The 72,089-nt window shown below is 44.2% G+C and overlaps 1 protein-coding gene across 2 annotated transcripts; it reads left to right on the plus strand.

The window, feature by feature from the left end:
• Positions 1–11,416: 11,416 nt before the first annotated feature.
• On the plus strand, positions 11,417–58,654 carry Rnf182 (ring finger protein 182). 2 transcript variants are annotated; one of them, XM_032885192.1, is made up of 2 exons: positions 11,417–11,506; positions 57,521–58,654. In XM_032885192.1, exon 2 carries the CDS (start codon positions 57,730–57,732, stop codon positions 58,471–58,473), a length of 744 nt encoding a protein of 247 aa, XP_032741083.1. In that variant the 5' UTR covers positions 11,417–11,506; positions 57,521–57,729; the 3' UTR covers positions 58,474–58,654. The 2 variants fall into 2 exon arrangements, with proteins under 2 accessions (XP_032741083.1, XP_032741084.1); XM_032885193.1 differs by lacking the exon at positions 11,417–11,506 and adding an exon at positions 11,660–11,759.
• Positions 58,655–72,089: the final 13,435 nt, after the last annotated feature.

Below are 72,089 nucleotides of genomic sequence, written 5' to 3' on the forward strand. Positions count from 1 at the left end.
CCTTCCCCTGCCCTGACAGGACAGAGCCCCTCAGTACCCCTTCCCCCGCCCTGCCCCTCCCTGCTTCTCCCCCCACCCCTCAAGTCCTGGAAGAAGTTACGAAGAGCCCTCTGCTCAGAGCAGGAGTGTTTCTTTAATCTTCTCATCCATCTTAACCCCCAACCCCACCAGCCCACTACCACCAACCCACCGCCATTCCTTACTTGATCTAAGGAATGATTTCATGGGTTTTTCTATTTTAACTGGCTGTTACAGACTCATTGCTTTTAAAAGGATTTTTAAAACTTGCTAGTGGAGGGATGGCCTCTGTTCTGGTGTGGATGTGTCCCCCACAAAGTTCTCTATTTATCAATAAAACAGTGTTGAGATGTTGGGTGCATAGGAAGTGATTAGGCCATAAGGGCTCTACTCCCAGAAATGCCTTAATGTTACTATTCTGAGAAGTGGGCTCCTAGTAGGAAGATGACTTTAGCCCTGTTTTGTTCTGCCTTTTACCATAGGAAAATGAGTAATCCTCCTCTCCCTCCTCCTCCTCCTCAAAAGATATGGGCTCTTAACCTTGGACTTTCCAGTTTCTAGAAGTGTAAGAAAGAAATCTATTCTTGACAAATCACCCAGTCTTAGACCTTGTGTTATGGTAGAATGAAAGGAACTAGGGTATGGTAGGAAATGTTTTATCTTGAGTTTGGAAATATAAAGCGAGAGTTTTACTGATGGCCTCCTTTGGTTTTGTGAGAAAAAGCACTCTCCTAAGCCATCGTCAGTCTGCTGTCTGTGAAGGTTTTCTTGGGGGTTAGCTTGGCTGGATGTAGAATCACGTGGGAGCCAAACCTCTGGCTGTGGAGAGGATCAGCTAAAGAGCAGAGACCTCCTATGGGCGTGGTGGCGCTGTTCCGTGGGTAAGGGACAGAATAAAAAGGGGAAAAGAAGCAGAGTTTCATCTTTCCTTTCTGAGCTCCCACGTGACCAGCAGCTTCATGGTCCCACTGCCCTGCCTTCCTCACCAAGATAGACAGCTCCTTTAGATTGTCAGTCAAAATAAACATTTTCGTCACAAAGTTGCTTTCTTTGTCAGACATTTTGTCATGGTTAAAAGAATAGTAACTTACCTAGGCTGGCTAGCGCATGCTTTGCCTGACGGGCTGGAGGCAGCCCCACTCTAGGTTGGAGGTGGCCCCAGGCAGCACAGTAGTCCTGGATCCGAGACATCAGGCTGCAGTTAACAGGTGTATGTATGGGTACTTCTTGTGGCCAGCGCCCATCTATCAAAGCAAGGTACACCATCACGTGGATGGGCAAGACGTCAATGGGAAACATTGTTGTGTGTCTTTCTCCTCTTTATGTTGAACATAAGGAACCTGTCTGGTTACAACACCCTTAGCTTGCTTTTGATGGTGAAGAATGTGCTCTTCAGATCTAGTCACCTAGAAGGCCTTTGAACTAGTTTTTACTACTGTAACCATGCATATAACACGTGACTCTTCTTTGATACCTGCTCTGGCCTCTTACCCCAATGGTATTATGACCTTAGAGACGCATGGGATCTTCTGATCAATATGTTTTATGAAAATGCTACTGGCCTCAATGCCCCTCATTTAATAGATGAGGGAATGAGCCATCCCAATCCTGCTAAAGGCTAATTTGTGGCTGTGTGAGGATCAATAAGTGAACGACTTAAATAGCTAATATTGGAAGCAGTTCACATCCTGGCACACTTTTGCAGGAGGATGAGGTAAAGCTGTGAGTGTGAGAATGTTGGGCGCTGTATTAATTACTTTTCGGTGGCTGTGTCTAAATGCCTGGCAGAGAAGTCTTAAGGAAAGAAAGACTTATTTCGTTCATGGCTTCAGAGACGTTTAGCTTGTGGTGACTCTGCCCCACTGAGTTAGAACAGAACAACACAGCAGCAAGAACAAAGGGTAGAGAAACATCTACCCTTCCTTAGGGACAGGAAGCAGGGATCAGGAAGCAGAACAGGATGGTGTAACCTTCAAAGTCCTCCCCACCCTTCTCATGAGTAACCCACTTCCCTACATGGGGAGACACATGGTTGGGCTCCTCCTTAAACAGTGCCACCATCTGAGGACCAAATATTAGTAGCACAGCCTGTGAAGGGGCATTTGCTAGTCAAACTGTGAGAGGCCCAGAGAGGTCACGAGCAATGGTCTGTGTTTCACTTACCACTGAACAGGATGGAACTAAGTAAACACCATTTTTCCAGCCCTAACCACCTAAAGTTGATCTGTTGCCAACAAAATCTACTTGAACGAGATTAAAGCACACCAAAACTTTACCTCAACGAGTTCTTATCAATAGCAAATTAGTAATTTGGCTGTGCTTTACCGTGTTGACTCTTGTCATGGGAAGCTGTTGGCAGAGAATTACAAAGTATTTATTTACTTTTTAAACTTTGTTTCCATACCGTTCCTCACACTGGCAAGTGTTGTGTCTGTGCTTTTAAGTAGGCTGCATAATAAACTCGAGGGGTGAGGAAGGATGAGTAGGACTCTGCTTCTCCGTCTGCTTTACTTTTATTTTGTCTTCAGAGTCTTTAGGGTCTGTGCTCCTCCAGTCAGCAACAAGGCTTCTCACACTATTATAAGCCAGACAGCTCCAAGGTTCAGTGTTTAGCCTGTATTGATTATTATCTAGTATTGATTATTATCCAATTCTGTCATCCTATCTGGTTTAGCAGAAGAGATATTTCAGAGCCTAACTTATCCTTTTTTGGAGTGGGTTGCGGAGAGAGGGGATATTTTCAGCTGTATAATTTTTTGTGAGACTGTTCAGCACTGATGAAAAGGCTGGCTGTCCCTTTCAGCTCTCTTCCTCCCTCTTTCCCTCCGTCCACACTCGCCTGTGCATATGGACATAGAGGTCAGAGGTTAACTTCCGGTGTCTTCCTCAGTCACTCTCTGCCTTATTTTTTAAAACAGGGTCTCTCACTGAAACTGGAGTCCCTGTTTTGACCAGGCTGGCAGGCCAGCGAGTCCCCTGGACCCGCCTATCTCTGAACACCTCTCCCCACCCAGCCCTGGGATTACTGGCACACACTGCCATGCTCAGTTTTTCCATAGGTGCCGGAGATCTGAACTCAGACCTTCATATTACTCATCCACCGAGCTCTCGTCTAAATTCTTCTTCGTTGCCACAGAGGCAAGGGTATCCCAGAGCAACGCATCATACAGAGAACACGTGTCAAGTCAGGCAAAATTCTTGTTCTTCAGCCTATTTCTTTTTTCTTTATTTTTTCTGGAAAATCGCTAAGATGAGGGGGTGCTAAGAACGTTAATGGGGCACCTCTTTGTGTCATTTGAAACAAATTTGAAATGAATTGCTCTCTGTCATTTTAGGTTGTTGAGGTCAAGAGGCTGACTGGTCCCTTTCGGTGAGGATGTCCACACCCCTTGGGAACGGTGTGTGAAGACACGACTTTCCCTTTACTTGTCAGGACATGAGGGTTAATATTTGCTTCTTAGGGTCTGTTCCCTCAGTTCTTTAGGGCAGCCAGAGAGGACTCTCTGAGTTCTGAATTTCCAACTTTTTAAGTGTTAAACGCTTCCTCACTCTCCCCGCCAGCCCCCACTTCTCAGATGAATTAAAAAAAAAAATGACAGAAGAAAGCAAACGTGAAGGCTTGAATAAACATGAATATTTTAGGATAAGATTTAAGATAAAAACAAGTGTTTTAAAAATGCGTTATGGATGGGCTGGAGAGATGGCTCAGCGGTTAAGAGCACTGACTGCTCTTCCAGAGGTCCTGAGTTCAAATCCCAGTGACTACATGATGGCTCACAACCATCTGTAATGGGATCTGGTGTGTCTGAAGACAGCTACAGTGTACTTGTATACATTAAATAAACAAATCTTTTTAAAAAAATGCGTTTTGGATGTGTTCATATCACCTCGTTAAAAATGTCAGAACGAGGCTGGAAGGCAGGCGTTCAAATAGCGGTTGCTTCACTAGGTAGCTCCTGTGTTTTTCACCGCTTTGTCTAAAATATAGAGCTCAATGAACCACGTTTGGTTTGGACTCAAACTTTCAAATAATTTTAAGATTTATTTTTAAAAGATAGTTTTTCTTTTAGTTTTTTTTTTTTTAAAAATTGTGCATAAATTGGTATACATAGGTAGGTGGGTGGGTGTATGCGCTTCTCTGTGTGCAGGTGTCACAGGATACATGTGAAGGTTAGAGGACAGATTGTGGGAGTCTGTTCTTCTGCTATGTGGGTTCCAGGGATCTGACTCAGGCCATCAGGCTTTGCCAGCTGAGCCGTTTTGCAAACCTCTCTTTTCATTTTTGGTTTTGTCAGGAACTAAAAGCGAACACATGTTTTTGGTTTTTTTTTTTTTTTTTTCTTTCTTCCCCTTTTGTCAAATCTGTGCTGTGACGTCATTTAGAGTCTGGCAAGTCTGCTGTGTGGATGTTGTGACCTTGGACATGGGAAACAATAAATATGGCTTATAATTGAGGGAAAAAAATAAGGATTTTTGGTAGACAAAATCTGCATCGTAGTCCAGGAAGATTCTTGTAAAAATGCTTCAGTGGGGAAGCTCCATTGACTTTGCCTATTGGAGGTTTTAGGAGAAAACACTGTTTGCAAGGCGCTGAAGGTGTCAGATGTGTTTTGCTAAATCTGGAAAGGTTAATATTTATCAGGATGAAATTACCATGATGCTTTTCTGGTAATTGAAAATTTGGCTTATTTTGCCCTCTCGGAATGAAGCAAAATATTTGTTTAGTGTTTTTGGACAAATTTATATCCAGTTTGTGGCGGGGGTGTGTGTGTGTGAGGGGGAAGAGTTAAAATTTGATGGCTCTAAAAATCTAGAATGGCAGTGCTCGACTTGTGAATTGTGGCCATTTGACAAACCTCTGGCTCCAAAAATATTTATGTTACAATTCGTAACAGTAGCAAAGTTCCACTTATCAAGTAGCAGTGAAATAATTTTATGGTGGGGGGGGTCACCAGAACATGAAGAACTGTATTAGAGGGTCGCAGTGTTGGGAAGGTTGGGAACCACTGGTCACACCGCTACACTAGCCAGAACTGAAGGCTGATGAAATCCAAGAGAGTGGTAACAGAGAGTACAAACAAAAACACAGAAACAGAAATCATTCTGCTTCACAATCCTTGGGGGGTTATGCTCAGGGCCTCTATTCAGCAGCCCATGGGCACTCCTCCACCTCATTATGTGTCCTATTTATAGGCGATAAGTTCAGATCGAATAATCTGACGTTTGCGTCGTGGCTGAAATTTTTCTAAGATCTAAGTGCCTGAGCAAAATCTTATGATCGATTTCTAATAAAGAGGAATTATTTACTTTAAGTTATCCTTTATAAGTTGAGGAATATTAATGAGGTACTTTTATTTATTTTGTTCTAAATTTTCTGGTAGCACATCTCACTCGGTGTGTAGCCTAGACTGGCTTGGATCTCACTTTGTACCCTAAGGCTGGCCTTGAAGTTGTGGCAACCTCCTGCCTCAGCCTCCCAAGGCTACCTTTTTTAAGTGAAGATTAAGATCTACAGAGTAGTGGTGGCACACATTGTCCCAGCCTGTGGGACCAGCAACAGAGACCCTGGAGATGGGAGTGGGATGGATGGGACAAAAGGCGCGAGAAATGGAGACAAGACAGTCTCATTTAACCAAGCAAAAAGCACTTGCTTATAAGCAGAAAAATCAGACAACACCACAAACTGGTTGTCAGGGTAACGATAAACATATGTCACATAAAAAACCAATGGCATAAGTTTTGATTTCCCAAAAAACTTCTTACCTACAATAAGTTTCAATTTTCTGAAGTCTCTCACTAAGAATAGAATGTAACTCATTCTTGTGTAGAAGCAAGCGACCAGAAAGCCTCCAGTATTCTTGGCCGGTGGTAACCCCCACATATGCTACTTGGAAACAAGGGCCCTTTCTAGCTCAGGCCAGACAACACATGTTTTGATTCCAGCACTTGGAAGGCAGAGGGCAGAGGGCAGAGGGCAGAGGGCAGAGGCCAGAGGCCAGAGGCCAGAGGCCAGAGGGCAGAGGCAGAGGCAGAGGCAGAGGCAGAGGCAGTGGCAGAGGCAGGCAGAGCTCTGTGGATTTGAGGCCAGGTCTAGAGAGAGAGTTCCAGGACAGCTAGGCCTACACAGAGAAATCCTGTCTCAAAAAAACAAAAAAAAACAAAAAAAAAAAAACAAACAAAACAAAACAAAACAAAAAAAAACCAGCTGACTTTTGAGCTCTTAATTATGAATTTTTAAATGCTGTCCAATATGCCACATAGAAAATATTTAAAATTTTAGTAATCACGTTTGAAATAAAAAAGAGAAACAGATGTTTCTTTTTAACACAATTAATATATTCATTATTAATTTTATTAATATATTTATTAACATACCAATATAAACATGTTTTATTAACATGTGGATGAATTATATAAAAATTAATTAATACATCAATATAATCAGTATTATATTGATTATATTAATTGTATATATCTAAAATATTATTTCAATATGTAATCCATATAAACATTACTAATGACACAGTGCTTTAAAAAAATCTTACTGTTCTAAGTTTTGAACACTTGGCATTTTTCACTTTCTCAGCATGTCCGTTTGGAGTAGCTAGTGGCTAGCTCACACGCCCGGCTAGTGTGTGCTGTAACTGGACTGTTAAACTTCAGAGGATCATTTCCGGAGAGGGAATTTATTACTTACTCTCATTGAAAAAAAATCATGTGACTATGAAAGGCCAGTTGTGTTGGTTGCATTTGTCGGAAGGAATGGATCTGGTGGAATGAATGTACACATATTGGAATATGTATATTAAAAAGGGATTTGTTAGAGTGGCTTATGGGATGTGTTCTGAGTAGCTAACAATGGCTGTCTCACTGGAGAGGATGAGGATCCTGCGGTTGTTCCGTCCTGGAGGCTGACTACCTTAGCAGTCCTAGTCTGGTGCTGAAGGCTGGAGGGTTTCTAGAGAACTGCTGACCTTTAGTCTCTAATGGGATCCCAAAGAAGTGTGTTCTTACATCAATGAAGGAGTGTCTTAGCAACAAGAGAGCTGGACGTGAGAATGAGGGCAAACACGCAAAAGGCAACGTTTCCTTTTACCGTGCCCCTTTACTTCAGCGACTACCAGAGGGTACAGCCTACATTTAAGGTGGGTTTTCCTGCTTCAGATAATCAAGAAAATCTCTCACAGGCGTTCCCTACTGCTGGTGCTTTAGTTGATTCCAGATACGGTCAAGTTGATAACCAGTGGTGGCTGTCACAGCATACATAGACACACATCATATCACTTTAAAGATTTATTTATATCTGTGTGCATGCTTGTGTGTGTGTATGGATGCTGTGTGCATATGCCCACGGAGGCCAGAATAGAGTAGTAGGCTCCTTGGAACTGGAGTTGCAGGTGGCTGTGAGATGTGGGAGGTAGGAATTGAACTCGGGTCCTCTGGAAGAGCAGCAAGTGCTTTTAACCTCTGAGCCATCTCTCCAGCCCTATGGCAAATGCTCTTAACCATTCGCTGTCCTTCCAATCCCACAGAATAATTTTAACGTCCTATTATAGTACTTTCATTTTCGGGTTAGATAACCGGGTGAGAGCTATCCCTTTAATCTGTTCCCGTGACCCAACCAGCAGGAACCAGGGCACAGTGTGGAAGGATGAATTTTTCACAACTTTTTAATTTGATGAGAAGGATGAAATGGAAATGGAGCTTGAGAAGGAGCTAAGCCTCCCAGTTTAATATGAATGTCTAGGCCAAAGGTTCTTAAGCCGTACATTGTGATCCTGTGACTGAAGGCGAGGGTCACAGTAAAAGGTTTTGGAATACCAGTGACAAAAAAATTAATTCCAAAGGAAGCGCTGAGTGGATCCAAAGTGTTGCTGGTGGCACCTGCTCACGCTACATCCCAAGATGTCACTGCGGCCTTGGTGTACTTTGTTCTGTACATGTCACCCTATGCACAGAACCAGCAAACACTGCCCAGCTTGGATTCGAAACGATCGCATGCTATGAACGACGCTCTCTGCTTCACTAACAACATAACGATTTCATTACCGGAGACCGAGGCTTCAGATAATTTCCTGATGTCATTCCTTAGCAGGTGAGTATAGAATAAAGCATATGTTTGGGTTGTATCCCTCTAGAGTGTTTGATTTTAAAACTGTCCTTTGATATTTGATATCCATAAAAAGAAAATCGGAGTGAATTTTGTCTGGGGAGTAAGAGAGAATCAATTTCCAGGCATTTCTGACGTGACTTTAAACATACATCTGCCATACTTTAGTATTATGTGTTGATGAGAAGTGGTGTTCTCAGTACTGATAATTATCAAAAATCAAAATATCACTCAATTCTGAGCTACATTAAAGATGTCCTATGTCTCGCAGTATTCAGCCATGATTTAATTCTTTATGAGAAACAAAAAGCACATTCACCTCAAGAGTATACAGCTTTGCTTTTGTCTCCCATAAAAGGTAAAATCACAAATGTTAAAGAATTATTTTTGAAAATGAGTTGCAATTTATCATTAGTAAATGCTTGCTTCATTTGTATTAATTTCTCATCTATCTGATATGGCTCATGTGAAAATGTCTTGAGGGGTCACTAATGGGAAGGGAAGCTCAGGCGGGAAGAATCTCTCATATCTGAAGGCAGAACCAGGCTCCTCAGAAAGTAGGGAGCCAGTGCAGAGTTTTCTAAACGCCTGCCTGATATTTGAAGGTAGGATCGCTCCCTTAATTACTCTTTTTTTCTTCTGTATTTAATCTCCAACCAAGGCAATATTGCATAGGCCCATAAATGCTCAGTGTCCAATCAAGATATTATATTGGCCCGTTAGTATCTTCGATATTTATAAATTCATAAAGAATCTCTGGTGTTAGTTCTTTGAATATGAATGCTCATTTAGAAAAACCACCACCAAGAATCTACATTGCTGACTTAAAGTTATATGATTATCACTGATGTGTTCTGGTAGCTTCAGTTCCTTTCGCTCCTCTAGTTGTTAGGGAACTACTTCCGTCCCCTTTTCCTGTTCTTGTGCCCTCCTTTCCTCCCTGTCGCCCTTCTTTCCTCTTTCACCTCTTTCCCTTGTCTTTCTTAGCTCATTTTGTATCACCATAACAAAATATCCGAGGCCGGGAACTTTATAAAGGAAAGAGGTTTATTCGGGCCCAAGGTTTTGCCAAGCATACGAGCCTCTGCAAGAGCATGCGCACAAGAGAGATCACCTGCTACTGTGAGAGAGGAAGCATGAGAGGGGAGGGGCCAGCCTCACTTTTTTATTCAAATTAATCCGCTCCTCTTTACCCTATTCCGGAAGCATTAATCTCTCTGTGAAGGGCAGTTAAGACCCACTCACCTCTCAGGCTTCACCGCTTAAAGGTCCTGAAATCTCTCAATGCTATTACATTGTAGACCAAGTGGTCTTCATGGAGGTGGGGAAGGGGGTGGTGATGGGGGTAGGGGTGGGGAACTTTACCCAAACCACAGCACTCTCTATTCTAGATAGCTATGGAGAAACTTTGTACAGGCTAGGATCACGCTACACACATATTTTTCTTTGAGGTTTTTGATGATGGAAAAGAGACCGATAGTCACTTACAGTAAAAACAGCAACTGCAATACAATCTCACATCCACTATGGCGCCGGAGTGCAGGGTCCACAGCGTCGTTCTTACAACAGGAAATTGAATATGTATTTATTGTATGTTTTACTATTTATAATGGCTACATAGTATCGCACAGTGCAACTGTACCACATTTTTTTAACCAGATCACTGTTGATCCGCATACACTTTGTCTTAAATTTTGGTTGGTAGAAAAGTGGGGGAATGTTGCAACCTTGCATATGCTCATTACCTATTTATGGGTTTCCGTGTAAGCTGGGAGAAACATACAGGTACTTTGAGTTGTGATACATGTCTCCAAATGACTTAATGGCTTGTCAGAATGATTTCGTTCTTTTGACTTCATCTGGAAGCACTGATCTTTTTATTGAAAAAAAAAAAAAAAAAGGAGGCAGCCTTCCTTAGGAATGAAATGTCTTTATTTTAGGACATAAAATGGACCTTCCATTTTCATTAGTTAATACAGGGGGCCTCCTCTTGGATATCTATCTATATATCTATCTATATCTATATCATCTATATATATCTTTGTTTTTCAGTAGTGTCATTGTTTTGGTGTGTTCTCAGACAGCTAGTGAGCCCAGAAAGCAATAGCCCTCCAGGGGTCAGTATGTTATTGGGACTTCTTTGGCGATTGACAAATACCAGGAAAGTCAGTGGCCTGCTCACTGAGGTCCAAAGGAAGACACTGCAGAATTTTTATTTAATCACTGAACTTTCAAGAAAACATAGCATAGAGGGGTGACTCACCCAGGGGATTTGCCCTCCAGCTCTGTCCTTTAAAGGAAGCATGACCCAAGGCCTGCTGGTATTTTTCCCTCTTCCTCCAAAAATTTCCTCGGGAGAGGATGCCTAGACTGCCAAGGGAGTCTAGTTGCTTTCCTAAGGGTCAAGGTCTGCAGTACACGGCCAGTCCCAGTCGGTGGCACTGTCACTTGGTGTCCGGGGCAGGTGCTTTAGCAGTTGTAATCAGTCCCTAAGCAGCGTGGCAGTGTTTCACATTCACACCGCAGCCAGTGTGTGAAAGTTGTGGTTTAACATCCTGTGTTTATAATCAGGAGTCAAGGCCCCCTTTCCCTTCCTATGGAAGCCCCGGGCCAGACAGGTGCCTGGCTTGACTGGCGGGAGACCAGAAATGCCACATTGGCAAAGGTTGCTGGCAGGGGTGGTGGTGGTGGTAGTGGTAGGAGAGAGGGAGGGGGAGGGTGGGAGGAGGAGGGGGGGCAGCATCCTCTCTCTCGGAAGCTTAGCGTCTGCGGCAGCAGCCGCAACAGGAGCACTGAGTACTAGTTGCTCAATAGTTTATCACTTTGCATTGCCCTTTCTTCTCCATTAAGTGAATTTCCGTTTCGAGGGCAGAGCTTCATAGGAGAAAGGTGTGGTGGCGATGGGAACCTCAGGGCTTTCGAAGGTCCAGAGTGAGAAAGCAAAGCCGAGCCTGCACTGCAATAAGATCTGGCTCTGGGCTCAGGGCTCTCTGGAGCCTTCCTGTCTCTCTGGCAAGGGACTCTGAGACCCGGGAGTGTCTACACTGGAGGTGGCTCGGGGTGTTGGGGGGTGGGGTCCTTGTCTTCTGGGTACTGCCCAACTGCTGAGAAGGGCGTAGGTCTCGGGGCTGGCGGGGTCCCGGACCGCGGTGCCTTAGGGGTTCAAGCTCCGGGCCGGCCCAGGCACTGGCGGTTGCCATGGTGACGTAGGGTCGGCTGTGTGCCGTAGAGACAAAGCGGCCCGCCCGCCCGCGGCTCTCGAGCTCCTCCTCCTCCACCGCGCCTCCCTCAATCCCCGGCGCCGCCGCCGGAGTGGCTCTCGGTCCTCCCATCGATCCTCCGGTCCGTCCTCCCGCGGCCCCCGCCGCCGCTGGTCAGGTAAGGCGCGCGCCAGTACGCGCGACCCAGGAAGGGTCCCCGGAGCGCGGGGTCCAGCCGCTGTGGGGATGCACCGGACGCCCTGCGGGGCTACCCTGATGCCACCCCACCGTCACGGCCTCCCGGAGCCCCGCGAGCCCAGCACCCGCGGCAAACTTCGGGCCACGCGCCGGGCTGCGGAGCAGAGCCCTCTACACCGCCTGATCTGTCCGGACCAAGTTGAGGGGCGGGCCGAGCCATACCCACCTGCCGGGTATCTCTCTTTTTCCTTCCACCTCTCTCCTTCGCCTTTAGGAGGAAAAGAAGGAAACAGAATTACCCTAGGACTTTCGTGTTTCATGGTTAATTCCTTACAGAATAGGATAGGAGGTGTAAGGAGCAAATGAGAGATTTTTTTTTTTTTTAATTTAAGACAAATCTTTGAAAAGTCAGCTCCTTCTGACGCTTGTGGTCCACGCATTTAGAAGTGGTGTCTGAAGTTCCTCTAGGTTTTGGATCTGAATCTGGAACTGCATGGTGGGAGAGAGAGCCCAGATTTCTCATCTAGCCTTTCCAGAGCTGTTAGCTGGACCAATATCTCCTGGAGGAGATACTTGGCACAGACATCCTTGCTATTGTTTTTGGAAGATATTGTGTTCACGCTTTAGGCAAGTGGAAAATGCCTTGTGTTTTTTTTATGCAAGGGAGCCATCCAAAGCATCCTCGGAGGCAGGTATCCAGGCAGCGTTTTCATCGGTGTTTACCAGTGTGGTGGCAAGGACTGTGCTGCAGTTGCCAAGGGCATTGGGGTACCCGACAGGGAACTGCTCGAGTTGTGGGTACCAGTCCTTTTCAATGGCCCCAAGCCAGCAGGTCATTTCGTGATAGTTTGTTGCAGACACAAAGAATACAATTTAAAATGTGACAGTGAAGACTTTTAGGGAAGTACTAGAAGTGATATGTATTATTATGAGAGAAAGAAAACATACTTTTCAGGGTTACTGGTGATCAGTTAAGGATATTATACATGTGCCGATGTTATTTGTATTAGTTGGGGACAGACGCTGTGTTGATAACTGGAAAATTACCCACCTGATTAAGTTGTATAACTCAACTTAGAAAAATCATGTTTAAGTAGGTTAGAGAATGTTTTATAGAATGAAAGGAACTGTATTTTCTTTCTTTCTTTCTTTTTTTTGTTAGCTCATATTGTTGTTAATGAAGCAGTATCACCGATCATTCTGAGTTGTGGCTGAGTTGATTAGAATTCTGGGTATTAGAGCTACAGGAGGTGCCACCCCCGAGTGATTATTTAATATCCCCCCCCCTTCTTTGGGATTCCAACACCTGTTAGCTTGCTGATTGCTGGGTTCCCAAGCCTGTTCTCTCTCATGTGCCAACAATTTTGAGTAATGCCACTTCATTATAAGACTGTATGGGAAACTAGAGGGTTTACGTTGCAGTAATTTTCAGATTATTCCACAACTGGGCTTGTTTTTAAACTGAGGTGTACCTGCAGAGTGGCTCACAGATGCTCTGCTAACCACTCTTTGATGAAGGTAATGAAGCAGGAGCCTGATTCGAATGAAGTCGAGCGGGGTTGAGAAGGGGAGCTGAGGAGGAACATCAGCGTTTTCTCATTTCAGCCGGAGAGGCAATCAGACCATCAAGACGAAGGCGAGTTATATAGTCACAGGATGTAGTTGCTTGGTACTAAAAATACAATTTGAGTTCTTTCTAAGGTACCAGGAGTGCAGCTTTATTTAAGCTCTTTTTCAGTAATCCTAACGTTCAAGCTCAAGGACTCTGTACGTGTAGCTGTATGAAACCCACACTGGGAATTCTAGCCTGGGCAGTTGTGGCTCCCAATTAAGAGTGTTGAAGCCCAGAGCTGCTTAATGTTACTATAGCAAGATAAGCGATCTTCTCCTGTTTGTCCTTCCTTGCCAACTCATGCAGGTACGAGATCCAATAGTCTGGTGTCTTCAAACAACACCCTGTCTTTTTTGTTTGTTTTTTTGTTTGTTTGTTTTTGCTTCCTTCCGAAATAAAACAAGTAAATAGAAGTAAACAGCCACGGATTGAATGCACTGCCCAACTGTCTTGGTTGACTTACAGAAACGTGGTCTTACGATTACATATTATATCATTGGCTTTCTGGAGTGTGAGTTATCACCAGGTGCTAAAGCCACACTGGGAAAGGGGATGGCCATGCTATTGCAGTAGGAAATGTAAAAAAACATACCTTAGGGACTTGGAACTCAGATCAGCCACTTGGGAGAAGCAAGCATGCCCTTAGGTGTGAAAGACTGGTCATGACTCTCCAAGATTCTCAAGGGTGCTCTCATCTTTTTCCTGTTTAACAGTCTAAATCTTACTAAGTAAAAACTGGCCTTGATTTTTGGTCTAAGTTGTAGAACACAGTCTGGTAATTGGTGGGATGGTGGGTCCACCCTCGAATTCTGTTCTTTACGTGTATCAGATGTATACAAAGACACCGAAGCAAGCCAAGGAATTTTGTTTAACTTCAAACTGCTGTTACCTTCGTGGGGTTCAGAGTCAGTTGTCTGCAATCATAAAGCCTACCCGGCAGCCTAAAGCCACTTAACCTCCGTCCATTTCCTGTTTCTGGGCCCTCGTTCTTTTGCAATTTCTGGTTGCCCTCTGATAACACGATCACATCTAGTGCGGTGTGTGGTAGCATTTATAAAATCCCATTGCTGAAGGGCAATCGGTTCTTAATGACCTCCTTACCCAGACACTTAGGCTTAGATATGTGGCTGGAGAGAGGGCGACCCTGAGACCTCGAGGCGAAATGCTATAAATACAAGGTATCATTTCCTGAGCCGCTGTGCACGGTGGGTATTGATCATAACTGCTGTGCAGAGAACAGGTGGAGAGCGGCTGGCCATGGTGACAGGAAGGGGTATTTGGTGGCATAGACTATTAGTAATGACTGATACGGTAGAAAAACTATTGTGGCTATTTTCCAGTCTTGCGCTTTGAGTGATGGTAACATACAATAATTTAAAGCCATATTGTAAACTCTAAGTGCTGGGTGGAAAACATACATGCTTATATTTGTGAGATAGAAGTGTAGTTCCAAGAAAACGACTGATTTCTCTTCCCTACGTGTATAGCACTTAGCGTCGATTCAGACACAGTTAACAAATGTGAACCAAGTAGTTTCTTCTAACAGATGAAGCTATCGGAACTCTTCGGTTGAAGAATATTTGTTTTATGTAGACTCTGGTTATTTCTTTGATTTTATTTCACTTTATTTCTTGACTCACCATGTCATATTAGAACTCAGCGCGTGATGGTGTGCATTGATGAGAAACTACATCACAAGCCTTCCTCTTCATTGTGGTCGTCTGCCGTGGTGCTGTGGTGGACAGGAGCATTTTGGCTTCTGTTGGAGTACTTCTGTCACACACATCCTCGAGTGTCTTAGGCTAGATTCCCGCTTCTTCCCTTAAACCCAGTCAAAGGTGAAACCCCAGGAACTGAGGGTCCAGCAGGTGAGAAGGAGGTCCATTCACACCAAGGGCCTGGAGGCACAGTGTTCAGGCAGCAGGGAAGAAAGACTCTCGTGCTTCCAAATGTTTTAACTCTTCCTGGTTTGGATTCCCTGGCAATTAACCAGGGTCATTTCCCAGGGTTTCTGAGACTAGACACTTTCACATGGGGGGGGGGTGCTGGTTCTGGTGGCTGGGACCCACTTTCCCACTCTGACTAAATTGCACATTTGGCTTATCTGCACTTTGAACATTGCAAACCACACAGGAAAGCCAGAGAACACATTCTTTTTCTCTCCCCATATGGCCATGGAATCCACTTGGCTCCGGAATACAAGTTACATGCTCAAGATCACAGCGAATCTAAAATGCTATGCTTGTCCAGAGTGTTGGGTACATCTGAAAGGGCTGTGTTCTGAGTATTGGCCCCTCGTCAGCTGTCTTCCCTAATGTCGAACTATAGGCATTCAGGCCAGACGTAGCCCTTTATACAGCTTGATCACAACACGGTGCGTCAGGTAGAGTTCCATTGAAGAATAATAGATATTTACTCAAGCTTTTGAGTTATTCATTGATTGGGAAAGGGCTTCTCTGTGATCTTATCTGACATGTTCTCTGGTTATATATTGATTTTTTTCTAAGCCCCTGTTTGATGGTAGTCATTTGGATTTCCATCTGTTTTTTTTTTTTTTTTTTTAAAGCAGCCAGGTAATCAATCAATCTATCAGCCAGCCAATCAATATCAGCCAGTGTGCCTGGCACTATGCTAAGTAGCTTAAAAATATGAACTCATTATTTTCTATACATGAACCTTAGGTGACAGGTACTGGTCATTGTCCTTATTTTATGAATGGTGACGCTGATGGTTTTTCTCTGTTAATTTAACTTAAAGGTGCACAAAAATCTACCAAAATTTAGCTTTCAGTCAAGCAACGCCTCAAGCTTTATTTTCTATTTGGCAATACATGCTAAGTATAGAAATAACTATATGATTATGCGTGGACATTTTTCCTTATTTTTTCCCCATCTCTTTCATAAGAAGAAACAAAACCTGAGGCCACAGAACAAGACATGTTTCTTTATAGCGTATAATGGCATGTGCCAGCATTGTTTTCTTTAGGGTGATGACGGGACTGTTCTGGACCTAAATACGTAGTCTAGTCTGACCTAAAACAAGTGTCCAGGCTGGACTGTCTCAGCCTCGTGAGTGTCAAGATTATAGGTGTTAACGAAAAGTGTCCCCCAGCCCATGATTTAAAATTTATTTAGTTTTTCTTTTTTGGTGGGGCCAACAGGGTCTCTACATAACCTTGGCTATCCCAGGACTATGTAAACCAAGCAGGCTTCAAATTCCCAGAGCTGTGCCTACCTCTCTGCCTTGGGATGCTGGGAGGAAATGCATGCACTGCCACATTTTTTTGTTTGGTTTTGGAATTGGGTCTCACTCTGTAGCCCAGGCTAGACTAGTCGTAAGCTTACCATGAATCTGAAATTGACCATGAACTTATATTCCTCCTACCTCATTCTCCTTAGTGCTGGGATTATAGACATATGTCATCTTGCTTGGTTCTATTAGTATTCTCTTCATAGACTCTGGAATATATTAATTAATTAAAAGAAGAACTTCTGAAGGGGTTTGATGTTTCATTTATTATGTGAATTCATATGCTGTAAGAACACATATTTCCCCTGGTGTTGGCTTTGCTGCATTCATGTAAATATGCCACAGAAGTGTCTGTTATTCCCACTGTCTCATGAGGGGGCCTTATTTTGGATCATTATCCTTTCCTGGGCTGTCTCTGACTCATCCTAAGGACTCTGTGGCTTTTCTTTCTTACTCTCTTTCTCTTTTAACAGAATTCCCTGTCTGCCTCCCTCCTCTAAGAACTTTACAGGCTGTGTTTGGAAAACAAAACAAAACAAAAACAAAATCAATCAAACAAAACAAACAAACAAACAAAAACCCCTGTCCACTTCCAAAGAACAAGAACTGGGAGTTACGTGTGCTTCAGGCAGGCAGAAGTCTGTTCTCCTTAATTAGATTCTTCAAAGACTTCTCATGTCATATAAACTTACGGTGTTTCCATCTAGTTCCAAAGTCAGCATTGTTCTAAGGCAAGACAGAACTGGCTGAGGTCCCGTGAAGTATTAGCTTCCTATGTTCCGAGAGCATTATGATACTTGAAGTTTTAATCACTTGAATCGTGTCATTAGAAATCAAATCGTACCATTCCATCTTCAACCTATTTGGATCTGGAGGTCCATGTCTGACTGAAGAGATTGTAGGTGAGAGACAGGAAACAGTAGCTGGCTTAGTTTTATGGCACCAGCTGTGACTAAGCTCTTGATTATTCTTTTAGTCAAAGAGAACAGAGAGTGGATCTTCCACAATTTACACTTTTGAATGTTCATGTCTTATCCGATGCCTCCTGTCTGCTCCTTGCCCAATACATGTGTCCCCTTGTTCTCAATAGAAGAGTGATTAAGAGTTCCAAATTCAGGGGCCTTTATTCTGTAAGCTAGGTAAGAAGTGGGATTAAATACGAGACAGGTATCTATAAAAGCAGCAATCATCCCTAGTTTGTAGATACATTTTCTAAACAACAAATACTATTTTAGTTTTTATTTATGGAGCATTTACTTGGTGCCAGGAACCCTATTAAACATACTGTAGAAGCTCTCTCTTCCCATCTCCACTTCCTGTCTCCTTAACACAGTGTATCCAACATGCAGTTGTTAAATGGAGAGCACATGATGTGTGTGACTAACTGACAATGACTAGGGTGGCTTTGTTAATTACCAGGAGCCCCAGAATGTCTTCCTGCTGCAGGGAAGGTAAGGTGACATTTCGCTTATGCATACTCAGGAAAGAGTTGGCACTCAGGGCAACCTAGTGGGCAGATTGGAGATCGCAGGCACGCTCACCTCGGGGTAGGAGCTGACACCTCAGGAGGTAGGCAAGAGAGGGGCCATCATTGTTAAGATGGCTACAGATGACTGGTGGACTCTGGGGGCAGAAGGAGGGAGAGGACTTATCATAAAATATGTTTCTAGAATTAAAGGAAAAAATAAGTAGAGTGACCATTAATCCTCTGTCTTAAGCTGGGTCCTAGACTGGGGATTATTTTGGAAAGGGCACAGGATGAAAAGAGAAAAGAAAACTGGGGCTGGAGAGATGGCTCAGTGGTTGAGAGCACTGGCTGCTCTTGCAGACGGCGGGGCTTTGGTTCCCAGAATCCACATGGTGGCTCATGACTACCTATAACTCCAGTTCCTGGGGACCTGATGCCCCCTTCTGACTTCCACAAGCACCTGGCATGCATGTGCCACACAGACAAGTACATCTAAACGATTAAAAAAGAAAATAGACTAAAACTACCCCGTAACCATTGGGCACTCCCGGCTGGGATCTGCGCTCAGAAGTCTTAAAAGAAAACCAGCTTCTATCTGGGTCATTCCAGTACCCAATGGGGTTTTCCTGGAATTCCTCAAGGAAAGGTTATAATTATGGAGAAAAAGAGGAACCAGAAATTTGGTTACACTCTCAACTGCTTATTAAAACTCACTGTTTTTTTTTTCTCCCGTGCTTAAGAGCAATGAGAGAAGATGACTTGGATTTGAATCCTGACTGTATCCCCTTTATGGCTTCATGATCTTGGGAGAAGCTCCTTTGTTTCTTACTGCAATGGTCCATATACTCTTGTTGTCCCTACCACAACATATGTTGAAATCCTGTCTCCTAAGGTGATGGTAGCATTGGAGGGCGGGGCCTTTGGGAAGTGATTAGCATACATCTCACCGGTAGAATTGGTTCTCAGAGGGCTTGTTAATCTTTTCCCCATCTGAGGACCCATTTGGAAGGTAACACTTATGAACCGGCAAGAGGGTTCCCACCAGACATTCAATCTCCGGTGCCTTGATCCTGGGCTTCCAACTTCCAGAACCACCACAAGAAAATCTCTGTTGCTTATATGTCAGTCAGGCAGTTTTACAGAAATTCGTTATAGCAATCTGAATGTATTCCGATAACTATCTTGCAAACTGGAGAGACTACTACCATGTGGAATTTAGTTGTAAGGATTAATTGAATACATATTAGGAAAGGACTTAATCGAATCATTATTTGTTGAAGGTTTTATGTACAGAAAGGAAACTTACTAAGTAATGCGTCACAGGCGATCTCAAGAGAAACAGTTCTCTTTAGACCTGGGAGTTCAGCTTAGATGTCGTGTAATTTTCCTCATATGTCTGGCGAGTGTAAATGAGTCACGTTTCACTCTGCCATTGACTTCAATTCAGATCGCACAGATTGAATTCTTCAAGTTATCAGCTTCATCTTAAAACCTTAACTCTTTCACATTTATATATAAATTCAATATACCTGAACTTTTATTTTAAGGAGTCAGATAAACGTTGGGTACATTTCTGCCTCCAGTAAGTGAACTCTTCCTGAAAATTAGCTCCAATTTCTTTGAATATTCTATCACTTACAAAATTAATATCGTCTAGACTTAATCAAACACTCTTAAGCATCTCAATCTAAATTAATCGCATGTCTAAAACTCTGTCACACATTTTAAATTAGAATCACAAGACCGAGCTGTCAGTTTGTCATTGAAAATGTGACAATCATTCATAGACTGTATCAAAAGTATCAACAGACACCAGCTTCCTTTTCTAAATAAAAGATGGATTTATTTTTATTGTATACATATGAGTGTTTTGCCTACATGTATGTCTATGCACTACATGTATGGCTGATGTCTATGGGGGTCAGAAGAAACATTGGATATTCTGAAACTGAAGTTACAGATGGTTGTGAATCAGCATGTGGGCACTGGGAATTGAACCCAGGTCCTCTGCAAGAACAGCAAGTGTTCTTAACCGCTGAGCCACCTCCCCAACTCTGGGACCCGTTTCTTTCAGGTCTTTAATTCTACTCTGTAGATTGTAAAGTTGCTTCCTCACTGAGAAGGGAGTGAATGGAAGGTGCTTTCCCAGTTGAGCTCTAGTTGTTTTACTGCTCCGTGCAGAAGCTGCTGCACGACCATTTTCCCTAAAGTGTGTATGCCCATTGACCACAGATGTACAAGTTGAGCATTGCACACGGATTGTATCAGTCATGGATAAGTCTTCCCCTGACAGTGATGGACAGCCTGTCTTTTATAGACACCACAGCAATCGGTAACTGAGAGTCATGCTTTCAGATCCTATTGATGTCTTTTAATACTTAGAACAGCACTGTCCAATATGTAATTTAAGTTTCAATAGCCATATTTTAGAGAGTAATTTTCATAATGGATTTTAAAGCCAGTGTACCCAAAGATTCATCATAATTTCAACATGTAGTCGATATAAAAATGATTAATGAGATAATGAACGCTGTTCTTTTTCAGCTTTAAAATCTGCTGTGTAGTTTATTATTTCTAGAACATCTGGATTTGCGTCTCAGGAGTTAAAATTAAACTTACTCCTCCCTAAACAGTAAGGTTGTATTTGTAGAACAGACACTTTATATGACTCCAGATCCTTAAATGTGAGTGGGTTGAAATAGAATAAAACAAAAGTTTTGGTTCCTTAGTCGCATATAAGCGACTCAGTAGTCCAGTTAGTGTCGGCCATGTTGAATGACATAGCCCCAGGCGTTGTGTTCACATTTACTCCTCGAGATTCTTCCTCCGACTTAGGCTATGGCACTGCTGTCTTTTACTCGGTTGGAGTCTGTACCTCCTTAGTTGATAGCTACTGTAGTTTTCATGACATCTGATTGGCGGCATGGGTAGTTGAAGGTCATCTCGATAGATGCAAATACTCTGTGCTTTTGCTCATTCTCCTAAGAGATCTCTTCAACTTTCTTTGCTTCTTTCTAACAGCTGAGTTGGTTCCAGGGGAGGTAGAGTCCAGTCAGCTTAAATGGTCTCTGTTTCATCATATGTAACTTAGTGGAAACTCGAAGACCTAAATATAGTCTCTGCGTGAGGTCACATACAGTGGGCCATCCTGCCCCATTTTCCCAGAATGCTCAAAGCTGGCTGTCCTAGATAAGCATTTGGTGTCTTTCTTCATTCTCCTGTACTCTGGGTCACCTCCTCCTTCCTCATCCTCTGTAGATGGTCTTACCCACAGACCACCTCATAGCCTCTGGTTAGCGCATCTGTCATTCAACCTGTCCATAGAAATCATCACCCCACCCAACTCTGGATCATGTCCATCCATTTCAAATCCAACATCATGACATTGCTATCTTAAGTCTTTCCTGACCCCTACATTTTTCTTCAGTGTTTGTATCCTGTCTCTTCTCTCATATGTAACAAAACTTGAGTCATAGATACTGCTTCTTCCTCTTTTCCTCCCTCTTTCCACCCCCCACCGCCACCCCCTTCCCCACCCTCCTGGAACTAATACAAAATGCTCTCTTCCTTGACACATCCGGGATCAATTCCCCCTCCCCGTTTCAGTCCGCCTGCTAGTAACATCTGACCATTGGCCATTTTTTTCATGACAGTTTCTTCAGTTGGTTACACAGTGGCTGTTGCTCAGGAGTGCTGTGGTACCAGCCTCCTTTAAGCTCGGGAGCTTGCATTGACTCTGACTCACTGGTTCAGGCCAACTGCATTTCGGCTAAGGAAGGTGAGCTTGGTTGGTGGCTGTGCTCTAGGCTGTGACTCATTTGGCATTTACTCTGGGCTATGGGTTGTGTTAGATCTGCTCCCTGTGTGCTGGTTCTAGGACTTGAGCTGAAGGGACTGCGGGCATCCTGGGAATGTCCTTGTTGTGGCAGCTTATAGGAACGTTGGAGGTTCCTTCGTTTATTGTACCTACTAGCATTCCCGCTGGCCAAAGATTTCACACAGCAGACACAATATAAATCAAAACTGCAGGGTGGCATCTTCCATCCACCGTGGGGCAAGGAAAGAGAGCAAATATTGACTGAACAGCAACTGGGCCATCACAGTGGCCTCTGGGGCACCTGACTGTCTTGATTCTCTGTCCACATTGCTGCTCTTTCCACAGCCTCATTTGTGGATTTCCTCAGACCTTGGAAACACTGCCATTGACCTGATTCTAGTTCTTTGGATCCCGTCCTTTCTGGTCTTACCTTGGTTTTTAGGTAATCCCCCCTGTGATGGTTTATATATGCTCGGCCCAGGGAGTGGCACTATTAGAAGGTGTGGCCCTGTTGGAGTGGGTGTGTCACTGTGGGTGTGGGCTCTAAGACCCTCATCCTAGCTGCCTGGGTGCCAGGATTCAGCTAGCAGCCTTCAGATGAAGATGTAGAACTCTCAGTTCCTCCTGCACCATGCCTGCCTGGATGCTGCCATGTTCCTGCCTTGATGATAATGGACTGAACCTCTGACCCTGTAAGCCAGCCCCAATTAAATGTTGTCCTTATAAGAGTTGTCTTGGTCATGGTGTCTGTTCTCAGCAGTGAAACCCTAACTAAGATACCCCCTTTGCTTCGTGACTTTAACATGGTGACAAAACTCTAATTTGTGTCTCCACTGGAAGACTCTGCCCTTCACTCCACACCCTTTTGTCTGCTGTTGGCACTTCCAGTACATCACAGGGAACTGATTACTGAGTGCCCGAAATGAGGCCCATTCAGCCCATTTCTTCTACCTGCTTAGTGAATGGTTGCTTCGTTTGTTCAGCTGTTTAGACTGTAACTGACCTGAACTTTTTGTTTTTCCCTCTTTACTCCTTCTTGAAAAGCGGAGACACCACCAGCTAACAAGTAGGAGCTGTTTTCAGAGATATTTGATGATCAAAATAATAATAATAATAATAATAATAATAATAGTGCACTAGCTAGACCCATTGGAAGTCACTGAATCAGTTTAAATTGTTATGATCTCTTATTCATGACGATGCATGGGTGGGAGGTTACTCAGCTTATCCACAGTGAATACAAATACAAGACAACTCTGGCTAATCCTGGCTTGCAGATTCTGCCACCAAGGTCCTATCGTTTTCTTCTTTGTCACCACTACTGCTCTCCTGCCATTTCCCTTTCATTTTAGGAATCTTCTAACTGGTCCTCCTGTTCTTAATGTGATACGCAGAGTCTGTTTTTCAGCACGGTTTCTTTGAATTTGAAATTTGGTATTATCACTTCCTCGCTCAAAAGACCCCAAGACCAGAGGAAAGCACAGATAGACAGGGGACATGGGAGTAATTTTCCATGTTAGTGAATGGCTAGTAAACGCCAAGAACAGTAATGGGGAGACCGGTTCAGAACCAGCTGCAGGGGTCCAAGCAAGAGATGCCGCATTTGTTACTATTATAGCTTTGTATTTATGTGATTTAAAAAAAAACCAATAACATCTTCACCAGACTATGAGTTCTAGGAAGGCAGAGGCAATGAACACTTGTGAATACTGTTTTTGCTTCTGATTCTTGGTATGTAGCCCACAGCCTTGGTTATCTGGCATTTGGACGACTCACTGAGTCTCACGAGAAACAACAGTTAACAAGCTGCAGTATGTGTCTCTGCACTTAGCTCTCCATTCAGAACTGGGCTAAGCTCACAAAGACTTCGTAGATGCATGCGACGTGGCCAAGGAAATGGTTATAACCAACGGGACAGGAAGCATGTGTCTGTCTCTGTGGTACTGCAGATGGAGTGCAGGGCCTTACACATAGGAGGTGAGCGCTTCTCTTCTGAGCCATGCCGCAGCCAGGAAACATCTCTCTTTATTTTAGTTAACTGTTTTTGTCTGTGGTATGTGTGTGTTTACATGTGTGTGCATGTGCGCACACCTGTGGATACCACCCTTGTGAATACCAGAGATTGACATCACGTGTCTTCCTCAGTCCCTTTCCACCGTATTTTTTGAGGCAGGATTTCTCATCGAACCTTGAGCCGCACCCGTTTGGAAAAGCTGGCTTGCTAGAGAGCTCCAGACTCCTCCCCTCCACTTGCACAGCACTGAGATTCCAAGTACACTGTCCGCAGACATGGCTTGTCATGTGCGTGCCGGGGATCCAAACTCAGGTCAAGCTCTTACTCACTGAGCCATCTCCCAGCTCAGGGGAGCACTTCTCAAAGTCTGATCATCAGGCTTTCATTCAGACATTCGGATTAGTATTTCCCTGCTCCGATTCTGACAGCGGAGCCCATGCAAGGCACATATTAGACGTTGGAACCCACCGGAGCGTTGGATCGTGGAGAAGGATAACGTATTAACTAGAACTATGTGAAGTTACTGAAACTCGTCCTTGTTATGATCTCTCACTCATGGTAATGCATGGGTGGGACACTTACTCAGTATGTCCCACTGAGCACAAATGAAAGAGCATTTAACAATGTCTGAGTAAAAAAAAATTGTGATAAACCTTATTTATTATAATGGGACATTAGGAATGGACAACACTATCAATTGACACCATTGGGTAAAGAATTGGCAACATGACAAATTCAGTGTTTTCTTTCTCTGTCTTTGCAGGCAGGAATGGAAGAACATGAAACCTTCAACCGTTTTATGTTTTAAATCTCCACAGTGGGCCAGAATTAGAAGATGCTTAAAACATTTAGAGCTTACAATCTTATCTGGACCGAGAGATTCCATTGTTTGGTGGATTTCAGTAAATTTCACTGGTTTGATTATTAACTCTGGGTCGTGGCCGATTTCTCTGCCAGATAAAGTGACTTCAGAAAATAGGAGATGTCCCTTAGCGCAGGAGAAAATCCCACACTGTGGGGCCGAGGAAAATTCTCAAGCAGACGTGGTCAGGGCTCCCGCTAACTTTTTTCGTTCAGTCAGTCTGAGTGTCCGCATGTGCAGTCGTGACAGGCACTGGTGACCCACAGATGAACAAATCCATATGGCCTCACCATCCTGAGCTAGAGGGAAAGAGAATTATGGCCAGGCCTTTCGTATGGCGCTAGGTGTGGTTTATGGGATGTGGTGGTTGCAGAAGTCAGGAGGAGAGGCGTTTGAGAGACCTGGGAATGATTAGGAAGAGAAGCTGTGAGGTGGTTGGAGTGAGGAAGCAGGGGAGAGGGAGCAGGGACCTGCCTTGAATTGATCTAGAGGATGGGGCTGGAGGGGTAGAATTCCGTGGGGGATAAAGCAGGGGTAACCAGTGTGGCTGGTTGCGGGGCAAAGCCCAGGTTAGGAAGAGCTTAAGATATTCGAAACAGGAAGTAAAAGCTCAGATTTGAGTTTCGGAAAAATCTCTTCAAAGTCACGACATGCCGAGCCTGTCGTGTGTCACATCTGTTATACTGAGACACCGTTAGCAAGGTGTTTGCTTTTAGCTAAATTTTGTTATTAAAGATTAATGTTCACCTGGGGAAGTGCACTTCCACGCAGTGAGCTCCCATGTTACTACTCTTTCCACTCAAAATACATACGTCCTTGGCCCTTTCCAGTAACTATCTGCTCCTGAAGGAGTGCCAGTGTCCAGGGCTGGAGAGGTGGCACATCAGTTCCCAGCACTCGATGCTTTTGTGGAGCACCTGGGTTTAGTTCCCAGCAAGCACAGGGTAGCGCATACCCAACTGTAACCCCAGCTCCAGGACACCCGATATCTTCCGCTGGACTCCTTGGACACTGTGTACACACGTGGCGTGCACACACACACATGCAGGCAGAGAACTCATACACATGAAACAAAGATAAGAATCCTAAAGAAGATTGCCAATAGGGCAGATTCCAGAGCTGTAGAATAGTCTTACTTATTTTAGAGCTTTATACGAATAGAATCGTCTCTGTAGAGTATTTCGTATTTGCATATCACCATTTTCAAATCTATGATGCACATTTGGTAGTTCTAGTTTTTCATTACAGATAGTGCTGTTATGAGTGTTACCCTCCCCCCCCTCTCTCTCTCACACACACACACACACACACACACACGAGACAGGATCCGATTATGGAGCCCGGGATGGCCTTGAACTCATGATCCTGTGTCTCAGCATATCAAATTCTAGACCTAAAGGCATGCTGGACCACTTGTGGCCTGTAAACCGTCCTATACTTCACTGCTTCCTTAGGATGAGCATCTTCTAGAGGTGAAGGGTCATAGGTTACAGGCACAATTTAGCTTTGATGTTGAACAGTTGATTAAAGCGGCTATGCCACCTGCCAGCCCAGAATTGTGTATGGAAACTCTTTTCCTCCACGTTTGGGATTGCTGTCTATAGTGGAGAGTAGAAAGGGTGTAGCCATCCTACTGTATTTACACAATAAATGACGTTGAATGCTCTTTCACGTATTTGATTGGCCATTTGGATAACATTGCCTATTTCCATAGGTAACAGTCGATTTCCATGCTAGTTAAGATAGTGGTTGTTCATTTAAATAGTGGGCTTTTTTCCTTAACAGCTCCTGTTTGTTTTGAATGAGTCTTATTAAATTCTTCATATTTTCTAGTCGGAAATTCCTTGGCGACACACGTTTACAAATGTCTGCTCCCATATACTGCTCTTCGGTCTCACAATTACTTTGATGTACATAAGCTTTTCATCTTATGAGTTCCATGTATGAGTCTTTCCTTTAGGGCCAGTGTTTTCTGTGTCCTGAGGACTTTTTGACTGACTTGGGGTTTCAAAGATACTCCCCCGTGCTATCAAGGAGTTTTATCATTTGACTTCCCCACAGATCTATAACCACTTGGAATTGATTTTTTTGTGTGTACCGTAAAGTTATGACTTAGAGTGATGGTGGGATTTATGTATATAAATATCTCTTGATTTAGGGTTACTTACTTAAAATACCCTTTCCCACCAAATTGCAACCCCTTTCTTTTCATAGACTCATTGGACATTGTTGGAAATTTTTCCCGCTCTAGACTCTGTCTTTTTGGGCTATGTTTCTAATAAAATTGTTTGTAGCACGGTTACTAGCTACAGTATTCATTTTTTTTCCTCTTTTTGGTTCCTTTTAACCTATTTCTAATGTCTGGCATTTACACGCACATCGTAGAATCCCCGTGTTTGAGTGGCATTGCTCTGAGCGTGAGCTCTGTTGGAGAGTATCAGTGACCACATTACTTAGTCTTCTTCCACGGAAGTCAACACGGCCCTCCATCCAATTCCGTTTCTCTACGTTCTCCATGCAGCCCCACTGTGCGTTTCTCAGACCACTGACTCTGTTTTCTGAGTCGCACCTGTGAACGTTTTGCTTTCTAATTGTTCTCTGTGTATAAACACAATAGACTTTGTCAGCTCTGCCCGACTCTGGGGATTTTACTAACTCATGGCCCAATCTTGACAGTTGCAGAATCCAGAATCACTGCCTTTTTTGGTGTGTGGCTTACCTTGCACATTGAATCTGGAGTTGTATTTTTTTTGTATCCAGTCCTTACCTCTTCTCTTTGTTGCTTCCTTGTCCTAGTTGGAGCCTCAGTTATGATTTTTGGTGGCAATGATCCTATTGAGTATTTCGCTGTGGCATTGTGTATGAGCATTATTTTCATTTGATTAAATAGTTTTGTTTCTAACCCGATCCTAATGGTGTCTCCTCGTGGTGAGCATGTATTACAGTGGCCACATGATTGTTTGCCCCTCAGTGTGTGTCCACATGGTAACTACAGGGAGCAACTCTGGAAGAGGCAGTTTCCCATTCTGTCACCAGTTCAACTGGAGTGCTGTCATTCATGTTCTGATTGACTCAGTTTTCCAGCAACACTTTCCTGGGACCTCTGTGTCTGTGTGGCGGGAGGAATTGGTCTTTTATGCCCCCTCCTCCCACCATGACTGTTTTGGGTATGAAGGATGTGTGTGGCTTTTGTACAATTACTTGGGACGCCCGCTCTCTTTCCGTTTAGTTCTTTGGGAGAGATTCTGCCTTGGAACAGAAATAAATGAGGAACGAAGCCACCTTTTCTAGAGTTGTCTTGGTAAAGCAGTAAACACAGGATGAGGTATCTCGAGGGATCCTCCGTGTCTTCTTAATTGTGTGGTTGATTTCTCTTTTTAAGGGATTTTGCCACTTGATTAAGTCTTCAAAGCTCTGCATACAAGTTGGTAATAAAACCTTCTCAAGCTTAACGGAGACGCACATGACACCTTTTATTCCTGGCATCGACAGTTGGTGCCTTCTTTGCCCTTCTTCGGTCTAGCACAAGAGACTATTGCATTTGCTGTTTTCTCAGTGAGGCTCTTTTGACCATTTTTCTTGCCTGTTTTCCCTCTTTGTTGCTGTGAATTTCCGTGTCTGGCTCATTACTGTCTCCAGCTTTGCGAGCATGCTGTATACATAGCCTCTGGTCTCCTTCCTTTTCTCGACCGCACATTCAGAGCTCCACACTCTCTTCCGGAGCCTGGATGTGGAAGCAGCCTTCGCATGCTGGGACAGGTCTTTATGTTTTCTGCCCAGCGTGTTTTGAAATGGCCATACTGCTTTTCCCTTTGGCCTATGGGCTGTTTGTTCATTAACCGCTTAGTTGTCATTAGAGGGCGTTCTAAGGATCTATTTGCTGACTTCTGATACAGCCAGACAGCTTTTGTCTCTGAGTTTTGAGTTAAGCAAAGCCTCTCACTTGTAATCTCTGTGATAATGACTGTCCATTTCTCCTTTCATTCTGTCATTTTTCATACTTGGCTAATACTCTATTATAAGACATACACAGATTTGCAATGGTTCCTCGTATGCTGGACTCCTGTGTTATGAACTGCCTGGCTTTACTCCTCCCAATGGTTTTGACCTAATAGTCTCTACGTCTGATCAGTGCACACCTGCCTTCCCTTGTTCAGGGTTTGCTCGGGGTGGCTTTTTCCTGTTCCTTGACTATTATTTCTTTTACAAGCAGCATATAGTTTGTTAGTTTGGTTACCCATCTCTTCCGACAATCTTCACAACACCCAATAGTCCATTTACATTGACAGCAGCCAAGAGCATGTTCAGGTTTTAGTTTCCATCTGTTTGATTTCTAATCGTCCCATGTGCTTTTGTTTCCCTTCTTCTTCGAACTTTTTGATTAATCAAGAGGTGGTCCCATGTTTACTTATGAGCCACCCACCTCATTTTGTTCTTTCACCAGGGTGCAAGGGGCTGATCCCAGCATCCGTCCTTCTCTCTGTTCCCTCTAGATTCTGTTTTAGCCCCTGATGTTGCGGGGCTCCCACAGTACCCCAGTCCGACTTTCTTCTGACTTCCTATCACACATGTCAACTCCACAGGTGTTAAAAAACATCACAGGCCATGTTATTGTTGCAGCTAAAATTTATTACTATTTGTAACTTCTTTTTATTCATGTATGTGAGTGTGTGCTTCCCCCTGGGGTTATCTTCTCACTAGAGGAAGAACTCATTTGTATGCTAATTCCAATTTTAATTTTTGAAAATTTCTTCATTGTCACCTCAATATTTGAATCTTGTTTCTACCGAGTGTAGAACTCTGGGGAGTCGATTTCTTTTTCTGTTTTAAAGATGTAACTTTATTGTTCTTGGTCATCATTGATCATTGTTTCTTCACCTTATCCTCCTCCTCCTCCCCCTCCTCCTCCTCCCCCTCCTCCTCTCTCCTCCCTCCTCCTCCCCTCTTCTTCATCCTCCTCCTCCCCCTCTTCCTTCCCCTCTTCCTCTCCCTTCTCTTCTTTTCCATGGAGAAGTCAGCTGTCGGTTTATGGTTGGTCGGCTGAAGGTGCACGCCCTTTTCCCCCTGTGCACACTCTCTTCTTGGTTTCTGGCTTGCAGCATTCTGTTGGAATATTCCAGGCACACGCCCTCCTTTCTCCTGCGTGGGGATCACGGAGAGCTTCTTGAGTCAGTTGTGGACTCCTCTTGGCTGTCATCCCAGCAAACAGTGCTTTGTCTCGTCCCATCTCCCCCCTCCTTCTGGACGCATGCGTGCCCATCTGCCAGACCTTTCTACTTTGTCTTATTTGGCACAAACTCTCTTCCATATTTTCCATTGTCATTTTCGCTTTTGCCTTTGGTATGGAAACTTTCCAATGATCTCTCCCAGATCACTTTTTATCTCCTCTTCAGTGTCTTATTCAGTACGGTTTATGGAGCGCTGGCATCCATAACATATGGGATATCCATTGGAAGGATGCAATCAGCTCACTGATCTGAGCTCCATTTGTAGAGGTCTGCACTGTTATCACTGTACAGCTTGAGGGCATTCTGTGCCTTCCCAGGATGCTTTTGCTTGCATGATCTCTGTTTCCACCTCTTACCTCAGACCCCACATGAATGCCAGTCAAGTACTCTACCATAGACCTACATCTGCCTTTTCGCCTGTAGCTTTTCTTTGCTTAGGTTAGTGATTTTGAGACTTGTACACATTGCAATTTAGATGATTTTCTTCCTCTTTTGCTTTTAAACAGCATTCAATTAGAAGGACAGAGCGTTGGATACCTTGAAGAATATTTTCATTAGCATTCATATAAGTCATTGAATAGATATGCATTTTAAAATTTTCTTGGTTAATCCCTACAAATTGAACTGCTGGGCCATATGCTGGACGTATATTTAACTTTATAAGAAATTGTCAAATTTTGCTCCAAGTCTATATTCCCATTGACAGAGTATGAAGGGTCTAGTTTCTTTACAGCATCTTCAACAGCTACCAACCACAGCCACTCTAATGGATATGTAGATTTCTTTTTAAATGTAGTCACTCATTTTTATATTGCAGTGGCCACACAGTGTGTCCACACAATAACCACAGTGGGAGCGAAGCGGGAAGAGGCAGTTTTCAGGCTTGGTAGCAAATGCCTTCACTTCCTGTGCCATCTTGCTGGCTGATATTGACTGTTTAAAATTTATCCTCTAGACACAAAGTCTCTGCTAGATCTATGACTTGCAGTTGTTTTCCCGATTCTCTGGTTCGCCTTGTCATTTTCCTTTCTGTCTACACAGAAGTTTTCAAGTGAGTTCCAACCATTAAGGGAGGGCTCCTCTGGGACATGGCTTGGGTGTTCCGTCTAAGACCCGATGCCACTGAGCTGACGTTTTCCATATTCCCTTCCACAAGCTTTACAGCTGTTACTGTAGCATCCGCCTCTGTGGTCCACTCCGAGTTCGTTACTGCAGTAGGATCAGGTGGTCTTTACTTATTACCATTGGTTTGTGTATAGGCGTGGGATTTTCCTGTAGTCTTTTTCAAAAGGAATATAATTTTGACACTAAATTGTCTTAGTGCTTTTATAAAAAATGTGTTGACAGCTAAGTATGGTGGTACAAATCTGTAATAATTTCTGGGCTTTCAATTCAGATCCATCCATCCATCTATCCATCCATCCATCATCATTGTCTATCTATCATTATCTATTAATGTTTATCTATATAATCTATTATCTGTCCATCCATTCTCATAACCTTCTTTTTTAAAAAGAATTATTTATTTTATGTATATAAGTACACTGTAGCTGTCCTCAGACACCCCAGAAGAGGGCATCGGGTCCCATTACAGATGGTTGTGAGTCACCATGTGGTGGCTTGGAATTGAACTCAGGACCTCTGGAAGAGCAGTCAGTGCTTTTAACCTCTGAGCCATCTCTCCAGCCCTCCTCACAACTTTCTTTACCATGTATTATGTCATCACTTTATCTAAAATGTGAAACTGGTTAGTATAAATTGTTCAATTTAGGTTTTTCCCCCAAATTTCTTTAGTTCTCCTAGATCCTACATATTCCCTATAAATGTTAAGATAAATTTACTAATTTATACTAAAAAACTTTTGATAGTGGCTGTGTTGACGCCATAGGTGAGCTGGGGAGGACTGACTCTCTCACAGCATGCACTGGGTCTTTCGGTTCTTGACTATGGAATGCCATTTCCTGACTTAGATCTCAGCATTTCATCAACGCTAATCCATCACTTTAAACATGCAAGCAATGTAAATGTAACGCTTCTTTCTTCTCACTGCGTTTTCATTCTCTTCCTGCTGTTCTGACTGCGTTAGGATTGCGGCTGGTATGTAGCGTGTTGAATAATCGAAGTGCTTGTTGGTAATCTAAAGAACTCCACATAATCTGTGGACCAAGGGAGTTCCAGCTTTTCTTTTCAAGTCTGGATAGCTTTTTCTCTCCTTCCTTTCCCCTTTCTCCCTTCTTGTCACATCTGCCCCACTTTCCCCACAGTTAGAGTGACATGGGGACATCCATTCCCTTGTTCAATGGTAAAAGCAGGCATCCTATACCGTGCTCTTGACCCTGAAGGGAAAGCATGTAGCCTGGGACCTCGTACACAATATTGTTGCAGCTCTCCCTTCTTGGTGATGCTCATTGGCTGGATGGAGGCGGTCCTGTAGAAGTCTGAGAGTTGACCTTATGGTGGGCGTGGATTTCGCTGCCTGTGCATGTATTGGACGGTGACACACACATCCTCTCCTTCCTTGTTAACAGTTTATCGCACCGATGGAGTTTTCAGTTTTAAACCAACGTCCCTTTCCAGAGATAAATCTCTCTTGTTCCATCTGTAAAGGATGTCTACTTTCCTCGTGGTGCTAAATTTTGCTTTTAATCTATTCCAAAAGGACTCTTTGTGTCCCTGTTTAGGAAGGATGTTCTGCACTTCTCCTTTGATATCTCCATGTGGCTTTTGAAGTGCTATCTCCTTTGTAATCTGAAAGCACTTTGTAAGAACAGGTCTCATTTTCTCCTCAAATATCTACCAGATATTTCCCCCCTAGAGAAGCCTTATGAACATGGGATTGTTTGGGGGAGACTTTCTTTTCTTTTCTTTTTTTGTAGTTCATCTTTTTTCTTTCCATAGGTCTATTCAGATATATATCACTTCTCAATTTGTGGGTTTTTAGGAAATTGCCCATTTCATCCATTTTCTATAAACAGTAGTGATACTCCTATTTTATATGAATTTGATAATCTTTTTATTCTCTGTTCACCAGCTTAAATAAGAGTTCATGAGTTTTGTTTTCCTTTATAACTTGAAGTTTGCTGGTTTCTCTGCTTTCTATTTTCTATGCATTGACCCCCTCCCAGTATTTATTGCTTCCTTTCTTTGCCTCCCTGCGACTTACATTTATTCCTTGTCTCTGCAAAGCTGACCCTTGGATTTCTGATTCCAGGCGGCTCCTTTTTACTTAGGCATTAAAGTTGTAAAATGTTATCTGGGTATCATTTCTTATACCTTAAACTTTAAGATATTTTCATTCCATTAAGGGTGTATTTAAAGCTTCATTTATTCTTTGATTCTTGGGGCTTAAAAAAAGTGTGCTGCTCAATTGCCAGACTTTTGTTCTCTGTCCAGATTTCCTTTGGTTTAGGTCTCTAATGTGATTCTACTATCACAGCAAAATATACCTTGGATACTTTTTTTTTTTTTTTTTTGAGACAGGGTCTCTCATGTAGCTTGGGAACTCTCTATGTAAACTGGGCTAGCCTAGAACTCACAGAGATGGACCTGCCTCTGTCTTCCAAGTGCTAGGATCAAAGGTGTGCACCACCAGGCCTTTCTTGTTAGTTTAATTTAACTTTCTTGAACCTTCTGAGGTCCTGCATGTATTTTACCTCAAACAATGCTTCTGTTGGTTTGGACTAAGCCCCTTGTCAGGTGTTGAAGTCTCTGCTGTTGTCTGTGCCTCTGTTTATCATATTTGTCAGATACTGCTTTCCCAGTTTTAATGTTCAGTTATTAATTACATATATATCTGATTATTGTGTCTTTTTTATATAGTTACGGATTCATTGTTACGGAAGTTCCTTTTGCCTTAGTAATATCTTTCCAGAGCATGTTTTATTTTGCCATTAGTGTAGATGTCTCAGCTCCTATGTTTACTGTTTACCTGGTACGTCATTTCCTGTTAGAAGTAGGATGGACCTCTGGGAGATTCTCTGGGAGATTCTCTGGGAGATTGGGTTTAGTGTGGTATGTTCCTTTATCCAGTCGGACAACCTCTTTCTTCTGAGGGAAACTCATTCACAAATCCATTGATAAAACTGCCTGCCATTCTGGTATTTCTGTTCTATACATTTTCCATCTATTTTGGACTATTTTCACCTCCTGCTTTCCTGTTTTCACAGTCTAGAGGCTATTTTAATGGTCTATTTTGTTTGTTATTTTCTTAGTGGTTGCTATAGAGGTTACAATATATATTTTAATTTACAGTAATACATTTCTGACAAATCAATAGTAACTTTCCTCTTGCTCAAGATTGTGTGTGTGTGAGTGTGTGTGTGTGTGCATGTGTGTATGTGTGTCTGCATGTGTGTGTGTGTGTGTGTGTGTGTGCTTCAGTAGTTTAGCTTTTGTGTGTCCTTGTGAGGATCTCTGTGTTTATCTTAATTTGAGTCCTCTTAACTTTATAACCCTTAAATTAATTTTTACATCAGTTTTGGGAATTTATCACATAATGTTTAAAAGATTCTTTCCCCTGCCTTTTCTCCCCCTTTAGCTCTCTAGCTAATTAGATTTCTTTCTTTCTTTTAAATTTTTCTCTCTATTGTTCAGTTTGATTTTTTTTTTTGAGATAAGATATCTCTATGCAATCATGGATATCCCTAGAACTTTCTGTATAATCCAGGCTGGTCTCAAACTCACGAACATCTTCCTGCCTCACAATCCTTCCCACTGGGATTAAAGGTGTGCCCTACTATGCTCATCATTGAAGGGTATCTCTTCATATTGATAGCATTAATTATATTACTGCCCCAAATGTCCCATTGAGTACCACTGTTGAACTTTTTTGTTTCAGTTATTATTTTTATTTTTCTAATTCCTGGATTTTGCTTTAGTTCTTTTAAATGGTTGCTTTTTGTCAAGATCTTCCTATTAGTTGAATCATTGTTGACATGCTTTTGTTTAAACCTTTTAAAAAAGTTCTATAGATGTATTTTAATACTTGTATGAAATTGTTGCTAAATCCAACATCTGGAGAGACTGATATTTTTTGCTTTCAAGACAGGGTCTCTCTGTGTAGCCCTCTCTGTCCTGGATCTCACTCTGTAGACCAGGCTGACCTTGAACTCAGAGACATACCTACCTCTACCTCCTAAGTGCTGGGATTAAAGGCATGTGGAACCACACCTGGATGAAACTCATAGGTTTTATTGATTTTTTTTCCCTTAATGAGTATAGGTCCTATTTCTTTGTTTCTCTTCATATTTTATTTTTTTCTTATTATTGAGTGATACATTATTCAGCTAGTAAGAAAAGCAGAATACTGACATCTGATGACTGAGAAAAAGTCCTATGGAAACCTACTGCTTCTACTGTGTGTGTGTGTGTGTGTGTGTGTGTGTGTGTGTGTTGCACATAAATGTGGAGTTACCCTATAACAGGACAGCAGCACCTGGACTAGACACCTCAGGCTAACAAGTAAGAAGCTCATTGCCAGGACTTACGTCTTTTGGAACTGTTGGGCAGTGAGATCCCACCAGACCCCCAGCCATCACAGGTCATTTCTAACGGTCTTGGTTATTTCCCAGAACATGACAGCAAGACTGTTGTTAAAGGCATCACACACTTGAGTCACAGAGCGTGGAGACGTTGAGCTATAACTGAACTGGATGGCTCCTCTTTATTGGCCATTTTTCCTTGTTTCCAGAAGGCCCGGCACATGCTACTTGGGAAGAAAAGTAACCGCTAACCTTACCTAGCTACTAACCACGAGGACCTCAGTAACTACTAGGCTGACAAGACACAGCCCTGAGTGCAACAGTGACATAGATAATGAGAGTAACCAACCACTTTCTCATTGGGTTTGAGGCCTATACCACGAGATAAAAGCTATACCCAGCATCATTAGGGGTCTCAGAACCTGTGACTTAATGCGTTGTAGGCCTCGTGGGAGACTCTACTGCTATTCTGTTAAATGGGCATAGTAGTAAACCAGTTCCGAATGGTGTATCATTACACCCTTATATTAGTGAATCACTCAGTCATCCTCGGAGAAGCTTGTTTTTACAGTAAGCAGTGATGGGGACCCTGAAACCCACAACAGGTCAAAGTGCAGAGAATCTGATGCTATGCAGTGCTCAGCCCTAAGGAGGCAAATACATTTTAACAACTCCATATTGGGATTTAGTTCTCAATGAGGAAACTGTGTGTGTGTCTGTGTGTGTCTGTCTGTGTCTGTGTGTCTGTGTGTGTCTGTGTGTGTGTGTGCGTGTTACATTTAAGTTTATTGATGGTTTGTAGAGGTTGGCAGTGGGCACACACATGCCATAACAAATACAGCTCACAGGAGTTGGTGATCTTCCACCATGAGAGTCCCAGGGATTGAGCTCAGGGCCTCAGGCTTGGCAGGAAGGGCCTTCACCCACTGAGCCATCTCCCCAGCTCTGCCCTGAATTTCGGACTCTATTTTCCCATAATGATCAGCTGTTGATGACTCTGCTCAGTTATTTTTCTCATTTTCAAAAGTATTAAAGCCAGGCTGCCTATGTATCTTCCCTGCCTGCTAGGAGGGTGAATTCAAATATCTCAAGTCATCGAGTCCTTGACTCTCTCTGAATGTATCAGAGTGTGAGCTGGGGAGTTCCTTCCGCTGAGCACACATATGCATTCTCTGTGCTTATGTCAAGCTTCGTTTGCCTTGCATATGGGAGTGGCGAGGACCCACTCTGCTTTCTACTTTATATATGCCCACTGTCCGGTAAACCCTGGCTACCTCAGGAAGTTTCCGACAGTCTTAACATCTAGAACACCCTGCTCAATGATTAGTCTCTTGCTAGAAGCCTATGGCTAACCTCAGTGCCTCACCGACACTTCCTATCAAAAGAACTCCACTGTCAGTGCTGTTGATGCTGCCGGTTCTGATGACCTGTGACACCGTGGTTGGGCGGTACATCAATGCCTGGGAAGCGTGGCTTCTTGGGAGCAGCTCCAGGCAGAGTCACTGCTGACCCAGAGCTCAGTAAGCGTATGAGTAAACATCACTTAGTTTCTTATGTATGAACTTTGAAATAACCATCTCTCCCTTTTACTGAGGAGTGAACCCAGGGCTTCGAACGTTCTGTAAGAACATTGCCTCCGGTAAGCCACGTCCCCAGCCAGCCGTCCTTGACAGGCTTGTCTAGGTTTATAATTGCTTCATGTGACAAGGGAGTTTATAGCTGCCTTACTCTGCTGTGCCAAGGCCAACCCGTCTTAGTTATTAGGGTTTTCAGTGCTACAGTGTTTATTCTATTCTATTTCTCTCTCTTCTTTTTTTCTTTTAAAAATCAGGTTCCAGCTCTCTGCTGGCATCCTTACTTGTCATCTCTTCTCTTGAATGTGTCAAAGTTCTCTCAGGGTCCCTGTCTGACAATGTCAGCATCTGGGCCCCATTCTCTTGATTGTCAGTTTCCTGATGGGTTTGGTCATTTGATCATATGGTTTTGTTCTCTTTCTTTCTCTCTCCCTCCCTTTCTCTCTCCTCCTACCCCTCCCTTCTTCCCTTCCTTCCCCTCTCCCCCTCCCTTTTTCTCTCCCCTCCCTCTCCTCCTCCATTCTTCCCTCCCTCTCCTTCTTTCTTCCCTTCCTCTCCCCTTTCCTGTCTTTCTTCCCCTCTCCCCTTCCTTCTTCCCTCTCCCCTTCCTCCTTCCTCCCTCATTCCTTCTCCCCCTCTCCCCTCTGTCTCTTCTTTCTTTCTTTGGAGACAGGGTCTTGCGTGTGACCAGGCTGCCACCATACCTGAGATTCTCTTGCTCTAGCTCCCCAGATGCTGGGATTCTAGATGTGCATCATCACACGTGTACAGTTTTGGACTCTGCTTATTTGTTTTGAGACAGAGCCTCTCTATAATGGCTCTGGGTGTCCTGGGACTCACTGTGTAGGGTAGGGTGGCTATTTGTGGGTTGTCCAGAGGACACCAGGAGATACCTGAGAACACGGCAGAGGCACTGGATGTCACCTCATGTCAATGTTCAGAGGACGTTGGATTTTCTTCTGAATGATGAGATAGGGGTCATTTGAGCTTGAACATGGATTAAAAGGATTTAATTCCATATTTTATTCTTTTAGAGGGATATTTTATCTTGGTTTTGTTTTATTCATTGGCTCCCGACTGAAAATCCAAGGTATTTGGGGGCCTTTCTGTCCTTGCTGAAGTCTGCTGTCTCTCTGCCCAGCTCTATAGATCCCCGAAAGCTCTGATTCGTTTTTTAACCTCGTACTTCTGCGTTTCCTGCTTCCCCAGCCCATTTTGTGTTGCCTTTTAGGGCTCTTAGAGAGAAACACCATGGTCAGATTGGTTTTGTCTCCCACTTAAACAAAGTCTGGAGCCTCCTTAGTGCTGGGGTGAGCAAAGGAGAGGTTCTGCAGGACGCTAAGGGAGGCCTTGCGGTCAGGTGACCTGGGCTATTAATTGGTGCTCATTTGGAAAAGAAATAAACGTCTCCTATCATCAGGCAAAGGTAATTTTGCAAATTAGACCCACGGAAGTCGGGCCCTCACGCTCTGAGGAGAGCCGGGAAACCAGGGGGACTTTCCTATAGGTGTGTGAGCTGCATGGTGCTGGACTCTTGACTAGTGCTACTGGGGGTAGAAGAGCTCGGCCATGGTTTTTGTGTGTTTGTGTATGTGTGCGTGCGTGCGTTCACACCAGTGTCAGCGCTGGAACCCAGTGTTTCACAAATGCTTGGTGAGCACTGTACCACCCAGCGTCATCTCCAGTCTAAAAGAAGGGGAAGGGAACAGTTCATAATTGCAAGTTAAAAAGGAAAACACGGGGCTGGAGAGATGGCTCAGTGGTTAAGAGCACCCAACTACTCTTCCAGAGGTCCTGAGTTCAATTCCCAGCAACCACATGGTGGCTCACAACCATCTGTAAAGAGATCCGATGCCCTCTTCTGGTGTGTCTGAAGACAGCTACAGTGTACTTATACATAATAAATGAATAAGTCTTTAAAAAAAAAAAACGGAAAAACACAACACAGCAGGTGTAAAGAGCCATGGTTAGGGACCTACCCACGGGTGTGGGCTGTACAGCAGCGAATTGCTTTGACAGTACGGGCTGTCTCAGGCAGGCATTTTAAGAGGACGAGGACATGGCTATGAACTGGTAGAAAAGATGCTGTTGTCACGTAAGTCTCAGTGTACGCGAGTGAGGTGGCTCACGCTGCGGTCGAGCGAGAAAGGATGGAGGGGCCTCCTTAGAGTTTGGTGCAGGATAGACCATGGGGCAATAATGGTGATTTTATAAACGAAAATCCAGGGTAAAAACAGAAAAGGGAGAGGTCATCGAACACATCGTAAAGAATTTAATGTCCAGAACCAGCCATGATGGATCTATTGTTCGGATTCTCTTCTTCCCACAAACCTGCAGGGTTAGTACTGTCTACATGTTCCCAGCAAGGCACACAGGCTCAAATAGTTCGAATAACACATCCAGGGTCATTAGTGAGTGAATGGCAGGAGTGGACTCAAAACTTGGATCTTCTGAACTTCAAAGCGGCATTTTCTGTCTTCAGCCTGTGTTTTAACACGGTTACATAGTGGTTTGTTTTCCTTAGAAGTGATTTCTGTAGACGACAGTTAACACTGATAAGCTGTTCACTGTGCAGGATTCTAAGAAGGAAATTCAAGGGGGCCACCAAGCACTGAGCAGAGAGACTGTGAGGGAGGCACCATTCATTGCTTTTTTTCCTTAGCGGGGAAGCCCATAGCTATCAAGTACAGAGTCCCAATTCCTCAGATGAGAAGCTGTGACCCAGAAAGGTAAAGTGATTTATCCAAGTGATTTACTCAAGAACCCAAAGCCTGTTCATTAGAGAGAGGCTGAGCTCTGTTTAGACAGAATTACTTCGTCCCAGTTTGGGGCATTCCCCCTCAGAGGTTATAGCACAGTGTATTTATCTGGGTTAAACAGTCACCGTGTGTTGACTGGGTGTTTTTTCCAAGAATGCTGTCATGACAAGAGTTGCCCTTGGGGGCTACATGTAGCTCAGCAGTGCTCCTAACACCCCGGACAGCTGCCTCAGCAGGGCTTCCTCCTTCAAACCCTGCTGTCAGAATCCACCAGAACATCCATGCGCCTGCCCCTCGTACGGTGTTAGACAAAAGCATGACAACCATCAAGAACCAACATAGAGAAATCATATGAATTCTCTCTGTGTGTACATGTATGTGTGCATGTATGCACGTGTGTGTGCATGCATGCATGTCTGTGTGCATGTGTGTGTATGTGGAGGCCAAAGGTCAGTGTCTTTCATCTTCCCCAGTTAGTCTTCACATTGGTTTTTGAGACAGGGTCTTTCCTTAGAGCTCAGCTGTTAGGCTAGGCCAGATGCCAGTGAGTCCAGGATCCTTCTGCTTCTGCTTCTCCAGTAATGCGATTATGGGTTCGTATGCCCAATTTTTCCTGTGGGTTTTAAGGATGGAGCTCAAGTCCCCAGTGCTTTGCACAGCAAGCACTTGACTGAGCCGTGTCCTCAGCCCCAGGTGAACGAGTCTTTTAGAAATGTCTCCCTAAAAGCAGCTACTGTATGCGAGGGACCTCAACGTCCAGCTCTACAGCTACTTATGTAACTGATACAGTTCTACGTGGTAGCCGGGAGCCAGCAAACTGCTCTTTCCTTCTCTTCTCATCTTCTCCCCTTGTATGGCTAAACCTGAGTGTCTTTTTGATGTTTTTCTCAGCCTGTTTGATGTCCCTTTCATTCAAGCGACACTGTCAGATCCTGTGGTATAGAGGCAATGTGTGGCCCTTCTTGGGTGCACACGCAGGGTAAGCTCCCAGTTAAATGCCCAAAACAAAGCTCACAGGCTGTGCTCTCAAATCTGTGTGTCTGCCTGAGGCTGGCGCTCCACAGCCACGAGGGGCCACCAGTGGGGAACCGAGGTGGGCGGAGTCCTGTCTCACTGTCAGGGCACAGGCAAGAGGAAGCCTCCAGTTTTCAGACGGGTCAATCAGGGCCACTGGGGGAAAGGGAGATTTCTCCTTACAAGAGAAAGTAGAAAATCAGGAGAGATCAACCACACTGTCTCCAACTGTTACAGCATGTGGCAAAGGAACACAGGAGTTGCCCACTCCTCTTCGCCTCTCCTCAAGCCCTTTAGGTCCTCCTGGCCTTGCAGGGATTCTTATAAGAGCTATAACGATGAGTTACACTCCTCCCCCATCTCCCAAACCTCCCCCCCTTCCTCCTCTCCCACACCCCTCCCCATCCCATGCTCCCCACCTCTCCCACACCCCTCCTCCTCTCCCATTTTTATCTCTTGAGGGTTAAGGCCACTGCTAGGACCTAGCCTAGGGCTCGTGTTTTCAAAAGCAGTCTGTAAACATTCTGCTCACGAACCAATAAGAATGTACAGGGCGGGTGGGCAGAGGAAGAAACGGAGAACCCAAGTGTTGGCGAGCAGGCAGAACGCCTTGCTAGTGGCTTTTATTTTTATCTTTTTATGATGAATACTTTTAAACATATTCAAAAGTAGAGAAAACGGTGTAATGAATCCCTTTATCCTCAAAAATGATTAACATATGGCCGATCTTGCTTCATTTATCTGCCCCCTCCCCACTGGATTATTTGAAACAAAGACCAGATGTCATGTTATTTCATCTGTGAATACCGTAATATGTTTCCTTAAAGAGAAGACATGGTTTAAAAAAAATACAAACCTCCGTCACCACCCCAGAAAACAATGTAATTCCTCACCTCATCAAATGTAGGACTACTATTGACATATCCCTTATGATCTTGTAACCAGTCCCCCCACTTGGTGGGCTAGAGTCAGAGTCTAAACAAGGGCTACTCATTTATTTACTAGGTTATCTCACAGGGGTCTCTCAATCCATTCATTCTCTTTCCTGTTGTCCCCTTACATTTTGTTGAATTGAGAAAACCAGGTCCTTTGTCATGTGAATTTTAACCCTCTGTAATCCCATGGCCTAATTTAATTTCCTTTCCTAATCTCCATCTCTCCTCTCACTGGGAAATTAGAGAGAAGGTTTAGTAGGTTTTTAGCATCTTGGACAGTAGACTTCAGAGGTGGCAGATGACCCACCCTTCCCATTGCCTTGATGACACTTGTTTCTCTTTGTCCTGTGGGACCAACACTTACCATAGGTGTCACCAGCCAGATTTGTATATGGCCCACTTCCCCACCTGCTTGCTGTGCCTAGGGTGTGAGCAACCAGGTAATTGTTACCTCGAACAGGTACTGGGAAACTTCTAGAAAGTTCCACATAGTCAAAGTTTTGGTTTTGAGGGTCATATAGTGATTGCCACTGGAAGATTGAAAAGCCTCAGGCACTAGGTAGAAGAAATGGCCTACGTGAGCTTACAAACTAATTCAGATGCAGCCCTGGGCGCTGGCATACTGTTTCATCTAATGAGGAATATCAGTAAGGTTTGTGGGATATCATAATCCTGCCACTTTTGCTTATTTTCTGTGTGTGTGTATGTCGTGTGTGTGTGTGTGTGTGTGTGTGTGTGTGTGTGTGTGTGTGTGTGTGCAGGCCAGAATTTACAGGTGTACATGGTCGTGTGCGTGACGGGGGACATACCTGTGTAGAAGTCAGAGTTTTGTAACTATCAGGTGTCTTCACCCATTGTCCTCTACATTATATTTTGAGGTAGGGTTTCTGTACTAGACCAGCAGCTCGATGATTTGGTTAAACCGACTGGCCATTGAGCCTCAAGAATATGGTTGTCTCCATTACCCAGAGCTGGGTTACAGGCATGTACTTCTGTGACTGGTGCGCACATGCACGTGTGTCTGCACATGTGTGTGTACTTGTGTATTCTAGTGATTTAACTCAGGTCCTCGTGCTCCTGTGGACTTGGCCAGTGGAGCCATTGCCTAGCCCTCTTTGTTTATTGATGGAAGTGTGTCCTCTGTGAGGAAGAATCATCAGTAATTAGGTCACATTGGAGGTACATGGAAAGCAAACCGTGCCAAAGAAAGGAGAGGAGAGAGCGGGGAGGGGAAGGAGGAAGGAAGGGGAGAGGAAAGAGGAGGAAGGAGAGGGGGTTGGGGAGAGGGAGGAATGAACTCTTAAGCCTTTTACTTTGCTTGTCCATTTTCAGAATGAGCTGCCCTCTGAGGGGTGATCTTCCAGGGATGCTAGGCTGGGTTTGTCTAAGTTTCATCCTGATGCTACATACAGCCTTAGGACATAGCTGATGCTTTAGCCTTCCAAGGCACCGTGCGCTCTCTGGCAAGGTGGTTTCCACACTGCAGTTGTATGGTTTTTAGACACTAAATCAGCAATCCCTGTCTGCGGCCCTAAAATCAATGGCACTACAGTTTCAGTTTCATTAGGTAATAAAAACGTGTTTTCCAAATGAAGGGAATTGATTTTTTTTCTTCTCAGTTTTATCCAGTGTTAGAACCCTGTTGACATACGTGTCGCTGTTATACAACATTGGCACTTAAAATTTCACGATGCTCTGTTGTTTGGTTGCCTTGCCATCTGCCTTTTGGCTTAATGACCTCTGATTTTACGTTAGTGCCAAGTGGAAAAGATCACTGTTTCCAAGAGCCCAAGTCTAATGCGATCACTCGTCTGAGAATGCTCTCCCTTGATTTATCATCCATAGTTCATTTAACCCAACAGGCTGTTCTCGTGCCCTCCTCCTTTCTCTCCTTGGTTATTGTGTCTGGTCAGATTTATCATGGACCCTGACCTGAAATTTATCATTTCTCTCTGTCCTGGCCAAAGCTCTAAGCCCTCAGCCACTGTCTTCTCCTCCATGGGTGTCTTTCTGTGACTTTTAAGCACTGGAATCAGCGACTGCCTCCTGTTCTCATGCGTCCAGCTTCCCCGTTTTCTCTTGGGTTGAGACATGATGCTTTTCTTTCCCTATCTAGCCAGCTTTTACTCCTCTCGTTCCCAAGCTCACGCTGCCAGCCTCGGCTCAGCATCCTCTGCTCAGCTCACTTCCTCTCCAGCCTTCCCTGCCTCCCTCCCACAAGTCTCCCATTCCTGATTTCTGTTATTCCCCCAGGGTTGATAACATTTGAATTCCAGCTCTGATGTTCTCGTTTCTGTGTTTATTGCAAAAAGACAAAATGCGTATGGTTTGATATTGCACACCTGAAAATAAGAGCCAAGGGAAGAGAGTGCGCTTCAAGCTTCTACTTAAAGATATCCATGTCGCTCGTGGATGCTAGTTGATCAATAACAAAAAGTTTAAATACGGGTTTAATGGTTTTCAAAAAGCTGTCTCCCCTCCATTAAAACAAACAAACAAACAAACAAACAAAAACAAACCTGTCTTCTGTGCTGTATCTAATTTGGCCTAATAATGGGTGGCATCTTTCTCCTTAATCTATAGTTACACACCATGGAAAATGGCTTCCACGATGGTAGTTGTGTGGCTCAGAAGGTAATGGTGTCTGCTGCCAACCCTGAAGAACTGAGTTTGATCCTGGAATTCACATGGTAGATAAGACAAGTGACTCCTGGGGGTCGCCTCTGACGCCCACACTTGCTCTGTGGCCCGTGTATACCTCCCTGCCTTCTCTAAAATAGATAATGAGGCTGTCTTGGTCGACAGTGACCATATGTACCCTAGTGGTCCCACATGTGCTAGCGGAGCTGAGAAATCCTATTTCCCAGCGACATCCTAGCCATCCTGATGTCCTAACCGTGTGTGACTCCTGTTTGTGGTGATGCCTGTGTCAGCAAAGCTAGCATGCTGCCAAGTGTGCAGTGGTACTGCACAGCTCGGGGCGGTGACATCCAGGAGTCGGTGCCAGGTAGGTTGAAGGCTGGGGGCCAGTCTGGACTAGGTGGTTAGACCCTGTCTCAGAGTAACCGTACAGTACAGAGACAGAACAAGCACTTTGCTATGCAGCAGGAGCGTCCCATACTTAGCAATAAACAAATGACCTCATTCCTGGTTTATAAATTTGTTACACTGAAGCCTTAATCATTTTAAAGTATGTATAAAATTTTACTATACAGCAGTCTGCCACGCTGGGCTGGCTGCAGTCTCATCTAGCTCATGCCAATAGTGTCCCTTAATGGCCCGAAAGGCCTTGCGAGAGACTGACTGGACCATCTAACTCTAGGTGTTCACATACTAAGGCAAACCTGGGTAGGGACACTGCGGACGGCACTTGTTAGGTCACTGGTGGTCTTGTCTCTTAACACTTACCTCCTATGTTGCTTGCTGCCTCTCAGTTGGCTGTGAGCCTAGGCTTGAAGGGGGAGCCATTGTTCCAGCTGCCTCAGCTCACTACAGAGCTGTAAATTCCACTTGTTTCAGTGAGTATATTTCCTGACTAATCCTGGCCGTCAGAGGATAACAACAGCGGGGCTGTTTACTCCCAGCTATAAAAATAGGAAGAATTTTTCTGTTAACTTAAAAGCCTAGCTCAAACCATTGTTTATTTCCTGAGCTGATGAGAGAAAAGTGTTTTTCTGGGCTTGCCTTTTGGGAAGAGAGCATCCAATATGTCAGTCCTACAGCAAAATGACTTCACCTCAATAGCACATCTTTTTTTTTTTTTTTTTTTCAATCTTTTTTTTTTTTTTAAATACAAGTATCATTTTTTGTTCCATTAAAAAAAATTACAGTGTTTACTTTATCCTCGCCTTCACAGTTGAATGAGTGTGTGTCAGTCAGTCAATACTGACGCTTCGTGTGCTCTACAGCAAAGTGGCACGTTCACCGGGATCGACTCTAAAAGGCCAACCGAGAAGAGGCAATTTGGGGCAAATGACTTCAGTACAATTTAATGATGTGTATTTCTTTTTCTTCCCGTCATCTTAGAGTAGGCATATATTAGATATGCTGGAATTCAGAAAGTAATGTTTGTCCCTCCTCAGGATGTGTTTGCCCAGTGTTAATTGGAGCAGTGCGTTGATTAGATGGCCACATTCTGCTGACTCAGAGAATCGCTGGACTCAATAGCACAAATCTGCTCCCTCTCAGTGGGGGTGGCGGACCCATCTTTATTCATGCTGGAAACAAAGGAAATGTTCTCTGGAATTATGGGAACTGAGAAAAACAGTTTATGAAGTTCTGTAGTTATATCATTTCTCCCCACATTCTCCCCCTCCAACTTGGGATTAGATAGACTACCAAGAGGCTCGTCCTTGGAGGAGACTGATTCTCCGTCTCTTAGCAGCCATTAATCAACAATTAGCCCTTCCTGGGGTCGGGGCCCTGTGAGTTTTCCCCATCCACGTTGCTTTTTCAGAAAATGTCAATGGCAGCTGGAGATGCCGTTCCCAGCGCCCACTCAAGCACTCTGAGGGGCGATCTGCGGTTTTCAGTCATAGCTTCAGGAGTTGAGTTGTGTGCTCCATTTGACGAATAACCCAGTGACCTCTGCCTCTGAAGGGAAAGGCAGTTCCGCTGGCTTGGAAGAGGAGCTAATCTGCGCGGCGCAGGCATCACAATAACCAGCTCTTCCGTGTTTGAAATCGTAGAGACACTGCAGAGAACCAACGCCATGCCCGACTTCCCACCATCGTAACGAGACTCCTCAGGTCACTGGCCTAAGGAGAGGAGACTCAGTTTGGTTCACAGTGCTTAAGGTTGCTTGTCTTAGCGTTTGAGGCAAACATTATCGTGGGAACCCATGATGGTGCTGACCCACTTAGCTCACAAGCTGGGAAGCAAAGAGAGAAGGGAACAGGTGAGGGTTTCTTCTTCAGGGCCTTACCCAGGGAACTACAGGCCTCTTACTCAGGCCCTTATTCAGGCCCTCTTCCTAAAGGCTCCTTCTCATAGGCACCATGAAGACCAAGGGGTTAGCAGGTGGGCCTTCCGAGGAGGCGCTCAGCCTCACACCAGAGTAGCCAATTTCTTTAGGTTTCTTTTCTTTTCTTGATAAGGTTTCAAATCTTGGCCAAGGGAAATAGTAAAAGAAGGACTTAATAAAAAAATATATTGATGATGAGACAGGAATCAGTCAATTTCAGTAGTGTAATTTTCTTTCAAGCTGTGTCCTACTAAACCCCCTCCCCTGTGTGTGTGTAGGTGTGTGTGTGTGTGTGTGTGTGTGTGTGTGTGTGTTGTGTGTGTGGGGTGTGTGTTTTGTGTGTGTGTGTGTGTGTGGTGTGTGTGGTGTGTGTGTGTTTGTGTGGGTGTGTGTGTGTGGGGTGTGTGTGGTGTGTGTGTGTGTGTGTGTGTGTGTGTGTGTGTGTGTGGGGTGTGTGTGTGTGTGTGTGTGGGTGTGTGTGTGTGTGTGTGTGTGTGTGGAGGGGGTGTGTGTGTGTGTGTGTGTGTGTATGTGTGTGTGTGTGTGTGTGTGCGGTGTTTGTGTGGGTGTGTGTGTGTGTGTGGGTGTGTGTGTGTGTGTGTGTGGTGTATGTGTGGTGTGTGTGTGTGTGGGGTGGGTGGTGTCTGTGTGTGCGTGTGTGGGTCGTGTGTGTGTGTGTGTGTGTGTGTGTGTGTGTGTTGCTGGAGGTTGAACCAGGAGCCTCATGCATATGACAGAAGCACTTTGAGCTATGCCCCAGGCTAACCTTCTTAAATTATATCTTGTTTGCCTTTTCAAACAAAAAATAAAGTACCGAGCAAGCCAACCTCTGAAGAGGACTTATTTATTATTCATTAGTGTCTGACATAGGTGCTATAAGCAAAAGAATTGTGACATCTGCCTCTGCCCTAGTTACATTTTTGTCGCTGTGATGAGAAACCTTGACCAAGGCAACTTATGAGGAAAAAAAAAATCATTTAGTTTGGGGCTCTCGGTTCCAGAGCATTAGAGTCCATGACTGTCATGGTGGAGAGCACGGCAGCAAGCAGTCTGGTATGGTGCTGGAGTAGTAGCTGAGAGCTGAAATACTTATCCAAGATGGAGGGATGGAAAGGGAGAAGGAGAGGGAGAGAGAGAGAGCGCTCTAACTGGGGATAGTGTAGCCTCCTTCCCTGTTACATACCTTCTCCAACAAGACCACACCTCCTAATCCTTCCTGAACAGTTCCACCAACTGGGAAACACTATTCAAACATATAAGCCCATAGAAGTCATTCTCACTCAAACCACTGTGGTATCTCAGTTCATCAGCTAGCGGAACAGCATTGCAGAATGGTAGGTTGTGCTTTACTTGAAAGTGGGCTCTTCTGTTCATAGAAAGCCCACAGCCCTTCTAAGACTGAGTTCAGTGCATAGTCTTTCTACTATCATTTACAATATTGATGCGCTTAAAATCTATCAATGTATATATTCTAAATTTCTAGTATTTTTGTATAGTTATCTTTTGCATGCGTATGTATAGTGTGTATGTGTGCTTGCATCTCCCTCTCTCTCTCTGTGTATGCACGTGTGTGTGTGTGTGTGTGTGTGTGCGTGTGCGCATGCACAAGTGTGCGTGCTTACATCAAGGGTTGACACTGGCTGTCCTCTTTGATCTCTCTCCTTCACATATTAAGACTGGGTCTCTCTCTAACTTGAACCTACAGGGAGCTGATCTGGCTTGCCAGCCAACTTGCCCTGCGGGATTTCTCAAACTCAGCAGCATGGATTTTTCAATTACTTGGCACTTCCCGATGAATAGATGATGTCTCTCCATTATATTAAATTGGCTTGATCTTGGGTGAATGCCGAAGTTAAAGTTTTCATCTTTGAGGGAGGCTTTCTGAAACCCTCCATATGTTGCTAGGCAACCATCGGGGTATTATGGTGTTGCAGATTAAGTACTTTTAGGGGCAGCAGCTGTTGATCCTTCAGGAATGAGTGCTTAGCATCTGTTGAGTCTACGCTTTTAGGATTTTCCAAGTTGGATCCTGTTACTTGCTGTTGAGGAAGGATTGTTTGCAAAATGGAAACGCATAACAAGCATCTTAACTCTGAGGTGGTCACCTGTACAGAGTTAGAGGCCACCCATGGTCCTTGAGGGAGAACTCGGATCATTAGGACTGAAAACAGAGGCCGATGAGCAGCCACTGCAAGTCACAGGCGGGTGGCTCATTCAAGCCCCAACTGGAAGACTGCACTTTCTTGGGGGTAGGTCACCAATCTGTGGTTTGAGCTCAATTTGAGACTCGAATGCCTTACATAATAAGATTAGGAGCATAGGATTTTATGAAGGAAAGAGATGGCATCAAGGAAAAGTCGCCTCTCTATGATTTATTAATAGCTTAGATTAAAAGCCAATGCTCTGCCACGCTATGTGCAGAAGGATAGAGTTATTAGTCAAAGAACTTAGGATGTCATGAAGGCTGATGGCCAGGAAAGGAAAATGTTTGAAGAGTGATGTTCCACTGGGTACGAAAGGAACTGGAGAGGAGAGAGCCTTCAGCACTGCCACCACGATGGAGAGGAGCAAGCTTTGGCACTGTCACCAGTGGCAGTAGCCACAGATGATGAACATGACACTTGCATCCATTTGAAATACATCATCCCATCATCCCATCATCTTCCAGCAGTGCTGATTATATTTTTATATTTATATCTCTGTTTATATTTATATAATGACCTTTGTGAGCATAACTTGGGCTACATGAACCCTGTCCTTGAGATATTTTGAAGAAACAGAATACACCCCACTGCCTCTCAGTTAATTCACTTGGAATAACACAAGTCACACAGAAAGAGCCCCAGAATAGTAAGCAGTATGATCTCATTGATCTCGATCTTACAAGTGCTCCCTTGTATCTGAACTTCTGTCATCTCGGGAAGAGTCTTACGTCATAGCAGAACCTTGGGAATTAATACTGAGCTCATTTGATGTCTCTAAGATATCGGAGTTCTGTCTCGAGATTCTCTTTAATTAGTGAACATCATTATAACAAGAACCATAAAGGCTTATGTCTGGAAGAATACATCGAAGCTCTATTTTGACTAATCATTTCTAATGTAAGAATCACAATAGCTGCAACCCAGGGAACTAAAGCTTGCAGTTAGGAATGTTCCCCATTGCTAAGTGAAGGGAAATTTACCTTGGTTGGATAGAAACTGACTTTGGATCAGTTTGGAAATGGCTTAGCATACCGTGGCTCTCTGTTGTCATGAAACACACAATTTTGAAAGTAGAATGGCTAAGAGCAACCAGAATCCTTCACTCTTGAGTTAGCATGCTTTACTGAGTCAGTGGTGTGCTTAGGCGTGTATGTCTCAGGGCCACTTATGTAAATGAGGTGGTTGGCCAAGGGGTTAAGGCGGTGCTGGATGGACCATGATGGTCTTGTTCTCTTGACTGGTGTTGCTTCTGGGTTTTGTTTAGGCTTCTGTTGTTTCTGGTCTTCAGGAGTCTGACCTGGGATTCTTCAAGGCTGAAAGAGACGACAGCAGAAGTGTGAGGCACCTTGAGGTCAGGCTTCTGAACTCCCACAGGGCTGCTCTACTCTCAGATTATTGGTCAGAAGGAAGCCTGTGGTGAATAGGTTTTGGCCCCCATAGATTCATGGGTTTCAATGCCTACCATTAGGAGGTGTGGCCGTGTTGGGGGAGGTGTGGCCTTGTTGGAGGTAGTGTGGCCGTGTTGGGGAAGTATGGAACTGGGCTTTGAGGTCCAATACATGCTTAAGCTCCATTCTACCAGTGTGGAATCCAGTCTCCTCTTGGCTCCCTTTGGATCAAGACATAGAACTCTTGGCTCCTCCAGCACCATATTTGCCTCTATGCTGCTATGCTTCCCGCCATGATGATAATGGACCAAACCAGCCCCAATTAAATGTATGCCTTTATCAAAGTCCATTGGTCATGGTATCTCTCCACAGCAATAAAACCCTAAGATAAAACCCGTGCCTGTTGATTAAAAGACGAGGAAACAGGTTCCTCCACCTGTTGGCGACTTAAAAGAAGACTGTATTGTGGAGGGTGTTTGTCAGCATTGTGGAGAATTGCTATGGAGAATTGCTGTGCAGGCAAAGGGTCAGGGTAAGCACTATTAGACAAAGTGACTTATCTACCATGAACTCATTTAGAATTTGGCATAGAGGAGTTACATAATAGAAATCTAGAAAAGAAGCTCCAAATAGGAAAGATTCATGTGCATGCGTGTGTGCGTGTGTGCATGTGTGCATGTGTACATGTGTGTGTGTGCATGCGCCTGTGTGTATGTGCGTGTGTATGTGTGTGCGTGTGAGTGTGTGTGCGCGTGCACACACACACACATATGTGTTTGGGGGGGGGCATGTAAAAGCCAGAGGATATTCCAGGTGTCTTTCTATTTTGCTGTTTGAGGCAGGGTCTAATTGAACCTGAGCCCGGAGTTCACCAGTTCAACTTGGATGAACTTGATTGAAAGCCCCAGGAATCCTGCTGTCTCCACACCTCTAGGGCTGAGATTACAGGCACAGTTGCTGAGTTTGGCTTTTACGAGGTCAGGTACAGAGGACCCGTCCTCAGCCCTTTTGCTTGTATGCTATCTCCCAGCCCTGCAAACAGTCCAAGTTCTAAAAACTTATATAAAAGTTTAAAAAGGAAAAACATGCAGAATTCTTATCTACCTTTTTATCTAACTGGCAGTTATAATAGTATAATTATTTGAATTACAGTGTAAAACTTGAAAGGAATAGTTAAGAAAGATGCCACAGGGCTGGAGAGATGACTAATAGGTTAAGAGCACTGGCTGCTCTTCTGGAGGACCCGGGTTCAATTCCCAGCATCCACGTGGCAGCTCACAACTGTCTGTAATTCCAACTCCAGGAGTTCCAACACCGTCACACAGATACATATTTAGGCAACACATTAATGCACAGAAAATAAAAATGAATAAATGAAATAAAAAAGAAAGGTAGCCAAGTGAACAGTGAAAGGATTCTTATTCATGGGCATCAAATTGTTTGCCGTCAAGGAAGAAAAAATTTTAAAAGTACAGAACATTTAGAAAATGAATTTTAAGCATAAGTTATGAATGAGGGATGGAGATCAATTTATTACACACCTTTATGTCATGGGAAACATGGTTGATATTATCAATGTTCTCTACAAATTCAGATTTCATCACAATTTCCCTTATGAATCAATACTCATCCAAGGAATTACATTGGCGAGGGATCCGGGAGCCAGCGAGCTGAAGCAGCTTGCCCCCTTCCCTCGTCCGTCTGCCTCTCCCCTCCCAAGCCTGTCTTGGAGTTAGAGCTCTACAGTCTGCTGCAGACACAGGCTCTGTAAGAGCTGAAGGTGAGGAGGCAGGCGCAGATAATGGCTTTCTTTCTGGGCCAGACTGGCACTAAAGCTGGAGCCTAATGGTTCCACAGGGGAACAGGAGCACAGAGGATAGAAGACAGACTGAAGACTCTCCTCCTCCTTCTCCTCCTCTCCTCCTCCTCCTCCTCCCTCTCCTCCTCTTCCTCCTCCTCCTCTTCCTCTTCCTCCTCCTCCTCTTCCTCCTTTTTTCTCCTCTTCCTCCTCCCTCTTCCTTCTCCTCCTCCTCTTCCTCCTTCTCCTCTTCCTCCTTCTCTTCCTCCTCCTCTTCCTCCTCCTCTTCCTCTTCCTCCTCATCCTTCTCTTCCTCTTCCTCTTCCTCTCCTCCTCTCCTCCTCCTCTTCCTCCTCCTCTTCTTCCTCCTCCTCCTCCTCTTCCTCCTCCTCTTCCTCTTCCTCCTCCTCCTCTTCTTCCTTTTTCTCCTCTTCCTCCTCTTCCTCTCCTTCTCCTCCTCCTTTTTCTCCTCCCTTTCTCTTCTTCTTCCTCTCCTCCTTCTCTCCTTCTCTTCCTCTTCCTCCTCTTCCTTGTCTTCCCCTCCTCCTCTTCTTCATCTTCCTCTGCCTTCCCTTCCTTTTCCCCTTCTCTTCCTCCTTGCCGCCCTTCTTTCTCCTCTTCCCTTCCTCTACTTTTCCTTTTCCTTCTCTTTCTGTCTCTATCTATCTATCTATCTATCTATCTATCTATCTATCTATCTATCCTGCAAAAGACCAAGGTGTCACAAACATCTTGGCTGCATTCTTCCTGTCTCCCAGGCTTTGGAGAAGTGTAGGCTTTGATTTTTCAAATCGTACTTTTAATATGGGTTCTTTCCTTCCATGCTTTAACCTCACTTCTAGCCCACCACATACCAGAAGTAGTAGAAAAGAAAGGTTATTAGGACATGGGGGATATGGGAGAAGTGAACCCGTTTAGAAATTTTTCTTTGGAGGAAATCCAATCTGCCTTGTCAGGATAGCTGTCCAGTTCAATCCATAGCAAACAGGAGTCAGCAGTGATGGCATGACCCAGCAGAAACAGCCAGGTCTCTGCAGAATCAGCAGGAGTCAGCAGGAGCAACCAGGACCAGCAGGAATGCCAGGAGAAGTTCTCGGCCACACCTCTCTCAACGAAGTGAAGATCAGCGAAGATGAAAACACAATACCAACAAAGTGCTGCAAAGCCAGCTATGCAAGCCCCAGTCACTGTTGAGTCCTATTTATATGCCCTCCACATATCACATGTCCTCACACAGGTCTTGCCTCACAAGATACCAAGTGAGTCTGTCTTAGCAAACTCCACGTGAGTTGGTATCAGCTGACATCACTCTGCCAATCTGCCTGAGTCCACGGAAGTGCCAAGAAGCCACCAGAACACAGAAGTTGTTTGGTGCATTTCTTTCTATGAAGTCATGAAAACAAGGACCATTAAGGAATGGCAAGGCGTACCAATACCATCCAGCATTGCCCACTGTCTGTTGGGCTTCTTAGCATCATGCATTCTTTCACACTTTAGAGAAATCCTTTCACCAGGAAAATACTTCTTCATGTCACTGCCTCAGCAAGACACCATCCAGCACAACTGACTTTACAAGAAAAGCACCATAGGTTTCCACTTCAGAGAAGGAAGGCTCTCTCCTGTTACTTGGCTGTACCTCAGCTGTACCAGTAACCCTGTGGTCTCAGGACATCCCATTTCCTACCTCTCACAGAACTGCAAGCACATAGGTCCCACAGTAGTCACATCGGGATCCCAGTCATGTAACAGTGAGCATGGTGTCACTGCAGCCAAAGGAGAGGCAGTCTACAGGAGTGGCTGGAGCCATGCTTCACAACACAGAGGGGCAGCTGCAGACAGGAGATTTAAAGATAGCCTAGAGAGACATCCAGGTGGTGAGCTGTGTGACTGGCCCATCAGACAGTTCAGTCACTGAGATGCAGAACAGGGACCTGAAGCACAGAAACAAAATGTAAAGGGATGGGCTTCCTGGGAGGATGTCCATCTAGGAACCAGAACATATGCGTAACTGGAGAGCCACAGGGGGTGATCAGACAAATACAAGGAACACGTTCTCAGGGGTGATGCGAGGCACTTTGTATCTGTTGGAGCTCTTGAATGCCAAAAGAGCAGAATCTAAGCTGCTTCCAGCCAGAGCAAGTGACCTTCTGTGAAGAAGTGTTGGCTAGCTGCGACTGTCTCCCTCATGGCAGTGGAGACTGGAGATGGAGGAGGAATGGTGATGGCAGAGAGAGGAGAGATGGAGGGGGAATGGTAGATGGTGGAGAGAAGCAGCAGCTGCATACACTGCACATGCTGCACACTCTGTGCACACTGTACACATTGCATATGCTGCATACTCTGCACACTACATGCTATACACACTACACCCACTGCACACACTGCACACTGCAAACACTGCACATGCTGTACATTACATGCTGCACACACTGCAATGCTGCACACTCTGCACACTCTGCATACTACATGCTGCACACACTGTACACACTGTACATGCCTTTTCCCTCTTGGGATTAAACTTTGTTATATAAGGTTGTAGGGATCTCGTTACTCATCTTATGACAAAGATGCCCAAGAACAGAGTACTAAGGAATGACTTGCTCTCCAGAACCATAGTCCTCACAGTGAGGGAAGATCTCAGGAAGGAAATGACAGGTTCCACTGAGATTTGAACTCACGTCACTGGATCCAAAGTCCAGAGGGCTAACCATTACACTGTACGGTCATATCTAGGCTTTTTTTTTTTTGTAATTTATTGTTTTGATACTTTATACATGGACACTGTACATATATCCCTTTGTCCCTCCCTCTCCTTTCATGTCCTGCTGATTCCCAAACTCATGATCTTGTCTTTTCAAAAGTAGTGTTACATGGATGTATATGCATATCTATGTGCGCGCGTGTGTGTGTGTGTACAAGTAAATGAGTAAACGTAATGCATTTACTTATTTATTTATTTATTTTTATTTTTATTTTGGGACCGTTGACTAAGCTAAAAAGCACATCCCAAAATGGGCTTGGTGGTGTCAGCATGTAATTACAGCTGCTTGGACAAGATTATGAGTGTAAGACTGGTCTGGCTACAGAGTGAGTTAAAGGGAAATTTGAATAACTTAGTGCAATCCTTTGTCAAAATAAAGTGTTTTAAAAAGTGGGGCCAGGGCGGTGGCTCAGTAGTAGAGCACTTGTCCAGCATGTGCAAGGCCTTAGGTGTAACACACACACACACACACACACACACAGACACATACACATACACACACACACACTCACAGTACTCTCATACTTTCTCTTACATACATATAACGCACACATTCACATGCACACACACACACATTCACATACACACACACACTCATGCACACACACAGAGACACACACACTCACACACACACACTTATGCACACACACACTCACACTCTCACACACACAGACACACACACACTCACAGTACTCTCATACTCTCTCTTACATACATATAACGCACACATTCACATGCACACACATACTATCTCACACACTTTCACACAGGCACACACATTCACATGAAAACTCTCTCTCCTTGTTTCTCTCTTTCCATATACATAGTGTTCAATTACTGGATAAGGAATTTGTGTCCCCAGATGAACTAGACTTTTTTTAAAATCAGATATGTGTCCAAATCTGACCAGGAAGAACCCACCATTTTGAATTGGGTAGTAGCCATACGACAGGCGGGAGAGCGATTACAGAACCAGCTCTGAAAGAGGCAAAGGCGGGCTGCGAGGCTGCAGCGGGGTTCTGTGTCACTTTTAAAGAGCGCATTTTACCGTTGCTCACACTAGGTCAGAGGCCTCGAAGCTCTGAATTCGTTTACAGAATAAACACACAGTTGACCACCAAACTCCACACCGGACAGGAAAATCCCAGAGACCAATTTCAATATAGATGAAAAAGGCTATTTTTAACTTTTGGCTCATCACCAGAGCCCATTGATTGGCACTGCCACGAGCACACTGTTTGCTGCTGACACCCATTTTACAGCCAGGTAGACTAAGAAGTCCTCTGAGAATTAGCAAAAGTCATAAATAAGAAGAACGACACTATGTGCTCTTGGTTTTAAAACTGCCCGAGTTCAATTTAGTTCTCCGCTGCCCGTTCCCTTAAGGGTGGTGCGATCCATAGCAAATTTTGAATTGCAGACAGTCGCTGTCTCTCCTCAGAAATGCTGGGACAGCCTCCTGCTATGTTGCTCGGAGGGGTGCGCTCAGAAATTCAGATCCATTTCAAGACTTTCCAAGCACAGTGTAACTCAAGGCAGACCTACTCCCCCAATATCACGTATTAAAGCCAACCAAAACAATCTGGAGATTTTCCACGCCGCTGTTCTCTTTCACGGATGCTCACTACAGATGCCCCACTCTGCGTGTGAATAAACCTTCTGCCCTTTGTCCAGAGCTAAGGCCAGCAACCATCACTGTTGCTAATGGCAGGCCTGCAGGTTACACAGTGCCTTCTGCTTACTGTAGGCCCTGAGAATTTACATAACACACAGTAGGTGCAATGGTGAATAGTGAGAATATGTAGAGCATTTACATGACATACAGTAGGTGTGATGGTGAATAGTGAGAATATGTAGAGCATTTACATGACATATAGTAGGTGTGATGGTGAATAGTAAGTATTTCCTATATTCATAGGTGATAGCCACCTATGAATGACTTTTCCTGTGTTTATGGGGTGTGTGTGTGTGTGTGTGTGTGTGTGTGTGTGTGTGTGTATAATTGTATGTGTTTTCCATATCACCTCTCTCTCTCTCTCTCTCTCTCTCTCTCTCTCTCTCTCTCTCTCAGGATTTGGATGTGTTTATAGTGCCTCTGTCAGAGGCTCTGCATTTTATCCTACTTTGTGTAGATGTGTATGCACAAGCCTGGCATTGAAACAAAAATCGGAATAAACCAGTCAAACACGAAGGGCATTTGCAAAACAGATAAAGAAGTGAAAACCATCTGTTTCCTTTACCAGCACTCTCATCTCCAGCAAAATGCTTCCTGAGAACACATTCTTAATGCTCATCCTTAAAGCTTCCCTTGGGAAGCTGGGCATGGTGGGGTGTGACCCCCAATCTCAGCGCTGATGAGCCTGAGTCATGGGCTTGTTGAATTCAGTGCCAGCTTGGGCTATGTAGTAAGTAAGACTGACACAGACAGACAGACAAGTAAGCAACAGCAGGAAGACTCTTGGGTGTGTTTGTGAGACCCTCAGAAGGTACTTATTAATTAGCTGTTTTCTATAATGGTACTGTGAATGAGTCCCATGGTCAAAGAGACCAACATTTGGCACAAATTTCAAAGATAATCTGCCCTCGTTACAGCAGACCCTGTTGTACAGCACGCGGTACTGAGATGTTCCTCAGTGCACCGAATGCATGTTAGGCTGAGTTCCTTCTTTTGATGTTTGTGGACCAAAGCACGGACAGGACACCTTTCTGTCCCAGGGCCAGAGTGGGGAAAGAGGAAGGGATTTAATCTGTTAGGTCTACTGCTCCTGATCCTTGGAACCCAGAAAACACCATGAAGCAGTTCTCAGAAACACCTTTCCCGTGATCCGTTTGCTCTATTACAATCTCTGGCCTTTCTTTCCTTTGCAGATCCTTCAGCTGCCCCTTTAAAATATGTGTCAGAGACAGCGCTTCGCAGGAGCTGAAAATGGTCAAAAGACTTCTGGATTTTCTTCCTCCCTTTCCAGCCCTTCCAGCCTCCTTGCCTGACTCGGATGATGTGATATTCAGAGGGATTCCTTAATCCAAGTCACCGCTCAGCCAGGCACATCTACAGAAGATTGCGTCCATAATTCAAGATGGCCAGCCAGCCGCCCGAAGAGCCTGCGGAGTCTCAGGTCTCAGATGAGCTCGAGTGTAAGATCTGTTACAACCGGTACAACCTGAAACAGCGGAAGCCCAAGGTCCTGGAGTGTTGTCACAGGGTTTGCGCCAAATGCCTCTACAAGATCATAGACTTTGGGGACTCTCCCCAAGGTGTCATCGTCTGCCCTTTCTGCAGGTTTGAGACGTGCCTGCCGGATGACGAAGTGAGCAGTCTGCCCGATGACAATAACATCCTTGTAAATCTGACTTGCGGAAGCAAAGGGAAGAAATGCCTGCCCGAGAACCCCACCGAGCTGCTGCTTACCCCCAAGAGGCTGGCTTCCCTTGTCAGCCCTTCCCACACATCCTCCAACTGCTTGGTGATCACCATCATGGAGGTACAGAGGGAGAGCTCCCCGTCTCTCAGCTCCACCCCTGTGGTAGAATTCTACAGGCCAGCAAGTTTCGACTCTGTCACCACAGTGTCCCACAATTGGACGGTGTGGAACTGCACCTCCTTGCTCTTTCAGACGTCCATCCGGGTACTGGTGTGGTTGCTAGGTTTGCTGTACTTCAGCTCCTTGCCCTTAGGGATCTACTTACTGGTGTCTAAGAAGGTCACCCTGGGGGTGGTCTTTGTTAGCCTTGTCCCCTCTAGCCTTGTCATCCTTATGGTATATGGTTTTTGCCAATGCGTTTGTCATGAATTTCTGGACTGTATGGCACTTCCTTCTTAATCAATATGCAGAATCAGAAACTTGGCACATGTGGCTACGTTCAACCGATGTTTGTGTGACCTGCTTTCTTTTGCATTCCCTACGATTAGTGTCTGCAGCCTCAACGAAGCCCTTGGCCATGCGTCTGTGGTCCATTTTCCATCCAGAGTTTGGTTTGATGGGTTTTCCTGGATTCTGAAAATTAAAAATAAAAAAAAGTTCACTTCTATATAGGGGCTGGCCAAGAGGCAAAGCTGTGTCCACAAACAAAGGCATAGGCCCAGGGAGTGCTTTCATTTAGGTACCAGGCAAGGTGTGTTACAACGAGGCAGGTTCTTTGGGCGAAGGTGGGGATGAATGGAGTCCTCCTTGAAGTTAGGCGTATCCCATGATTGTGGGTAGATGTCAGAGGCAGGCTGCTCAAAAGCATGTGGGAACGCCCCTCATTTTCCTGGCGCTGGAGCCCCTCATCATCAGGTGCTTTCTCTCCTGAGGTAATGCTTCTCTGAAGTCGGCTGCCTCTTCTCCGCTCCCTTTTGCTTCAGTGCAGCCCCTCTCCCCTTCCCCACACCCCAGGGTTCTTCAATCTCATCTTCTTGGGTGGTTTCCTGCAGGATTCCTGTTTTGGCTGGTGGCCGTAGAAGACAGACATTGCTGAGAGGTTTGCACAAGGAGTTAGAACTCATGCCAGGGCATGGTCATTTATGTTCAACACAGGCCTTTTCCTCCACCCGCGTTTTTCTCCCAGGCTCCTCTGGGATGATCTGAACAGTTTTTGCATGTGGAAATATTCACCAGAATATTAAAATGTGAAAATGCTTCGTTTGATTAAAATGTTCTGTTTGATTTTTAACCACAGTCCCCAACCAACCTCATCCCTTATCCTGAACAAAGTTCCATTTAAAGTAGTTGCAATCAGTTTCTGGAGGCTTGTTTTAGAAGTTTGCATAGGGCGGGCTTTGCTGCCCCTGCAATGCTCTGGAGGGAACCTGTGATCGTGAAAACCCAGCAACAGGCCACCAGCTGCCCTAGCGCCTGGCACTAAGAACCACGTGTTCTGCTGAGTAGTACAAGTTTATGTCCTATGAAGTCCACACAAGGGGAGAGGTGCAGCCCCGCCCAGCTGATGCCCTGCTCCAAGTGGAGTGGAGGTGGTTAAGTGCAGGCTCCCTCGAGGCTGCTTGCTATTCTGTCAGTTTGGGGATAGATTTGAGACTTTAATTTATTTTCTGTAAAGGCATAAGTTGCGTGGCTTGGGTCTGGACTCCTTTTCAGGAAGTGGGGGTGGGGCGGGGGTGACGCTGAATGTATATATTTATGGGAGTAAGTTGCCCAGCAGGCTTTAGGTGGGGGAATAGAATGTTCGCAGAATGTTCACTAGGCAGAAAGAGGAAAGAGTGCTTCTTAGTCTCTGAGACTTATTACTGACGACTTAACAATATTATACCCACAATGCTTAGCAAAGGGCTTTACCAAGGTTTTGTTAACTTGTTTGTGGTGAAATATTTCTTGTGTGATATAGTTGCAGGGGGCCGGTTCTGATCTCCGCATTGAGGGAAAATGGATACTTAACTAGAATAGGAGATTTGTTTTCGTTGTATAACTACTGACTTGGATGACATGTATGTCCAAGGTACATGTAATGAGAAAGTACACGTGGGATGTGGTCCAGTGAAATTTAAACCCCTACTTAGAGCTAAATACATTTATGATTCCAGAAACCCTAGTTTTTAGGTAGTGTTGTGGATGCGGTTTCCAGAATTCCATTTGTACTTTGAGTAAATACAATATTTAAGAGGTTTTGTGGTTTGGATTTATATATTTATAAGGTTTCCTTTTTAAAGATGCACATTTTGTCTGAACTGTAATACTGAGTAAGCTGTCGAGTGACCACAGGAAGAGATTTCCGGAAGGCTCCGGACCCACTCTGTGTTTTGCTAGTTCGTGTGGTGTCTGCAGTGCTGAAGTCGTTTCTGTATGTGCTGTGGCAATATTTTTCCTAACGCCAGTGTGCTCACCTGGTTTTAAAGAGTTTTAAATCTATGACAACACAGAACAACACAGCTCTCCATGCTGTCGAATGGGAGGGGCGATCCTGTAATGTTGTAATATCTATGCTAATGTTCTCTTGTCTATTAAATTTTATGATTTCTAAGTGAGATGTTTGCTTTCTCTGATTTACGGTCGAGATGCCGTTATCACTTTAGATAGTCCCAAGTGCAAACTTTCGTTAAACCAAGGCCTTTATCATCCATGTGGAGATCTTAGACGCTTCCCACAAAGCTAACCTCGTCTATCTCACTTCTACAAAGGCCCTCATTTTTTTCCAAGTGGAGCAGAAGGTGAAATAAGAATATGATCTTTATCAACGAAATATTCTATTTGATTTGATGTGATTAATTCTCCCTAACTGCTTAACAAGATAGAATCCAGCGTGGTGAAGACATCCCTTACTTGTAGAGTCTGGGCAAACTGGAAAAAAAATTACAAAGTTTACTAGTCATGATCCTCATTGAGTGATTTAAGAGTATGCAGCAGCTCTGTGTTCGTATTAGTGAATTAGCACCACACGTCCATCAAGAACAATGGTCTAACGTGCTTCAGAAATCTTTGCACAAGTGAGCAAAGAAGCAGGTTGTGGAAGACGGTCCCTGGTCCCCTCTGATTGTACTGTGAGCTCCGCCTTAGCTGCTGAGAAACCAGGAAGCAGTGCACATTTGCAGGAGTGCGAGCACTGCGGAAACCGTGATGAAACTCCACAGTGCATTAACCCGACAGATGCAAAGGCAGAGGAATCCTGATGGTTGCGAGACAAGCAGAAGGAGTCAAGAGGGGACCTTAGAGGAAGGAGCTGTGAGGGACTTTGAGGACCTCAGAGGAAGGGGCAGCAAGGGAGCTTGGGATAGTACAATGGAGACGGGTGTGTTCTTTATTCTTTTCTTGCTGACACAGTCTTAAAGGTTGCCTTGACCTGTTGGAATATTTCAGTCAGACTACATAATATTCTAGAACTTTCCTCAAAACCAATAGCAACAGCCTCGGATTCAGGTAAAATCCCCGAGTTTAACCATTTGTGTTGCAGCTTGCATTTTATATGTTTTCCACATCTTTTCCCTCTTCCGATGTAATTATATTTCTTTATTTCAGTAACCATCATGGGGTTTTACAAATCCTGTAGGCTTAGTGCTGGGTCTTTCCTTGTAAGTTTACTTTTGTCTAAAATGTTTCCTTTTAGGAAAACGTTTCTTTATGATTTTATGTGTCAAGATGTTTTGCCTGCACATATTTCTGGAAACCCTGTGTATGCCTGGCGCCTGAGGTCAGAAGAAGGCGTTGCATTCCAGTTATTCATGGCTGTTGCAAGTTCAACAAGTGTTTTTAACCACTGAACCATGTCTGCAGCACCTAAAAGATGGTGATTTCGAATGTGGAGGATGAACGTTGAAATATGAATAGATTCTAAATGAGTCTCAGATACATTAATGAATAAACCCACTTTCTTATATGGCTTAAATCCCTGGAATAATCCCAACCTAATTGCAATCACTGTATATGGTCAGGAATTAAACTACAGCCTCAATACTATGATACTAAGTTGGGGTATACGATAACTTACTTTTCAAAGTGGTTGGGCCTTGATTTAATTCAAATATTTATACAAGACAATTACCTGGCCAACATTTTAATTGATCAGATATTTGTTGACTGTACTGTTTATATGAGTTCCAGGCAAAAGTGTCCTGGATGGGCAGGTTGCCTGTGACCTTGTTGTTCCTACGAAGTGTAAAGAAAGTCGTTTTGTGTGTTTGTGTCTATGCCCCTCAGGGAAGAGCAGCCTGAAGTCCTGCCTTTGCAAAGCAACTGAGTCCGTGGAAGTGGAGAGATGGATGCCAAGGCAGAGCAGGAAAAGCACTGAACCTGAGCGCCCCAAGCCTGGAACTCTGAATACCCCGGGGAGGGCGCTGGAGAGAAGGTTCTGGAACAGCCAGGGGGAAAGTCAGATGGAGGCCAGAGACCGTATGCTCGTCAGACCCAAGAGGGATAAGGTGGAATTAGAATCATTTGGTCAACACATGTAGAAAGAGATTTCAGATTGGTTTATAACAAAAACCAAACCAAACCAACCAACCAACCAAAACAAAACCAACCCAACAACAACAACAAAAAAGCCTAGATAAGCTTTCCCTGTGGAAACTTGCAGAAGCATGGAGCGAAGTTGTTTGAAACAAAGCAATTATTGCCGGTTTACTTAGCACCCAGCATTGGCATCTAAACTAGCCGTGTTTGTTTTCTTTGTTGGGTAAATGTATGACATATAATTTTCAGTTTAACACTTCCCCTAATTCCTCCCAACACGATCTCACTGTAGTTGAGCCGATCAAAAATCATCTTCTTCTGGGTCATTAGATGGTTTTTGGACCAAGATAAGGTAATTCTGGGAGCTGGCGTCATGTCAGTTCCATCTGGAGAGTTTGGAATGCATTAAACTTTTTATTGTCAGTCTCCAGATTAAAAGGCTTGAATTCTCACAGAATTCTTAACAAATCTTAGTTATTTTAGCAACACATGTGCTTGAGACGGTGTTTTGCATACTAAGGAGCTCCATTAATAATAAATGAACATTTATTTGTGATCCGTGTTGAACCCAAACTTCCTACACTTTTCCCTTTTAGTCCCTCCCCATTCTCTGATGTTTCAAATGTCATTTTTAGAAGAACCCCATGCACCGGTTATCATCCTCCTGCGCACACATGCACAAGTACAACATGCATGTGTATCTACATGAATGCACACATACACACGTACATGCTTATGCATTTTAGGAAACAGCTATGAAAGAGAACCATGTAAGTCTACCAACCTCTTTTAATTACCCAGGTAAGTAATATTGAAAACATTATCATCATCATAATCATCATCATAATCATAATCATCATCATCATCATCATCATCATCATCATCATCATCATGACCACTAACTGCCCGCCTTTTCTTCCCTGCTCATGGAGTGATGCTCTCGGCTGCTCGCCTCAGAGACAATTCCTTCCTCTTTTCCCGTGTTCTACATCATCGAGCACTGGAAATCATCCTAGCCAAGCAATGGGCTTCTTCGTTGACATTGCTTCTGTCTGATGTGCTTTTTCTCACTACTCCGGCTAGAACTAACTGTATAGGTAATGATTAAATTGGTGGTCATAAATTGTCTTTGGCTTGATCTTCAGATTATACAATTATTTCCAGCTTCCTGTGGTCTGAGCAGCTGGAAACCACCAGTTAAAATGGGACAGATGATGACCTGATTCTGTGGGCCTTCCTGCTGCCAGAGTGGAGTGTGGGGTACAGAGTGATCCCTGGAGGCCAAGGAACGCTAAAGTCTGGCTTTGGAAGGGGGAGGGAAGTACACTAATCACCCCTCCTGTTCCCCACCTGCAGCTCCATGTCTCAATCGAACCTCACCAGATGTTTTGACCCACATTCGAGCAACTTACAGTGCATAATATACAAAATTTCCTTGGCTTTTTGACAGGATACCTGTGCCTTTTATGGCTCGCTGGGAAAATAGGAAGACAATTCTAGTTTACTGTTTTGAAAAGCAGGATCTTACGATGGAAATTACTCTATAACATGCGTTGTGGAATGTGTCAGAATGGCTGATCCCTGAAGGGCCACGTGAGTAGAAGGAGATGAAAGGCCATGGTCTTCTCAGACACTCACTGAGAAGTCAGTCCCTTGAAGTCTGAGGCTTAGACAGAACTGCTTAGTACTGAAGTCCTTAAACTTACTTATCTTGGAAGCCTTTCTTACACACCCCTTAGCAATGGGGTTAGTTGGATGGGAGACACTTGGTGAAATCTGCCTTTGAGAATGGGTAAAAACAAAAACAAAAACAAAAAAACAAAAAACAAAACAAACAAACAAAAAAACCAAACAACAAACAAGCAATCAACCAAACCCTGCTATGGTGTAGAATCTGAAATCGAATGTAAGTCACCGAGCCAGCACATGAATTTACAGGACGGCCAAATCAAAGTAGTGGTTCCTAGGGGGTCCCAAATAGAATGGCAACACGGGAAATGGGAAGGAGAGAGGAGCAGGCTGCCAGGAGCGCAGACTGTGGTGGGCGGTTGAGATTCCCACTTGCTTCCATCTTGATTGGCCCCCTTGTCCAGATTTCACAGCGTCAGCCCTAACATCTGCATCTGCATCAGCACCAGCATCTGCATCAGCATCAGCATCAGCATGAGCCTTCTGAGTCACTCTGCACAAAGGAAGTCCTAAATATATGCAGAAGGAAGTCTCCGGTGGAGCGGTGGAGCGATCCCTCTGGTTATTTGCTTTGCCTGTGAAACTTCCGCTGTGAAGTCCCCGGAGTGGAACCCGGTCTCCCAGCTTTTGGAAAACACGCACCAGATGCAAAATCTTGATCACAGTGTTAGTGCTTGAAATACTTAACAGCTCAGAGTGTGGCCGCCTCATTTAACAAATGAGAAACCAACCCGTGGGAATGACCAAAGGTGTCACAGGCACGGACTAGAAATGTGGGGGACTTGACTTGATTAGGGGGTGTTCTCAGTGTGTCTTCTTTGATGTAACAGTTTGCTTTCTCTGTAATTAGATGCCCCATTCTAAAATTTCCTTACGTGTCTTTGTTTCTTTAACTAAACCCCAGTATCTCACAACTAAAATCTCACCCTTTCCAGCCAAATGTGAAAATCATACAATAGTATGCCAGCTTGCCCCTTGCAGTCAGCCTTCTTCAATTCTCACAGTCCTCATGTAAACCACGTTAGTCATAGTCATTCTGTACACCTGCCGTCAGAGGAGTCTCTTTTTTTTGTGTGTGCACACATGTGTGCGTATGTGCATGTACAAGTGCATATGCATGTGTGAGTGTTGGGTACATGTTTGTGTGTAGGTATGCTCACCCATGAGGACACGCAAAAAGGCCAGAGGCTGACACCATCATGCTCTGTTCAGTCACCTTTCTACTTTATTTTCTGAGACAGCGTTTCACTGACCATAGAGCTCATTGCTTCTGTTAGACTTCCTGGCCAATGAGCCCCCAGGGCCAGCCTGTCTCTGCCCTCCAGAGCTGGGATTACAGACACGAGGTGCCATGCCTGGTTTTTGAGGTTCTATGTACTGAGGATCTGAACTCCTGGTCCTCCAGACTGCAGAGTAAGCTGTACCCAGTCTTCTCCACAGGTTCCATTATTTCTTTTAAGCTTTTTTTTTGGATGTTTATTTTATTTTATGTGTTTGGGTGTTTTGTCTCTATGTGTACACTGTCCGAGGAGGCCAGAAGAGGGTGTAAAATCCCCCGACACCAGAATCAGATGGTTGTAAGCTGCCATGTGGATGCTGGGAATTGAACCCAAATCACTAGGAGGAAAAAGCCAGTGTTCTTCACTGCTGAGCCATCTTTCCAGACCTCCCCCCACTTTCTCTCTTTTGGGAAGAGGAGTGCACAAAGCACATTCTCCAACAACCTGATGGGTATTTTCAAAAAGTCAAAACGGTAAATCTTTGCAATTTAAAAAATACCTCTCTTCTTTCCCAAGCCTGATTGGTGGGGTTTTGTTTGTTTGTTTTGTTATTTTTAACTGTAGAGTGTTTTGTTGTCCTCCGAAGCCCTCTCTCCTCCCTCCTCTGCCCTCCCCTCCCTTCCTCTCTTCTCCCTCTCCCCTTCTTCTCTCCCCCTCCTCTACCTTCTCTTCTCCTTTTCCTGAATACGCCTCACATTGGGTCTTGGTGAGAACACTGATTTCAGGTCTGTCCTCCGTTCATTCACTCCCTGCTTTGTCTGCCCCCCAAGTTCATTGGTCTGTTTTGGTCTCTGTCTTTCATAGAGAACCATCTCCCAAGCCTCTGGTTTTACAGTCTTTTCCATTTAGCGAGGAGCTAAACCAACCTGATGGAAACACTGTATGCATGTAGGCTTGTTCCCCGGGGGCGTCTGCTGCTGTGTGTAGGATTTCTGTTTTATTAACAGAGGCTCAATTCTTGCTCTAAATGTCTTTTATCTTTGTGAGTTTCTCCTCAGAGGATAATCCTGAGTACAGACTGAGAAGAGGAGGAGGAGGAGCAGGAAGAAGAGGAAGAGGAGGAGGCGAAGGGGGGTATCTGACTTTTCACTGTACAGACTACCATTTAATACCTGTTTATAGCAGGGCTCCTCGTATCCCCTATTAGGTGTGCCTGGCATCTCTGAGGACTGTCCTTTTCCCAGTTTCAGCAAGGAAGGGCAGGGGAACAGCAGTTGTCTGTTTGCATGCAGTAGAAAAGAGTATCTTTGAAGCTTGTGCCCTGTGTGACATTGTCTACCCCAGATTCATAGGGGGCTGCTACATCTAACTACTCAGCTTTCCAAATTTGTGCATGAATTATCTTGTTAATTTTTGGCAGCCCTTTGCCTCTGTGTTGGGTTGAATAAGTATAGCCCTCTTAGGCTCACACATTTGAATGGTCAGTAACCAGGGTGTGGAACTTGTTGAAAAGGATTAGAAGGACTAGGGGGTGTGGCCTTACTGGAGGAAGTGTGTCACTGGGGTGGGCTTTGAGGTTTTAAAGGCCCATGCCAGGCCCAGTGTCTCTCTTTGACTGTTGCCTACAGATCAGGATGTAGCTTTCAGCTACTGCCCCAGCACCGTGTATGCTGCTGTGCAAACCGTCCTGGTGATAATGGACTATAAGCCTTTGAACCTGTCAGCAAGCCCCCAGTTAAATGCTCCCTTTTTATAAGAGCTGCCACAGTTGCGGAGTCTCTTCACAGCAATAGAACTCAGGTGTCCTCCTTCCCACCACTCCTACCACCGGCCTAGGAGCAACTGTGCAGAGAGCCTATGTGTTTCTCAGCCAGAGTGATTCCCAGTGAGCTTCTGTGGGTTCTGAAATGTTAGAGAGCCTTAAGAAGAATATAGTCCATGTGTATATACAGCATGGTCTGAGCAGGCACCTTACTGTATGCAGGGGCACTGCCAATGTCCCCTGAAGCATCGGCGTGTGTGGCTGAGGTCAGAACTGGAAGGGGCCCCTTTTTCAGCATCAATTCTGCTTGAGAGGAAGGCTCTTTACTAATGACGGTTGATATCATTTCATATACACTAGTGTGGGAAACACGTGCAGGAGGGCCTGCTGTTTTAAATTCACCCTAATGTTTTCTACATTTACTAGAGAGATTGTTTCTGACTTAGAAGTTATCTAAAGTAGCATTTGATCAGGCAAGGAACAGAAAAGTGTCTTCTACTTTAAGGGGAATAAAGTGCTACGGCCTCTAGGGTATAAAGTCATTCTCTAGCTAATGTGAGACCTGATACTTAAGATGATTAATGATGTCGTAATCTGAAAAACCCCAGGCTGTCAAAGCCAGTATTTTTCTTTGAAAAGGTTTATTGTGGCCAAGTTATTCATCAAACTCTATTTTGTAAGACGCCGGCTTTGTTCTGCTAGGAAATTCAGAAATAGCTAAACATCTGTCGAGCAGTCTTTGTTTTTAATTATGCAGGTAAATGTGAGACTGTTGTCGGTACAAGTGTCTGGCACTGGTGCATCAGATAATTATCAGAGCATCGTGTTGCAGAATAATGACCCGCTGTCTACACTGAGCCCGAAGTGGTGAACTCTGCTCAGCAATGGTTACTTCCTGTATTTTTGAGTTGTGCACCCTTATGAGTCGTAAGGCTCTGAGGAATCCGAGGCCCTGTTCTCCTTTCTGTATGTATTTCTGGAGGCCCTGAAATAGCGCAAAGATTAACTGAGCACTTACTATGTTCCAGAGTCTACATTAACTGCCTTAAATGTAGTGTCTCAGTCGGTTGCCGCGGCAACCCCAGTTTTCTAATATGGTAGAAAACCAGGCTGCTACCAGATGAGAAAGAAATGATTTTCTTTTCCATACTAATTCTATCTACTCCCCCTTTGAACTGTGTGTGTGTGTGTGTGTGTGTGTGTACTCATGTGCTTCTGTGTAATGTGTGTACCTGTCTACATAATACCATTTACTTTTTCTGAAAGAGGAGGTATTTGGCGTCCATGTCTTCCTACACTCAAGTTTATTGGTTCTGTTATTTCTGACTTTTGATTGACTGGGTTAAACGTTAGCTACATCGGCGCGCAATCTCATTTCTTCACAGCTGACTGACTTTGTGTTCTTTAAGCTCTGGTTTTGAGTTACTTTTTGATCTATGATGGAGACTCTGAGGCAGCTTTATTAATGCCATCTTAAAAATGCATCATTAAATATTATAAACACACATTCATGTTTTTTAAGGCTTTTGATGTTTAGAAAATCCAGGAGGTATTATACAGACGTTGAATATCTCACACCCCATTTCTCCCACTCCACTTTGACTTTCTTTGGTTTGGTTATGGTTTCCTTTTTTGTCCAGTATCAGCCCAGAGTGTCACACGACCCTCAGTTCTCCTGTGTCACTAAGAGCCTGTTGACTGTGGCAGCTTCTTGAACTTCTCATGGGTCTGAGGACCTTGATGGTTTGGAGGAGACAGGCCAGGTATGGTATGACACATTTCCCGGTTGGGCTTCTTGAGCGGTTTCCTCGTGGTTAGAGGACTATTTCTATGACATCACATCTTGATACATTGTCTCCTAAATGGCGTTGGCCTTGATCTCTTGGCCATCCTAGTGATTGCCACGCCCTCCTTCTGAAAGTGACTTGTTTTCCCTTTCTGCTTTTTACTCTGGAAGGAAGACCCATGTGGGAGTGGGGACTTATATTTCATTTCCCTGAGAGTAAAATATCTACATCATTTTTTAGAATATCTTGCTATAGAAGCGGTGTCTTTGTTCCTTTACTTACCTACAGAGTCAGTATTTTTTTGGTATGGACTCATGGATATATATCTTTTTTTTTCTTTGGAGCTGGGGACCGAACCCAGGGCCTTGCGCTTGCTAGGCAAGCGCTCTACCACTGAGCTAAATCCCCAACCCGGATATATATCTTACATCTTTGGATATCAGCCAATAGAACTTGACTTCACTTGTTAATCAACAGTTACTTGCCTTTGGCCACTGGGAGTTCCTTCAGTTGGCTCATGTTTTCTTGTGATCCATTCTAATCGCTATGCATATTTTTCCCTTGGTTTGGAGGTACCTTCTCCTTTAAGAGTGTTTTTCAGAGAGGAAGTTTTACTATTATCGTGTGTTCATGCAAATTTTCTTCCTTAATCTATAGTGAAGTGAATAGCATTAAGTGACTTTCAAATGCTGATCTCTTCTAAACATAGCCCATGTGGCAGGCTGTACAATGTCTTATACATTGCTGAGCTGCTCTGCTATTGTGCCTCTTTGCATCTGTGTCCATGAGTAATAGTCCTGCGCCTCTCTCTTTCTTGCACTGGGTCTGGTTTATGTGCAGGGCAAGGCTGTCCTCTGAGGATGGTTTAGGAAATGGCCTCTACTTCTGCTAAGAGATGGGACTGTTACAATTGCTCCTTTAAATGTTTGATTGGTTTCTTTGAACATTTGATTGATAGGAAGTATATTCCATTCAAAAATACCTCCACCAGTAAGTATTTGGGAATATATATAACCAAAGAAGTGAAGAGACACCAGGACCAAGGTAACCCATATATGGGAAAGCATTTAATTGGAGAACTGCTTAGTTTCAGAAGCTTAGTCCATTATCATCATGGTGAGGAGCATGGTGGTTCACAGGCAGAAATGGTGCTGGAGAGGTAGCTGAAAGTTACATCTTGATCTGCAGTCAGGAGAGAGAGAGAGAGAGAGAGAGAGAGAGAGAGAGAGAGAGAGAGAGAGAGAGAGAGAAGACACCTTGGACCTTGCAAAAGCTTTTGAAACCTCAAAGCCTACCCCCAGTGACATACTTCCTCCAATAAAGACAAACCTACTCCAATATGGCCACACTTCCTGAGTAGTGTATTAATAATAAGCGTGCAAATATATGAGGGGGGACAGTCTCAGTCACACTACCATAGACCTCTACAATGAAGATTTCAAGATACTGATAAAGGAAATCACAGAAGATACTAGACAATGACAAAATATTCTATGTTCCTGGGTAGGCAGAATTAATGTTATAAAAATGTCTGTATTACATGTCTTAGGGTTTTACTGCTGTGAACAGACACCATGACTAAGGCAACTCTTATAAGAACAACATTTAATTGGGGCTGGCTTACAGGTTCAGAGGTTCAGTCCATTATCATCAAGGCAGGAGCATGGCAGCATCCAGGTAGGCATGGTGCAGGAGGAGCTGAGAGTTCTACATCTTCATCTGAAGGCTGCTAGCTTCTGCTAATATTCTTACTGGCTTCCAGGCAGCTAGGACTAGGGTATAAAAGCCCACACCCACAGAGACACACCTACCTCAACAAGGCCACACCTCCTAATAGTGCCAATCCCTGGCCCAAGCATCTACAAACCATCACACTATCAAAATTAATATACAGAGTCAATGTAACACCTGTCAAAAATATCCATGGCATGTCTCGTAAGCTTAGAAAATATAATACAAGAATTTATATGGTACCATAAAAGACCACAAATGACCAAAACAATCAATCTTACAGAGTAACAGTATTGCTGGGGGGTATTATAACACTAAAACGCAAATTATAGTGCAGGACTCAAGATAGATGGGCAGACCAACGGAATAGAGGACCCAGAGACAAAATGGCCAAGGTATACCTACTTGATTTTTGACAAAGGAAACAAAAACACACTGTAGGAGAGAGATAGCCTACTCAACAAATGGTGCTGGCCAACCTGTATTTCCGGAAACCTGCAGAAGATGAGGTTACATTTGTATCCTTCAACCTTATGCAAAAATCAATTCAAAATCAATCAAACACCTTAATTTAAAAACATGGAAACTTTCGAAATAAAGTCCAGGAGATAACCTTCAAGATATTGGGCTCGGCAGGAAGACTTTAAGAACATCAACAGTGTGGGACGTAAGACCAAGTATCAACATAAGGGACCATGTGAAAAATCAAGTTTCATTCAGCAAAGGAAACAATGGGCTGAGATGACAGAGCCTACAGCATGGAGAAAATCTTTACCAGCTTTACTTCAGGCTGGTGTGTGTGTGTGTGTGTGTGTGTGTGTGTGTGTGTGTGTGTGTGTGTGTTTGGGGGAGGGCTGATATTCAGAATTTACAAGGAATTGCAGACTTTATATTACTAAGAAAGTTAAACCGCCAGTCAACAAATGGGCAAGTGGACTACATGGATAGCTTTCAAACGAGATATATAAATGGTCAATAGCTATGTTTAAAAGTGTCTCATGGGGTTGGGGATTTAGCTCAGTGGTAGAGTGCTTGCCTAGGAAGTTCAAGGCCCTGGGTTCGGTCCCCAGCTCCGAAAAAAAGAACCAAAAAAAAAAGTGTCTCATGTAACTGGAACACATAAAATGTACTTGATACCAAAAGTGTAAAAGTTAACGTGAAACTTCCCGACTTCCGTTCTGAACGCCTTTATAGTAACTAGACGGAAGCTCATTGGGTTGTATGGACTTTGGGTCAGGCTAATTCAGTATGTGATGTTTTTATTTACTTGCAAGATTTCCGAAAATAATATTTTAAGAGAATGTTTCATTGAAATAAGAAGAAAACCATCTGATCTTGGTGTTTTCCTTTATGGGAAGGCTACTCATTATT

Source organism: Rattus rattus, chromosome 14 (assembly GCF_011064425.1).
Source record: "Rattus rattus isolate New Zealand chromosome 14, Rrattus_CSIRO_v1, whole genome shotgun sequence".
NCBI classification, from domain to species: domain Eukaryota; kingdom Metazoa; phylum Chordata; class Mammalia; order Rodentia; family Muridae; genus Rattus; species Rattus rattus.

Coding starts and splice junctions, on each gene's coding strand:
- Rnf182 (XM_032885192.1), top strand. CDS start 57,730: ATGGCCAGCCAGCCGCCCGAAGAGCCTGCGGAGTCTCAGGTCTCAGAT.